Raw genomic sequence first — 72,089 nt, 5'->3', positions numbered from 1 at the left:
GCAGGGTTAATCTGTCAGGTAGATGTGGAGCCATCTACTTTTGAAGAGATAGAAATTTATCCTGAGGAGGAAAGGGAGAAATGGAATGTAGCTATAGGTAAAGAGCTTAAGTCTTTACAAGATCTAGGTGTTTACCAAGAAATAAAGATTCCTCAAAATGAAAGTACTAGGATGTAAATGGGTTTTCAAAATAAAGGAAAGCTCTGAGGGAGCAGCTATTTACAAAGCACAATTAGTAGCACAGGGGTTTGCACAGAGGAATTGTGACTATGATGAAGTTTTTTCACCAACGCTAAGAGTTTACAGTTTTCATCATTGTTGTGCTCTATTTATGTAGAGATAACATTATTTCCTATATATAAAGGAACTCCACCTCCTCTTTTGTTTAGTCTGTTTCTTTTAAATAATTTAAATCCCTCTAGCTGTGTGTTCCATTTGTGAGTTTCATCCCACCATGTTTCTGTAATGGCAACAATATCATATCCGCCCTCATTTAACTGAATTTCTAGTTCACCCTGCTTACTGTTCATACTCTGCACATTGGTGTATAGACATTTGAGTCCTTTATGACTGACCCTTTGTTTACTTGCTACATAACTTGTGTGGTGCCTGACTTCCCCTATTTTCTTAGATTGCCGGGGACAGTGATGTTCTGTATCAATTAACTCACTGTCCCCGTTTTTTAGTTTAAATATTCCTCCAGAAAAGCTGTGAATTTATTGCCAAGTAACTCAGTCCCTTTCTTGGATGGATGCAGACTATATCTTTTGTACATTTTTTAATTGGACCAGCTACAGACATCATGACTAATATAACCAAAGCCTTCTCCTTTACACCACTCCTTTAGCCACATATTAAATTCTGCTATACGCTGGCCTTTTCCATTTTGCTCCTTTATACACTGGTAAGACCTCTGAAAAAGTGAGCCTACATCTTCTGTGCAGTTTTCTACAAGTACGCCTGTAATGTCCTGCACCCCCACAGTTATAGCAGATCACTGGCCTTGCCGAATTGTCAGCTGAAGTGGAAGACTACATCCCCCCACTGACTGGTCTAGCCCGGCCTCCATTCAAGGGTGAACCACCCATTGCCATCCATGAGGCCATCATCTTGGTTAAGTTTGATATCTGAGCTTGCATACTGTGGTTGTGAACCGGTCATCATCATCTCCACCCTTCCTCACTCCCGTGCCTTAGTGCCATTCTCATGATGAATCGGCTGTAGCCTCTTTGGCCTCCTCTACCACTTCTGTTGCCCTAACTCTTCTTATGAGCTCATGATACCCCCAGATATTCCCTTTGGCTGCAGTCTTCATTTGATTCCAGACTGGGTCTGAGATTAAAGTGCCCTGGGAAAGTTGCTCCATTCGGGCTTATTCCACTTCAGCTGGATCCAGCTCCCCCACTTTCCACAACCTGGTACAGTAATTTGTTCAATCGTCTTATGTACTGAGACAACCTTTCACCTCTCTTCTGGTACATATACTCAAAGTGAAACAGTAGGCTAGAAACTGTTTCGGCAGATCCAAATTCATCATGCAATAGGGAGAGGTAGTCATGCACAGTAAAATGCCCTTGGCTCAACGTTAGACTTCTGATAGCTTCCGCGGCAGGGCCCTTTAAACTTTCTCTGACCCTCCGCTTCTTTTGAGCATCTGGTATATCCCACTCTTCAACTGCTTGTATTACTTGCTCCATCCAGATTTCATATTTTTCCTCCCCCTCTGGTACTGGTTGCATCCCCGAGAAAATACATAGTTTCTTATACCCAGCCCCCACGCAATAGCTGTCAGTGAAGTCTTGTATGGAGGTCAGGCTTCCCTCAGCCTGCACAGATCCTGCCTCAGGTGTCCCTACAGTAAACAAAGCACGTGTCTCCTTTTTTTGCCCAATAGTTTAACCAAGAGCATGGCCCAAACAGTCAGGAATATCACCCCTGCCCTAGTATCCTCAGTCATTGAAGACTCTCAACCTGAAAACACTCCAGAACACTTTTCTTCCACTCCAACAGCAAATAAAAATGTGAAAAGTCCCAGTCCACCCTTGGGTCTATCACATATACCCTCTGGTCAGGGAAAAGAGTCCTCAGTGCCTGTAAAATTTGCTCTTTGGCCAAACATCCCCAGGAACATCAATTACTACACTCGACTTTACCTCACTATTCTGGTCCTCACACCACTGTCAAGTTTCCAACGGATGAGCTCTTCAAAGGACTCCAAGGCATAGTTTACCTTAAAAGTCTTTTATTACAGCCCTATAACATCAGAAAAGCTTGCTAGGGAAGCTGGAATCTGAATTCCCCTCCCCTTAGCACAATATATTAAACACAATTCTCCTTTTCATTGCTGTCATTAATCACATTCTCCAATTAGTTTGAAGGGTCAGTTTTCCCTTCTGTTAGACAACCCGCCAAATTCTTATCTTCTCTTATTTCAAGACAGCCTTAAGAGACATTCTTCCTCCTCCCCCCCAGCAACAACTGATTCCAGCTCTAAAAGTAACACACAAGTTGCTGGCTGGTTGGATGTGGGGTGGAGCTAAGGGGATTGCCTGTATAGGACTCTGACAGAAAAGTCAGCACTCCACCGGGAGCTCCAGCTGTTTGGCGGCAAGAGAGAGAGGTAGCATGGCACCAGGAGCCCTCAGCTGCTCAGCGGTCAGGCGGAGGGATTCCTGGGCAAAGGGGGATTTCCTGGTCATCAGGCAATGACATCAGCAGCTTGCCATCCAACCACGGGCTCCCTCGGCTGTCTCCCTTTCCCTTCCCTGAAGTGGCAAGCCCACGGGGCTTGACAGGCGGCCCCTTTACCAGGGCTCCACCTGGAAAAAAAGACGAGTGGAAGACGGCGTTCAACTGTCCGTTAGGCAGCTACCAGTTTTGAGTCATGCCATTCGGTTTGCAGGGAGCCCCTGCGGTGTTCATGCAACTCATTAATGAGGTTTTTCATGAACACCTGTACCGTGGGGTGCTTGTGTATTTGGACGACATCCTGATCTACTCCTCCAACATGACAGACCATGTCCAAGTAGTACGACAGGTTTTGGAAAAACTGCTGAGTGCCCAACTATATGTGAAGCTGTCCAAGTATGAGTTCCACCAAACCTGGTTGGATTACCTAGGTTACCGAATATCGGGGGAGGGGGTGGAGATGGACCCAGGTAAAGTTAGGGCTGTGCTGGAGTGGCAGGCCCCAAGAACCCGCCATCAGCTGCAAAGCTTCTTGGGGTTTGCCAATTTCTACCAGCAGTTCATCCCCTCCTTTGTTGCCATCGCCTTACCCCTAAAGGACCTGCTCCGTACCTGACAAGCAGTGGCCAAGCCACACCCCGGTCAACCTCTGGCATGGTCTTTGGCCTGCCAAAAGGCCTTTGAGGACCTGAAGGCCCTCTTTGCTAAGGAGCCGATTCTACTGCATCTGAATCCTGACTTGCCATTCATCGTCCAAGCCAACGCCAGTGACGTCGCGATGGGAGCAGTGTTACTCCAGAGGAACAGCCAAGGTACGTTACAGCCGTGTGCCTACACCTCCCGTAAGCTAACAGATACAGAACGAGCATGGGCAATATGGGAGAAGGAGGCGTTCGCCGTACGGTGGGCATTGCCGACGTGGTGACATTTCCTGGAGGGCGTGAAGGAACCGTTCGAGGTGTGAACGGATCACAAAAATCTGGAGGTTTTGCAGACACTGCGGCGCCTGTCCCCAAAACATGGTGGGCGCAATACTTTCAGTGCTTCCGCTTTCGGTTACTGTATGTACCAGGGGGAAAAAACTTTCTGGCAGATGCAGTGTCATGCATGACCCAATATAGGAGAAAGCAGGAGGAGGTAGTAAAAGCCATTATGCCTCCCTGCAGGCAAGCGGTGGCGCAAGTGGTTGCATGCCACCCGGCCACTGACCTAGTCCAGGAACTGCAGAAGGCCACCCAGGACAATCCCTGGCTGTGGGACCACCAAGCCCTGCTAACAAAAAGGGATGGACTGGCGTGGAAGGGTGATAAGTTATATGTCCCACAGGTGGTGAGGATAAGGGCATTGCAAAGATGCCATGATGTAAAGCAGGCAGGACACTTTGGATTCCTCAAGAACCTGCACCTAGTGAGATGCCAATTCTGCAAGTCACTCCCAGTGCTGACTTTATTTGCTGTTATTTGCCATCAATAAACACTGGTCAGAACGTTCCTGCCTAGCCAGCTACCTTGTTGACCATCATTTATCATTTGTGGAACCAGGGCTGGTAAGGACAACTGCCTTACTCTGATCCCTACCTCCGCCACTACGGATTTGCTGATCAGGCAATGGGTGCAACTGGAATCTATCGGCCCTGTACTCCCGACAATGCCCTGTTTGTGGACTCATCAAGATGGGGATGACAAATGGTCGTATGGGTTCACTCACCATCGGATCCTCTGTCGGCTTGTCCTCAATGTCATGGGCCACCAGTTGGTATCATGTGGCAGTAGTTGCCTCCTCCTCCTCCAGGATACCTCTTCAAGGGGTGGACCCCTCTGCCTGATACGCTGCCCGCAGCTTCTCTGGGATCCACTTGGGTGTGGCCCCAGACTTCCCAGGGGCCCCCTGGTTGATGGGGACTGGGCACTCCACTACCCGATGTCCTGGCTGGTTGAAACAAAAACATCTAATCGACAGCCAGGGTTTGACCCCAGGGGAACCCAGACCAGGACCCTGGGTCCTTCATCCATCATCCCTTGGTTTCTCTGTAGCCTTATGCAATGCTGGTGGACCCTCCCCCTTTGCCTGGAATTCCCGCAGCCCTGCGTCCAGGTCCACCACCACACAAAACCAGTCCTGTAGCCGACTTGGGATGCCTCGGAAGACACATGCCTGGCGCAGGTTTCGGTCCAAACCAGCCCGGATGTGGTGGATCAGCAAACGTTCAGGCTATGAGCGTAGCCTACTGGCCACCCTCCAAAACTCATGCACATACTCGACTGCGGACTGGCCCCACTGCTTCAGCACCAGCAGTTCCCCTTCGGCCCGCTGGGTGCGTGAGACGTCTTCAAAATGGGACCGCAGAGCGTGTAGAAATAAACCGGCGTCAGCCAGCTCTCTGGCGTGGTCACTATATAGATCCGCTGCCCATTCCATGGCTTCGCCTTGTAGCCCTGCTGTTATCGCCAACACCAATGCCCATTGGGATGGGTAAAAGCGGGATCTGTGTCTCCATCAAAGGTTGCCTTCAATGGTGGAGGACCTCAGGCCATCCCTTGACCCCATGGCTCCAAGGGCCAACCCAGACTGTGCAGAGTGTCCATCACAGGCGTAGAACGCTGGGCTGAGGATCCATCCACTGGGACTGGTTGCCTGGTAGGGGCTCTGTCTGGAGCCATGGGTGAGCTGCTGTCCCATGGTGGCCGTGGTTGTCCTGTCTGTATGCCCTGGTTAGGGGCCCCTGCCACCGGGGTGTGAGTAATGTGGCTGGCCCCTACCCTCAACCTTGGGGTAGCCAATTGGAACTGGGTTGGCCCTGCTTGGGTTGGCTGTATCGGCATCTGTGGCCAAGACGCTGTCTCAGATCCCACTTCCACCCTTGGCCATAGGGGGGGAATCCTGAACCCCAGCCTCACCAAACCAGTCTCAGAGCATCCAGCGTGTATCATCCGGGAGCTGTGGAATAGCTGCAATCGTTCTCATCCTCAGTCAAACGCCTCTTTCTCCACTCCATCATGGGGCCTACTGCATCCGGTGGCTTTCCCGGGCCAGTAGCCAAACTGGTGACAGCTGAACTGTGCCACCATTCCCCTGAGGCCCCTGCATCCTGTGCCACCCCTGCAGATGTCTGGGTATCGCTCACCGGACCTGAAGGTCGAGCCTCACGCACTTTGGGCCACACCACTGGTTCATCACCGCCATTTCCCTCAGCAGGACTTGGTGCTGCCACCTCAGCTGTCTCTCCTCTGTCACCCACAGGTGCCACCTCCTGTGTCCTTTCAGCCATTCCCTAAAGAAGCACAAGGGTAATGGGGAGGAACAAACAAAGGAGTGCTGACTTTTCTGTCAGAGTCCTTACCAGCCCTGGTTCCACAAATGATAAATGATGGTCAACAAGGTAGCTGGCTAGGCAGGAACGTTCTGACCAGTGTTTATTGATGGCAAATAACAGCAAATAAAGTCCACTGGGAGTGACTTGCTCCCAGTGCCTTATATACAGACAATCCCCTTAGCTCCACCCCCCATCCAACCAGCCAGCATCTGGCGCCTGTTCCTAAAACCAGCATTGCTGGCCTCTGCCTCCCCCCTCCAGCTGGCCATGCAAGTCCTGTCCATTGGCGCGGACCACTCCCTCCACTTCCCCAAGTGCTGCCTCAAAGGTATGTGGCCAACAGGGCTGATCAGCAAGCAGGACCCAGGGGCTCTCTGGCCCATTGGCGTCATCTCCAGCAGTCCAGCATGCAGCTGGGAGCCTCAGCTGTTTGGCAGCTGGAGAGAGAGCAGTCAGCGCACTGCCGGGAGCTCCAGCTGTTCGGCAGCAAGAGAGAGAGGTAGCACAGCGCCAGGAGCCCTCAGCTGCTCAGCGGTCAGGCGGAGGGATTCCTGGGCAAAGGGGGATTTCCTGGTCATCAGGCAATGACATCAGCAGCTTGCCGTCCAACCACGGGCTCCCTCGGCTGTCTCCCTTTCACTTTCACTTTAAATATGAAATAGCTGCTGCTTCATCTTTTGTCAAAGCAAGAACATTTGATGTTAGCAGCGTTGACATCTGGCCCCCCTTACAAAAAGGATAGATCTTGTAATGTAAACAAAATGTAAACAAAAACACAAATTAGGAGCTGGCTTTTGGTTTTTTGCGGTGTTTCTCATAAAACCTTTTGATAACTCTTGTCAGCTTTCACATTACTAGATTTCACCCAAATGGCTTCAGACAATGGGTATCCCTTCCATTGTACTAGGTAGTGCAATTTTCCCTTAAAAATTCTAGAGTCAAGAATACGTTTCACTTCATAATTGGTCTGACTCGCTACTACGTGGGGTCCGGGTGCCTTTTTAGGGGGAGGTCCTAAAGTGGAGGCCCGAAAAGGTTTCAGTAAGCTACAATGGAAAACCGGGTGAATTTTTCCCAAAAGTCTGGGGAGTTTCAATTCTACTGTGACCAGGATGATGATTCTCACAATGGGGAAAGGCCCCAAGAATTTCGGTCGTAATTTCTTGTTGGGTAGTTTAAGGCGTAAGTATTTGGTTGACAAATAAACATTTTCCCCAACTTGGAATGTCCTTTGGGAGCTCTCTTTTTATCAGCCTGCTTTTTGTAGGTCTCAGAAGTCTTTTTTAAGGCCATCTTTGTGTTTTTCCAAACTTCTTCCCAACCCCTCACCCATTCATCAAGTGTCTGGGAAGCGGAGGGCAACTGAGGGTATTCCGGTATGGGGTTGAAATCTTTCCCTGTGGCTACATGGAAAGGAGTGTAGCTGGTGCTGCTGTGTACTGAATTATTGTAAGCCACCTCTGCCAAAGGGAGGAGGTCAGTGCAGTTTGTTTGTTGGTAAGAAATGTAGCATCTAAGATATTGTTCCACCATTTTGTTGGTGGATTCTGTGGCCCCATTAGTAGCCGGGTGAAAAGCAGTTGATAGGCCTTGAGATGATCCAATTAATTTAAGAAAATTCCTCCAAAATTTTGCTGTGAACTGCATGCCTCTGTCTTACATTATTCGCTTAGGGGCGCCATGTAGCCAGTAGATATGTTTTAGGAACAACTTATTCAGGTGTTGGGCCGATGGGAGTCCTTTGCAGGTGATAAAATGAGCCTGTTTTGAAAATAGGTCTATCACAGTCCAGATGACAGTATTTCCTCTACTGTCAGGTAGGTCTGCTATAAAGTCCATAGCTATTTCTTCCCATGGTTGAGAAGGGTCGGCCACTGTTTGCAGTAGCCCAGGGGTTTTCCCTGGGATTCTTTTCATGGTGGCACATATAGTACAGCTCCTGACAGTTTTTCACATCTCGTTTTGGTCCCGGCCACCAAAATTGCCAGTGAATGAGATGTAGAGTTTTTAGATATCCAAAGTGTCCAGCCTGTTTGACATCATGGCTGTGTTTGAGAGTGTTAAGACAGAGAGCTTCAGGCAAGTACAATTTCCCCCCCTTGTAAGCCAGACCATCCCTGCATGTTAGGGATGTCTGATTGTCTTTGAACCATTGATCGGTGAGTTCTCGTTTTATTTTATTTACCCCGGGGTCATCAGGATTAGGGGTCCTTTGAGGCATGAGTTTGGCAGCAGTTTGTGGACTGGAGATAATTGCCTCGTTATCTTCTTCGCGTTCACTTTTGTACTAGGGAAATCTCGATAGTGCATCAGCTAGGAAGTTTTTTCTTTTTCTTTTTTAAAGTTAAAACGGTTAAAGTACAGTGCCCATCGCACTTGCTTTGGGGACAATTTGCGGGGAGTTTTTAGTGCCTCTAAATTTTTGTGATCTGTCCATACTTCAAAAGGCACCTTGCTCCCTTCTAAATAGTGTCGCCAGTTTAATAGTCCCCACCTAATTGCGAAGGCCTCCTTCTCCCAGACTGTCCATCTTCTCTCGCTTTCAGTGAATTTCTTAGAGGTATAGGCACAAGGTTGCAGGACCCCACTTTTATTCTTTTGCAGTAATACAGCTCCGATTGCCACGTCGCTGGTGTCAGCTTGAATTACGACGGGCTCCCCTGGGCAGGGGTGCTTTAGAATCGGTTCAGCAACAAATAATCTTTTTAAATTCTCAAAAGCTGTCTAACAACTCATAGTCCATACTAGTGGTTGGCCGGGTCACGGTTTTCCCCCTCCCTTACCCATTTTGAGTAGTTCTGTAAGGGGTAGAGCAATCTCAGCAAAAGAGGGAATGAATTGGCGGTAGAAGTTGGCAAACCCTAGGAAGCTCTGGAGCTGTTTGCAAGTCTTTGGGGGCTGCCATTCAATTAAAGCTTTCACTTTGGCTGGGTCCATTTTGATGCCCTCATCGGAAATTCTATAGCCAAGATAATCTAATCGGGTTTGGTGAAATTCACATTTCAACAATTTGACATAAAGTTTGGCATTCAATAGTTTTTTTAACACTTCTCTGACCAGTCTTATGTGGTCAGTCATATTCGTACTGTATATTAGGATGTCATCAAGATACACCAGAACCCCTTTGTATAAATGATCATGTAGGACCTCATTAATCAACTGCATAAATACGGCTGGGGCCCCCTGCAGTCCAAATGGCATGACTTTGAATTGGTAGCTTCCCAAGGGGCAGTTGAAGGCCGTTCTCCACTCATCCCCCTCCTTTATTCTCACCCGGTAATATGCTTCTCTCAGGTCTAATTTAGTGAAGACACTTCCCTTTGCCAGGTGGGTTAGTAAGTCTTTCAGGAGGGGGAGAGGGTATTTATTTTCCACAGTCACAGCATTAAGACCCTTATAGTCCGCGCAGAGACAAAAAGACCCATCTTTTTTTTCTTTGAACAACACTTTCTCCCACGGTAGACTTGGCCCATTCGATGAATCCCCTCGCTAGGTTTGTATCCACATATCGCTGCATCTCCTCCATTTCAAGGGGGGGCATAGCGTACATTCTTGGTCAGGGAAGTTTGGCCCCTGGCAACAGTTCAATGCAGACATGTCAAACACAAGGCCCGGGGGCCGGATCTGGCCCGCGAAGTGGTTTCATGTGGCCCGCGAAGCCATCCTGTAAACAGTGAGGGAACGGCCCCCGCTGCCTTGGCCCCAGCCCCGGCCAGCTGGAAGCCAATGTACAATTTCGTTGTGGTCATCTATGCTGAAATACATTCAGTCTTAGCTCCACAAGGCCGTCTGGAAACAGTGAGGGACCGGCCCATGCTGCGTCAGCACTGCCCCCTGGGCGCACGCTGGGGAGCTATCACCCTTTGTGAGGAATGAAGAAATGCACCATCGCCTGGAAGTGGCCAGCAGATGACCCTGCCTACTTTGGGCAGGCTAGGGGCTGGACAGTGTTGCGTTTCTCTTCAGATTCATGCCACCCAGATCAGCCTCTCAGCACTGTCAGGAAAGTGCCCCACTGCCTGCCAAAACTGGGCAGGCTGGAGGCTGGGCAGCATTGTGCAGGTAACATCAACTCTCATGCTGCTCATGGCATCCCCTCCCCCAGAGCCCACCAAGCCGGATATGTGAAGTAGGCGAGGGCCATGTGCTGGCCACTTCCAGGCGATGGTACATTTCTTCATTCCTCACGAAGGATGACACTTCCCCAGCTGCGTTTCTTGCCTGTTTTTCTCCCTCCCTCATCTCAAATATTTTCCTACCACTCTGTTCTAGGAAGGAAGGAAGGAAGGAAGGAAGGAAGGAAGGAAGGAAGGAAGGAAGGAAGGAAGGAAGGAAGGAAGGAAGGAAGTCCTGCCTTAGTCCTTCCCTGCTGCCCTTTCACCATCCCCTTGCCCCCTCCTCCTGGCCTAACCTGGGGGGGTGTCTCTCATCCTATTGCTAAGGAAGCTTTGGATACAAAGCCAGGTCTCCTCACATGGAGAGGGAGTGGGCCTCCCTCTTGACTTTGCCCTTGTACCCATGATGAGCAACCTGGCTAAGGAGAGCAAGCACAGCAGCAGCAACCTTGAGGAGGAGGTGAGTGCAGCTGGGCGCCACCTTGGGGAAGTGGAGCTGGGCTTAGTGCCGTGGGTTCTTGATGGCTGGGCTGGGCATTTGACCTCCACACCACCATCCAACACCCCCCCCAAGGCCTGAGAGGAACAGTGAGGGTCCTCCAGCGGACCATGCCTTGGCACTTGCCCCGGTCCCATCTTCTTCTGCCAGAGACCCTCAGATCTGTCCCACTCCTGCCCAGGCCCCCATTGGCACCCTTGATGCAAATGATGTAGAGCTGGCCATGCCCACCCAGTAGGCCATGCCCACCCTGGCCACACCCACCCAGCCCACCAAGGGCAACTGCAATTTATTTATTTATTTATTTATTTATTTATTTATTTATTTATTTATTTATTTATTTATTTATTATTGGGACTTATATGCCACCCTATCTCCTGAGGGACTCAGGGCGGCTAACAACAATAAAATACAACAATACAAAAGTTAAAAAGAATTAAATTAACAGCCCCAATAAAATAAATTAAAATTGGAGTTAAAAGTTAAAAAAAACATTTTAAAATCCCTGTCGTCAGTCCAGGTCAGCCTGATGGAAAAGAAGCAATGCTGATGCGGCCCTCAATGAAATTGAGTTTGACACCCCTGGTTCAATGGAACAATCATTGGGCCGGTGAGGAGGCAAGGTATCACAATCTTTCTCACTAAATGCTTCCGCTAGGTCCCAGTACTCACTGGGGATAAGTGGCTCACCTGGTGGCCGTAAGGCAGCCATGTGCCCTCGCTCATTGGGTGGGCTAAAATCCCCTGTAACATCTGTTGAATCAATGGGGGGGGATCGGGCCCTATGGGTAGTCTCACAGTTCTCATTCCTTTCTCCCACCAGATAAATGGCTTCCATTTGTCTAACCAGGCTAGTCCTAGGATCACAGTCTCAGTCATTTTTGGAGCCACCAGGAAGCGAATAAACTCCCAGTGCTCATCTATTTCTAGGCGTAAGGGCTCTGTTAATTGTGTGACTAAAGTCCCTGCCATTAGGGAGCCATTGGCTTGCTCAAACCTCACAGATTTGGAGAGCGGCTTAGCCCGTATGCCCAGTCTCAAGGCACACGACAGGCTGATGATGTATCAGGAGCAGCCAGTATCGACTAGTACTTTCAAGTCTACTTGTGCCCCTGACTTAGGTATTATGAGTTTAGCAGGCAATGAAAAAGGTGGGATGTGTCGACTCACCATCCGGTCGTTCTCCCCTTCATCGTTGCTGTCAAAGCCGGGTAGAGTGGGGGCAGGTCCAGTCTGTGGGCCAGCGTCCTCCTGGGTGGGGGATGTAACCTGGGCAATGGGTGTTCTGTACCAGCCTACTACCGGCCCTGCAGATAAGGCAGGGACAACCCCTTTACAAGAAGGCAAGAGGCTGGAACTAAGCCTGCCAAATTTATGGACACAAAAAGCAAACAGAGCAAAAACAAGACACGAACCATGAAACAGGAGCTATTCAAACGGTTGCCTTCAGCAAACCAGCCCTCCCATGCATTCCCCTTTTAAACAGTTCAGGGTGTGGCTTCTCTCTGCCTCCTTCCGAGGTGCCCCATTGCCTTCCTCTGTTTACTCCTGCTTGACTGCCTCCTGCGTCGGGCGTCCTTGAACAGGGCCAGCTGTGGGTCATCTTCATCCACGCTGTCAGGCTCACACAGCTGGGTCTGCGTCGTAACCAAGTGGGAGGGGCCTGGCTGAGGGCTCTCATCAGCAAGCTCTCCAACACCCTCAGCAATCACAACACTGGGCTCCTGGGTAGCCCAGTTGGACTTTTCTCTCGGTGGCTGCTGTGCAGGTCTCTTCCTCGTTGCTGGTTCTGGTCTACTCTGCTGTTGTGGGTAGGGAACTGGGCAGTTCGGTGCTCAATGTCCCTGCTGTCTGCATTGAAAGCACTTGATTGGCGGGCCTGTAGGTGGCCTAGGTCTTTCGGCAGTAGCAGTAGTTGGAGGTTTTCGGGGGGGTGGTAGCTGTTTGGGTTCTGGTTTTGGCGCAGCTTCAGGTGGGAGAGGCTTCTTATAGCAGGCGAGCTGGACATCTAATTTCACCGCTGCCTAGTACCATTCTTGCAGCTGGTCAGGCACAGCTCGGTAGATACATGCCTGAGAAAGGTGGTCGTCTAACCCTTCTTTAAAATGATGAATTATGGATTGCTCAGGCCATCTCTCTATCCGACCGGCAATCTTTCGAAACTCCCACACATACTGCAGGGCAGGCCGGCCAGCTTGTTTTATCTTGTGGATTTGTTCTTCTCCTTTGAGGGCAATGGATGTGTCCTCAAATCTTTCTCTCAGCCCTAGAAGGAAGAGGTGGGGGTCCTCCAATTCAGGGGCTCACTCGTTATATAAATTGTTTAACCATTCAGATGCTTCTCCCTCTAGGCTGGACGCAATCACATTGACCATAGCACCTGGGCCTGGGTAGAGATAGGCCCAGCGATTCAAATGAGAGTGTACTTGGTTGAGGAAAAAAATCAGTTTCTCTGGGTCCCCATTGAAGGTTGCTCTGAAGGGTGGGCTTATCATTGGTTGCTGGGGCCCCCATTGCTGCTGGCCCCACCCTGGTTGTTGGTTGAATGGCTGCCGGGGCCCCCACTGCTGTTGTTGTTCCCCCAGTTGCTGGCTACCCCATTGGTGCTCCTGTATGCCCAGGGGTTGCATGTTTGGGCCCTGCTGCTGCTCCCCTTGCTGTGGTTGTCTGAGGGGAGGCTGCTGTCGGCTGGCGGGAAGTCGTGGCACCACCTGCTGCTGTAGGCCCCTCAATGGTTGTTGGATAGATGGGGGTTGCTGTCATCTACTCTGGATTTTGACTGCAGGGAATTGTGGCGCCCTCTGCTGCTGATGTACTAGGAGACATGTTAGCCTCAAGTGCTGTGGCACCTCTCTCAATTGCGGGCCCCTCAGTGGTTGCTTGGCACTCGGGGGGTGGTGACCAGCCTCCATGGAGTTGTTGTCCTCCAACTAGCTGTTGCTATCCAGGCTTCTGCATCACCCCAAGCTGTTGCAAGGCCTCTGTTAGCTGATTTAGGTCCAGAGGTTGCTGCCCCTCCTTCTCTGGGGGTTGCCATACTCCCCACTGCTGCAGGGGCCCTAGGTTCTCTTCCTCTGTGGGACTGGAGGCCCTAGCAGGAAACTCCAGGGGTTGGAGGGCTGTTAGCTCTGTGAAAGGAGGGGTGGGGGCCGCTCTTGGCAGGAGCTGTTCCGCGCTCCTCACTTCTAGCTCTTCAAACCTTTCTGCTAGATAGTCAATTGATTGGCTATGGGCTGCAGATGGATATTTCCACTCACCCGAGTATTCAATCTCAGATGGCCTGGCAGCTCCCCACCAGTCTGGGGAATGCAATGTGCAGGAGTTGTCTCTTTGTTGTCGCTCCACCTCCTCTGCCTTTGAAGCCCTTGGGGATGGCAAGGCCGCTTTGGGGTGTCTGGAGTCTCCACTGGGCTTAATCCACTCTGATGACCAGACCAATTCTCCTGGTTGTTTGGGTCTAGCTCCCAGCTGGGAGGATTGCTGAAACTCTTTTCCTACTGGCTTCTTCGCTGGCCCTTCCTCCCCTGGGGTGGCTGCTGGTGCCGGGGAGCTGGCTTCAGGTAATTTTCCTTCCTCCATGATGGGATCTTCCCCAACTCTTTGTCAGCCTGTCTCCCAAACCTGGAGACAGCGACGGGAGATCAGGACCCCCTAGTTAGTTTGTAAAGTTGGTGGATTGCAGCTTGATGTCAAGTTTCTGATGGATGAGCTCTTCAAAGGACTCCAAGGCATTGTTTACCTTAAAAGTTTTTTATTAGAGCCCTATAACATCGGTAAAGCTTGCTAGGGAATCTGGAAACTGAATTCCCCTCCCCTTAGCACAATATATTAAACACAATTCTCCTCCTTTTCATTGCTGTCATTAATCACATTCTCCAATTAGTTTGAAGGGTCAGTTTTCCCTTCTGTTAGACAACCTGCCCAATTCTTATCTTCTCTTATTTCAAGACAGCCTTGAGAGACATTCTTCCTCCTCCCCCCCAGCAACAACTGATTTTAGCTCTGAAAGTAACACACAAGTTTAAAATATGAAATAGCTGTGGCTTCATCTTTTGTCAAAACAAGAACATTCGATGTTAGCAGCATTGACAGCCACTTAGTAACGGTGTTGGAGTCCATTTTGCTCACTTGACTCATATCTCTGAGTGAGACCACCTGTCCACCTCTAAAGAGAGAAAGGCCAGATGGGGTATCCCGGATGAGCCCCCAGTTGTAGTGCCACCCCCGTAGGGACTGCTGAAGTCTGGGTCCTCCTGGCCTTCTCTTGGCCTGGCTGCTGGTCCAAGGGGTCCCTTACTTGGCCACTCCTGCTTTACAGGGACATGTAGTGCGGTGGTACTCAGTCTCTGTCAACAGCCACTCACGTGAGGCAATGGTGGTCAGTCACTCTTGGTGGATCTGGCTTGCATTACGGAGACCTGGTTGGGTCCAGAGGGAGGTGTCCCTCTGACTGAACTTTGCCCACCAGGTTTCCGTGTGCTTCACCAGCCTCGGACTCAGGGAAGGGGCGGGGGTGTTGCGGTGGTTGTAAGGGAGACCTTGTGTCCGCGGGAGGCTACCGTTGTTCAGATACTCAGGTGTGAGTCGCTCCTCCTGAAATGTGGCCCTGGGGCTCAGTTTGGTTTGTTGCTGGTGTATCTCTCACCTACCTGCGTAGTAGCAGCCCTGCCCAAGCTCCTCGACATCCTCTCTGGGTTGGCGGTTGAGTTCCCCAGACTTATGGTTCTGGGGGACTTCAACCTGCCGTCCCTGGGAGGTTCATCGGGGTTGGCTTGGGAGTTTATGGCCTCCATGACAGCCATGGACCTGACCCAAGTAATTCAGAGCCCGACTCATGGGGGGGTCACACGCTCGATCTTATTTTTTTATCTGGACGGTGGCTTGATGATCTGGGAGGGGGATTTCCAGTTATTACACCCCTGTCATGGACCGATCATCATCTCCTGCGGCTGGCCTTCCGTTTCGCTGCCCCCCATCGTGGGGTTACGGAACCGACTAGGTGGTTCCGCCCCAGGCGCCTAATGGACCCTGAACAGTTCCAGGTGGCACTTGGATCTGTACCTGCCATCTTCGCTCACAGCCCGGTCGATGCCTTAGTGGAAGCCTGGGAAAGGGCAGCCACGGAGGCACTTGACCGCATTGTTCACATGCGGCCCTTGTCCTGGTGCAGATCCCGGCAGGCTCCATGGTTTTCCATGGAGCTCTGGGAGATGAAGCGTCGGAGCCGGAGCCTAGAGAGCTGTTGGAGATCCAGCCAGTCTGAGTCTGACCGATTGCAGTTAAGAACCTTTACGAGGTCTTATCTTGCAGCGATGGAAGCAGCGAAGTTTAATTACTTCACTGCCCTCATCGTGTCTGCAGATAATTGCCCGGCCGCCCTGTTTAGGGTGACTCGCTCCCTCCTTAATCAGGAGGTGAGGGAGGAGCCCCTGCAGGGTCATGCCGAGGAGTTTAGTCAACATCTGGCGGACAAAATTGCTCAGATTCGGGCCGGTCTGGACTTCGACTGGGTGGAGTCTGACGCGGGGGAGACGAGCGGCCTTGGGAATGTTATTTGGGAAGAATTCGACCCTGTGACTCCAGAAGAAGTGGACAGGATCATGGGGAGGCTGAGTTCCACCACGTGTTTATTGGACCCATGCCCCTCCTGGCTGGTATATGCAGCTCGGGAGGGAACACGAGGCTGGCTCCAGGCGGTAATAACTGCTTCTTTGAGGGAGGGTAGCTTCCCTGCCACCTTGAAGGAGGCGGTGGTGAGGCCCCTCCTCAAGAAGCCTGCCCTGAACCCAGCTATTTTGAACAACTATCATCCAGTCTCCAACCTTCGCTTTCTAGCAAAGGTTGTTGAGAGTGTGGTGGCACATCAGCTCCCTCTGTTCCTGGATGAAGCGGATTATTTGGACCCCTACCAATCAGGTTTTAGGCCCAGGTACAGCACAGAGATGGCATTGGTCGTGCTGGTGAATGATCTCTGGTGGGCTCAGGACAGGGGTTATTCCTCTGTCCTAGTCCTATTAGACCTCTCAGCGGCTTTTGATACTATCGACCATGGTATCTTACTGCGGCGCCTCAGGGGGTTGGGAGTGGGTGGCACTGTTTTACAGTGGTTCTCCTCCTACCTCCTGGGTGGTTCGCAGTTGGTGTTGGCAGGAGGGCAGAGGTCGGCCTCGAGGCCTCTCATTTGTGGAGTCCCTCAGGGGTCGGTCCTCTCACCCCTCCTGTTCAACATCTATATGAAGCCGCTGGGTGAGATCATTCGTGGTTTGGGGGTGGGGTATCATCAGTATGCTGATGATAGCCAGCTTTTTATTTCGACCCCAAATCAACCCAGTGATGCCCTCGCCGTGATGTCCCGTTGCCTGGAGGCGGTGAGGGTCTGGATGGGGAGGAACAGGCTTCGTCTAAATCCCAACAAGACCGAGTGGCTGTACATACCGGCATCTCGGGTTATCCACTCTATTCCATCTTTAATTATGGGGGGGTGAGGTGTTACCCCCCATAGATAGGGCTCGCAACTTGGGTGTCCTCCTTGACTCACAGCTCAGTTTATTTATTTATTTATTTTTATTGAAAAGTTTTACAATACATTTTATCTTTAACAATCCCTCCCCCCCTCCCTCCACCCAACCCTTCCTAACCCTCCCTAACCCTCCCCCCTTCCCCCCTCCCCCCTCCCCGACTTCCCAGAGCTAAATACAAGGTATAAAAGTAAAAAACAATCATAAACAACCATATGTTAACAACAATAAACTATTAAGTCTATCGCACTCTAGCTCATATGAAATGACTACAAGCAATACTAATATCACATAAAAAAAACCTTATACAAATGCTAAATGAAACTTTTTAGTCCCATATTTGTTCTGGATATAATCAATCCACTTTTTCCACTCCATAATATAACATTGTTGCGAATGGTCTTTCAAATAAACCGAAATCTTTGCCATTTCCGCCAGGTCAGAAACTTTTAGAGTCCATTCTTCTATAGTCGGGAGTTCCTCCTTCTTCCAATATTGGCCTACTAAAGGTCTTGCTGCCGTAATTAAGTTCAGCATCAACTTGGTGTCCACAACAGTAGTATCTGTAATTATGCCCAATAAGAACAATTGCGGACAAAACTTTATCCTTTGCTTAAATATCTTCTGCATATTCCACCAGATTTTAATCCAAAAAGCTTTAACCTTTTTACAGGTCCACCATATATGAAAATACGTTGCATCTTCGCCACCACATCTCCAACATTTAGGTTGGTAGTTCGGATATATACTTGCAAGCTTTTTAGGATCTAAATGCCACCTATAAAACATTTTATAAAAGTTCTCTCTTAAGTTTTGAGCTTGTGTAAATTTTACGTTCCTCACCCAGATCTTTTCCCAAGTGTCCATTGTGATAACTTCTTGAATATTCTGAGCCCACTTTATCATACAATCTTTAACAAGTTCTGTTTCTGAGTCAATTTCTATCAATGCAAGATATATCCGTTTGATATGTGCTGGACCCTGATTTCTAATTTGCTTTACCAAATTTTCATCAGTCATTGAGAAACCAATTTTCTGATCTTCTTTCCACCTGGCCCGTAATTGACCATATTGAAACCAAGTTTGAACAATCTTCTCATCTCGTAAAAGATTATACGGCTTCAAACACCATACGTTCCTCTCCAAACTTAAGATCTCCTTGTATGTAGTCACATCATGTTTGAAGCCAACATTTATGTTTTCTATTGCATGTTTCGGAATTGCCCACAAAGGTATCTTGTAGTTTAGCTTATGTCTATACTTTTTCCAAACTCTCAGCAATGCCTGTCTTAAAATATGCACTTTAAACACATTATCTACCTTCTTATCATACAATAAATATGCATGCCAGCCAAATAGCAAGTTGTGGCCCTCAAGATTTAATAATCTCCCTTGTGTTAAATTGATCCAATCACTTATCGCTGACAACGCAGCAGCTTCATAATATAATTTAAAGTTGGGCATTTTAAGACCACCTCTTTCGCGCGTATCCTGCATAATCTTAAATTTAACTCGTGGCCTTTTCCCTGCCCATACAAATTTATTGATACCCTGTTGCTGAAATGGAATTCCTCCAAATTTGAGTCTTTTTTAAGAATAGGTATCATTTGAAATAAAAATAGAAATTTAGGCAAAACATTCATTTTCACTGCTGCAATTCTTCCCAGTAAAGACAATTGCACTTTTTTCCAACTCTCCAATTCTTTTTGAATTTTTCCCCATAGCTTTTCATAATTATTTTTATATAACTTTGCATTTGAGGGTGACAAATACACCCCCAAATATTTAACCCTTTTAACAATCTCAAGTCCAGTTAACCCTTCTAAAAGGGCCTTTTGCGATACTGTCATATTTTTGGCTAATATTTTAGTTTTTTGTACATTAACCTTAAATCCAGAAACCTTCCCATATTGCATTATTATCTCCATCAGGTCCACAACAGAATTTTCTGGCTGGGTCACCGTAACAACCAGATCGTCTGCAAACGCCCTCAGTCTATAATCCTGATCTCTAATTTGGATTCCCTTAATTTTTTCCGAATTCCGTATTTTAATCAATAATATCTCCAATGTTAAAACAAATAATAAAGGTGATAACGGACACCCTTGTCTTGTGCCCTTCTCAATATTACATACTTCAGTCAAACTATTATTTACTATTATTCGGGCAGTTTGTTTTTGATATAATGCCCTAATTGGTTGTAAAAATTTATCCCCAAAATTCATTTTATCTAAAACTTTCATCAAAAATTGCCAATCCAGTTGATCAAAAGCTTTTTCGGCATCTAAAAAGATCAGCGCCGCAGGGATCTGGTTGTTCCTTTCCAAAAATTCCACCAAGTCTACTATATGCCTCACATTATTTTTCATTTGTCTACCACTAATGAACCCAGTTTGGTCCCCGTGAATCATCTGTTGCAAAACCCTCATCAATCTGTTAGCTAAAACCTTAGCAAATATCTTGTAGTCCGTATTCAAAAGTGATATTGGTCTGTAATTTCTTACTTGAGTAACATCCTGATCTTCCTTCAGAATCAGGGAAATAAAAGCAGTTCTCCAAGACGGAGGCACCCTTCCTCCCCTTTGAAACAGCTCAGTTTAGAAGATCATATAGGAGCTTTGACCAGGGGGGCTTTTGCCCAGGTTCGCCTGGTGCGCCAGTTGCGGCCCTATTTGGACCGAGATGCCCTATGTACAGTCACTCATGCGCTTGTGACCTCTCAGATTGACTACTGCAATGCTCTCTACATAGGGCTGCCCTTGAAGTCCACTCGGAGGCTCCAACTGGTGCAGAATGCGGCCGCGCGAGTTGTGATGGGGGTCTCCCGATACTCCCATGTAACACCTCTTCTCCGCGAGCTGCATTGGCTTCCAGTTGTCTTCCGGGTGAGATTCAAGGTTCTGGTGATGACCTATAAAGCCCTAAATGGCATGGGTCCAGATTATTTACGGGAGCACCTTTTGCTGGCATCAACCTCCCATCGTCCTGTGCGCTCCCACAGAGAGGGCCTCCTCAGGGTGCCGTCTGTCAGGGAATGCCGACTGGCAGCCCCCAGGGGGAGAGCATTCTCTGTGGGCACGCCTGCCTTATGGAACCAACTCCCTGTTGAGCGACGGATGGCTCCCGACCTTCGCTCCTTTCGCCGCGACCTGAAAACTTGGTTATTTGAGCTTGCCGGCCTGGACTGAGGGATTGGGATTTTAATTTTTTTAATTTTTAAACTTTTAGAATGTGTTTTACTTATTAGGGCTAATTTAATTTAATTTATTTTAACTTTGTATAGTGTATATTGTATATTGTGTTTTAATTGCCCTGTACACCGCCCCGAGTCCTTCGGGAGAAGGGCGGTATATAAATCCAATAAATAATAATAATAATAATAATAATAATAATAATAATAATAATAATAATAATAATAATAATAATAATAATAATAATAATAATAATAATGTGGGATAATGGTGGTCAGTCTCTGGCAGCAGCAGTTTGCATAAGATGATGCTGGTCAGTCTCGGGCAGCAGCAGCTTGCGTGAGGTGATGGTGGTTAATCTCTGGCAGCAGCAGCTTGCGTGAGGTGATGGTGGTTAATCTCTGGCAGCAGCAGCTTGTGTGATATGATGATGGTCGGTCTCTCTCAGCAGCTCACAGGAACCTCCCTTATTCTATCTCCTTGTCTCTCTCTGAATCCTCTCCTTATCTATCCCCTTGCCTCCTTCTGGCTTGCTCTACAGCAGGGGTGTCAAACTGCCAGCCCGTGGGCCGGATGTGCCATGCGAAAGCCACGCCCACCCCATTGCTGGCAATGGCAAAATCGTCGCAATTCGTTGCGTGACATCACATGACGTTGCGAGTTTGATATGTCTGCTCTACAGAAACCTCTCTATTTCCCCCTCTCTCTGGCCTTTCCCCACTGAAAGGAATAAATTCAACCCGGTCAACCTCCTCTCTTGGTTTCCGTTCAGCTTACCCCAATGGGGCAAGGGAAAAAAATTAAAACTCCACCAACCTACTCTCTCTCTCTCTGTCCAGCTTGCTCCAATGAAGGAAAAAATAAAACTCCACTAACCTACTCCCTTGCTCTCTCTCCGTCCCGCTTGCTCCACCAGACATCAAAATACCCTCTCTTTTCCTTCTCCTCCAGCCAACTTCCTCTTTGTTTTGATCCCTCCCCAAGAGCTGTGCCACACCACCAGCTAAAACAGAGGCTGTTGGAGGTCCTGACCTCTCCGCCGAATTGGCAGGGCTCCACCAAAGCCTCTCAGCCAGCACCGATTCCGCCCTAGCTCTGCTACATATACATGTATATTCAAATTCAAAATTACAGAAAACATGAAAACAGAAGTGCTTTTGCCCATATAACTTGTTGACCTCTCTGTTTCTAGTAGACATAAGTGCCCCCATGTGGGGAAAACTAAGCTGCTGCTCTATTTGCATACAATTCACATTCTTCCTAACTCTACAGGGCAGAGGTGCAGGGGGGGGGATCCATATCAAAACAAATATTTACCTTTTTTTCCTCTGATGAATGACCTTTCTTATTTTCTTCTCCATTGAGAGGGAAATTGACATAATAATGGCATTGTTGTGTATCCTCTTCTCAGATACCACAGAATTCATAAAATATGTGTCAACTCTGAACAGGGACACTTTTGACAGTAGTTCATCCTCCATAACAGGGGTCCCCAACCTATGGGCCGTGGCCCGGGATCGAGCTGCGGGCTCTTGGCCAGCAGGCCGTAGAAATGGCTGGCCGGTGCAGTTCTCCCCACTCATGCTAGATCCTGAGGCCCCATTTGTGCATACGTGCGGGCACGAATGGGGACACTAGCGTGGAGTGGGTGTCTGTGGCCTATTTGCGCATGCACGAATGGGGCCACTAGCCTGGGTGGGTTGCGTGGCCCATTAACACATGCGTGAATGGGGCTGTTAGGTGCTCCGGGGGGTACACAGCCGTTTGGGCATGTGCATGGTGACAGCGCATGACACATGCATGAACGGCACCACTAGTGCCCTGCCAGTGTGCGTGGCCCTGTGCACGCATGCACACCAATTTTGAAGCTGGGTCATTACACAGAGGCAACACAGCTGGCAGTTCAAACTGCCCCTATATTGCTCCAAATGTTCCCCAAATGCTCCCACATTTCTGGCAAGTCCCAGAACAAGTAACGACACTCACACACACACCTTCAGCAGCCTCTGGCTGCAAGTAGTTTCAAAAGTTTTTAGATTAGAACAGCAATTTACTCAAGGCCAAGTAGATAACAAAGAAAGGAACATACATCCAAATCTAACGAGTCTGTGGAAATACAAGGTTGCCTGAGTAGTTTCAGAAGAGAAGGAAAAATTCAATCTGAGGTTTGGAGCACCAAATCAAGTTTGTCAGCCAGTCCAATGGTCAGAGTTTCAAGGTTTACAAGTAGAAATCACAACACAGAACAAGAGATCAGAGAGTTGTTTCCAACATCGGCAACAGCACACAAACCTCCAATAATTCAGCATTTGTTCTGGACAAATGCCCCTCCCCACAACGTCTCTTTAAGTCTCAGTCCCCAGGTGTGCCTTGTGGAAAGGGGTGAGGCGCTCTTCTCCTGAGTAGTCAGACCTGCCTGCGTTGTTCCCTCCTTCTCTCCACTCTCTGTGCTTTAGGTTCAGGAGGGGGTAGCCCTTGCTCATCGCCTGAGCTCTGTCTCTCATGTTCCTCCTGCCCCTGTTCCTCCCTGCCTTCAACCCATCCCAATCCTGAAAGGTCCTGGCCTGCCTCGGCCTGCTCCTCCCCATATTCCTCCGAAACCAACGACGCCTCCCCCTCGATTTCCATTGGCTCCAGTTCCAACTCATCTTCCTCAGCAAATTCAGGCTCCGATGGGGGCATGACAAACTGATTACTGAAGTAACCAATCTCAAGAAGACAAAAAATAATACAAACTAGTATAAAGTATGGAGGGAAAAAAATAAATCAAAGAAAAAGCAGAAAGTATAAGAAAAAGAAGTTGAAGAAAAATAGAAAAGAAAGAAAAAAAGATATGTGGCTTCCAATATTCTTCACAGCAGTTATAAGTACAAATATATTTTAACCCCTCTCTACATCATTTTACTCTTCTTTGTATAATCTATCTAATCATCAAAACCATAAATCATTTTTTTCATTTTTATGCAAAAAGTCCATAAGAAGCTTCTGGTCACCAATAAATCAACCTTCTGAATTGCCACGGTATACTGAAACTTAAACAAGCCAAATGAACTGGATTCATACAGCATGTTAAGGCACAAAACAAAACCATACGTTTATAATATGTGCAGATCTTAAACTGTCCAGGTTAAGCATGTTGTATGAATCCAATCAGTAAGTGCCACAGAGGGGGAAATGGAAGGGGTACAGGAGAGTGGGGTCCCCTGTGTCAAGCATGGAACCAGGTGTGCCTCTATAGTACATGCCTAGTATTTGCCTACATTTCCAACAATTGCTAGACATATTTTTAAATATTTTTGCTAGTCTGGCCGGCGGTAGGTGCCATCTATAAAACATTTTATATAGATTTTCTTTATATGCTGTTGCCATTGTTATTTTATAGTAACTATCATCTTTGGTGGACATGCCCTAAAGCAAAACAATTTTGGACAAAAAATGATACTTGGTTAGAAAAAAATGTTAAGAAAGCATGTAGATTTTAAGCCAGAACTATTTCTATTAAGTATAATCTCAGGAAAATATGAGAAACAAAATGTATATTTAATGGTACATGTATTAACAGCAGCAAGAATTGTTTTTGCGCAGCATTGGAAAAATGAAGAAATGCCATCTGAAGATGACATAATTAAGAAAATACTGGAATGTGCAGAAATGGATAGACTCACATTGAAGATTAAAGAAAAAGAAGATACAGAATATTTTCAAATATGGGATGTATTTTATCAATGGCTGGAAAAACGGGTTAGAGATTAGGATTTTATTATATGTTATTAAGCTAAGACACAGACAACACTTTGTTTAATAAGCATTTATGAATTGTAAACATAAAAAACCCTAATAAAAATATAATTAAAAAGAAAAAAGAAACAATGGTTGGAAACTGATCAAAGAGAGAAGCAACCTGGAATTGAGAAAGTTCCTAACTGTGAGGACAATTAACGGATGGAACAGCTTGCCTTCAATAATCGTGGGCGCTCCATCACTGGAGATTTTTAAGAAGAGGCTAGCCCAGGGGTAGGCAACCTCGGCTCTTTTATGACTCATGGACTTCAACTCCCAGAATTCCTGAGCCAGCCAAGCTGGCTCAGGAATTCTGGGAGTTGAAGTCCATGAGTCATAAAAGAGCCAAGGTTGCCTACCCTTGGGCTAGACAGTCACTTGTCTGAGATGGTATAGGTTCTCCTGCTTGAGCAGGGGGCTGTACTAGAGCTTCTGGTGCACCCGGAAGAGAAGAGGAGGATGGAGAGAAGAAAAGGTATAAAAGGGGCAGACCAGCCTGTTTTCAGAGGAACAGCGAGTGAGGGGTGAGTGAGAAAGTGGCGTGCTTTGGGGGCAAGCAAACGGCTCCTGCCCAGCTCACTTGTGGAAAACATGCTGCTTGCTAAGTGAAGCCCCAGGATCAGTGGGCTACGGCTGATCTGCACTTCGGCTGTATCAGCTGTAGCCTGCTGATCCTGGGGCTTCACTTAGTAAGCAGCATGTTTTCTGCAAGCAAGTGAGCTGGGCAGGAGCCCAGGAACAGCGTGTGCAGCTACAGCTGAGCCATGCTTCTGCACCCAGAGTGCGGGCGGGGTGGCTTCGGAGCACCGGATGGCTTCTGAGCGCTGAGCAGCTTCTGAGGGCGGGCAGCTTCTGAGCGCTCCGCATGGGCAGCTTCTGAGCGCCAAATGGCTTCTGAGCGTGGGCGGCTTCTGAGCGCCGAGCACCGAGCGGCTTCTGAGTGCCGAGCAACTTCTGAGGGCGGGCGGCTTCTGAGTGCCAAGCACCGAGTGGCTTCTGAGCGCCAAGTGGCTTCTGAGCATGGGCGGCTTCTGAGCACCAAGCACCGAGCGGCTTCTGAGCGCTGAGCGGCTTCTGAGCGCAGGCAGCTTCTGAGCGTCCCACATGGGTGGCTTCTGAGCACTGGGCGGCTTTTGAACATGGGTGGCTTCTGAGCGCCGAGCGCCTTTTGAGCACCAAGCAGCTTCTAACCACAGGTGGCTTCTGAGCGCAGCTCAGCTGTAGCTGCACACACCGAGCCTGGCAGGCAGTGGCGCATTCTCCTCACCACACGGAGTAGCCGGCGAGGTGAGCCGGAGACATCCTGGCCCTGCCTGTGCATGCGCAGAGGCTGAGGTGAATGCTCTCTCCTCTGCGCACACACAGGCAGGGCCGTGATGTCACCAGTTCACCTCACCGGCTGGTCCGCGTGGTGAAAATGTGCCGCTGCCTGCCAAAACCAGGCTGGGGTCTGGGCGGTGTAGCACACGACAATGGAAGGGAGGGAGGGAAGGAAGGAAGGTACAAAGAGGGAAGGAAGGAAGGAAGGAAGGAAGGAAGGAAGGAAGGAAGGAAGGAAGGAAGGAAGGAAGGAAGGAAGGAAGGAAGGAAGGGAAGGACAATGAGAGGGAGGGAGTGACAATGGAAGGGAAGGGATGGAAGGAGGAAAAGACAAAGAGGGAAGGAAGGAAGGAAGGAAGGAAGGAAGGAAGGAAGGAAGGAAGGAAGGAAGGAAGGGACAATGAGAGGGAGAGAGGGAAGACGTTAGGGACAAAGAGGGAGGGAAGGAAAGGAAGGAAGGGAGGGAGGGAGGAAGGAAGGAAGTGTTCTGTACCAGCCTACTACCAGCCCTGCAGATAAGGCAGGGACAACCCCTTTACAAGAAGGCAAGAGGCTGGAACTAAGCCTGCCAAATTTATGGACACAAAAGCAAACAGAGCAAAACAAGACACGAACCATGAAACAGGAGCCATTCAAACGGTTGCCTTCAGCAAACAAGCCCTCCCACACATTCCCCTTTTAAACAGTTCAGGGCGTGGCTTCTCTCTGCCTCCTTCCGAGGTGCCCCATTGCCTTCCTCTGTTTACTCCTGCTTGACTGCCTCCTGCGTCGGGCGTCCTTGAACAGGGCCAGCTGTGGGTCATCTTCATCCACGCTGTCAGGCTCACACAGCTGGGTCTGCGTCGTAACCAGGTGGGAGGGGCCTGACTGAGGCTCTCTCCTCCTCCTCTGAATCGTCTGACCCAACTGCTGAACCCACAGACTGACCCTGAATCACAACACTATCCCGCACCGCAGGGCCCTTCCGCCGGGTCTGCCGATCCGGATGCGGTCGGGATGGAAATTGTTCATGAAAAGCGGTCACCAAAGCAGGGGCATGAACGGCAGTCGCGTCCTCCCAGGTGAACTCTTCTGGTCCGTAGCCTTTCCATTCAATCAGGTACTGGAAACGACCTTTCAGCCAACGGGAGTCCCTGATGCTGGCGACCTCATACTCGGGGGTGCTGTCTCCATTACGAGGTCCTGATGGGGGAGGTTCCGCTCAGCGGAGTGGACAGGCCGGTTGCTCGGGGACCAACAGAGACCGATGAAAGACTGGGTGCACGTGCAGGGAACGTGGCAGTGTTAAGCGATAGGCAACCGGATTGATGACAGCCTCGACTGAGAACGGTCCTAAATATCGGTGATCTAACTTTCTCACCGGCCGTGTTGACAGTAGGTTCCTGGTGGACAACCAGACCCGATCTCCCACCGATAGTGGAGGCGTATCCTGCCTTGACCGATCAGCAAACCTTTTGTAATCGGCCTTGGCCTTCTCTAACTGACGTCGCACCAATCGATGGATCGCCTGTAACTCTGCCATGAAGTCGTTCGCTGCCGGCTCCGGTGAGTCCACGGGAGAAAGGGGGAAAAACCGGGGGTGATATCCCACATTGGCCAAGAACGGTGTCATCTGTGTGGAGGTGCGCTGCGAATTGTTAAATGCAAACTCAGCTATGGCCAGATAGTCCACCCAATTGTTTTGCTGCAGATTGACATAGCAGCGCAGATATTGTTCCAGAATACCGATGACCTTCTCGGTTCCCCAGTCAGTTTGAGGATGATGCGCGGACGAGAGGCAAATCTTGATATCCAACGCATGCATCAACTCCTGCGAGAAGCGGGCTGTAAACTGGGCCCCCCTATCAGAGACGACTCAGGGAGGCTGTGCAGCAGAAACACCTGCTGAATGAACATACGACTAGTGGCGCGGGCTGACGGTAAGCCACGACAGGGGATGAAGTGCGCCATCTTGGTCAGCATGTCCACCACCACATACACTGTCGCAAAACCAGAGGACGGGGGTAAATCCGTCAAGAAGTCCATGGACACAGCCCCCCAGGGTCTTTTGGGTGTCGGCAAGGGCTGCAGTAATCCAGGCGGGGCCCCTGTCGCTGACTTGGCCTGCCTGCATGGGATGCAGGAGGTGACATAGGACTGGACGTCGTGTCGGACTCGGGGCCACCAGAAGGTACGGGAGACCAGGTTCAGGGTCTTGAACAGGCCAAAATGCCCCGCTGCCGGGTTATCGTGACACTAGCTGAGGATGAGTCCCCTGACTGTCCAAGGAGAATCTGGCCCCACCTCCTCCTTCTGCTGAGCCACCCACACCTCCTGCTGCTGTGCCTCCCGGATCCGAGCCCGTATATCACCCGGCTCCCGCACCGCAGCAAAAGACTCGATGGGGATCACTGTCCTGGGCAGAAGCTTGTCTTCCACTCGGGAATATTCGGGCTTCCTGGACAGAGCATCCGCTCTTTGATTGTGCCCGCTGGGTATGTACCGAACTCGGAAGTCGAACCTCGCAAAGGAAAGAGACCACCGGATCTGGCGTTGGTTCAAATTCCGAGCGGTCTGCAGGATTTCCAAATTCTTAAGGTCCGTCCAGAACTCGATTTGATGCCGCGCTCCCTCCAGATGATGCCTCCAGGCCTCGAACGCCACTTTGATGGCCAGCAGCTCCTTCTCCCAGATTGTATAATTACGCTCCGAAGGGTTCAGTTTTCGTGAATGGTACGCGCAAGGGAAGAGGGTACCACTGGGCGTCGTTGCCTGGAGTAACACCGCCCCAATGGCAATGTCGGAGGCGTCCGCCTCCACGACAAACGGCCGTTGCAGGTCAGGATGCTTCAAGATGGGCTCCTTCATGAATGCTTCCTTGAAAGTCTGGAAAGCCCGTTGTTCTGGAGCGTTCCACTGAAACTGAGTCTTCTTCTGCAGGAGCTGGGTGAAGGGGGCTGTCAAGGCAGCAAACCCAGGGATGAAAGCTCGGTAATAGTTGGCGAACCCAAGAAGTCGCTGAACATCCTTCACACGACGTGGGGGTTGCCAACTCTGCAAAGACTCAACCTTACTCGGCTCCATGGCGATGCCCTCAGGAGAAATGCAGTGACCCAGGAAATCGATGGTCACCCGGTAGAACTGGCACTTCTGCAACTTGGCAAACAGCCGATGTTCTCGGAGTCGCTGCAGGACCTGATGGAGATGCTGATGGTGCACCTCACGCGACAGGGAGTAGATCAGGATGTCGTCCAAGTAGATCACGACAAACTGATCCAACAAATCCCAGAAAATGTCGTTCATGAAATGCTGAAACACAACGGGGGCGTTGGTCAGGCCAAACAGCATCACTGTGTACTCAAAATGTCCATAGCGAGTACCAAACGCCGTCTTCCATTCATCACCCGGCCGAACTCTGACGAGGTTGTAAGCTCCACGCAGGTCCAGTTTCGTGAAGATCTTAGCCTCCCGGAGTCGGTCCAAGAGTTCGGGGATGAGGGGCAGCGGGTAACGATTGTGCACCGTGATGGCGTTGAGTTTCCTATAATTGCAGCAAAGCCGTAATTCGTGGGACTTCTTTTTGACGAGGAGCACGGGTGCAGACACTGGCGAGGACGAGGGCCGGATGAAACCGCGAGCCAAATTCTTCTCCAGAAAGTCCCGCAATGTAGCCAACTCGGGGTCCGACATGGAGTACAAACGCCCCACTGGGAGAGGCACATTAGGGACTAAATCAATGGGGCAGTCATAGGGCCTGTGCGGGGGTAATTGATCCGCCTCTGTCTTGCTGAACACATCAGCAAAGTTGGACAGTTCGGGAGGCAAGGAAACCCCTGGGGAAGCCTTCACCTGGCCGGCACAGATATGGCGGGAGTGGTCCACGCACTGCAAGCTTGGGAAGGTGACCAAGTTCTGTGACCAATAGATCTGTGGGTCATGAGCCACGCCAGTCCCAAGACCACGGGGAAATGCAGATCTGAGGTGATATAGAACTGGATGGCCTCCACATGGGAACTGATGGCCATACATAATGGTTGCGTGGCGGCCGTAATTGGCCCAGACAGGAGCACTCGACCATCGATAGTCTCCACTAACATGGGCGGATCCACCGGGCACTGGGGAACAGCCCATTTGGCCACAAATGCTGAGTCCATAAAATTTGTGGTGGCCCCTTAGTCAATTAAGGCATGGACTGGAATCCCCTCTGGCTTGCCAGGAAGGATCAGACGTGCCTCCAATATCAGATGCCGTGGAGGTCCACAGGCAGCATCGGAAAGACGTCGCTCAGTGTTGTTGTGGGACACCCGATCTATCACACCGTCTAGATTGGGTTCGGGGCGTTTCCCGACAGAAAAGTAGGGGACTTTCTCGGGGCAGACACAGTCACTGATGCCCGCTGTTGCTTCTTTGGGCAAAAAACAGCCAAATGACCAGGGTCCCCGCAGTAAAAACACAACCCCCCCGATTGTCGTCTGTTCATTTCAGTCACCGATAGACGAGACCTGGCGGCACCCAGCTCCATTGGCTCCTCCCTTTGAACTGGGGGCTCATGCACAACAGGGGCTGCAGGGGTCTGTGGGGTGGCACGGCGACTCCTTCGCTGCTGCAACCGAGCATCGATCCGCAGGCAGAGATGGATCAGCCCATTCAGGTCTGAGGGAATATCCACACGGGCCAGCTCATCCAACATCTCCTCCGACAATCCATCCTGGAAGGCATCCACAAGCGCAGCCTCATTCCAGGCGGAATCCTGGCTAAGCAGCTGAAAATCGCTGATATAGCCCTGTACGGGGCGTTGACCCTGCCTCAGAGCTTTCAGGCGTCGAGTAGCAGTCTGCGTCTTTATAGGGTCCTCATACATCAGACGCATATGATCACAAAACCCCACAAAGTTGTCCAACAATGGACTAGGTTGAGCCAGCAGAGGCGTCCCCCAACGAGCTGCATCACCCGAAAGAAGGCTTAACACAAACCCCACTTTATCCCGGTCAGTGGGGAAATCAGCTGCTCTCACGCTGATAAGGAAAGCAGGAAACAGTTCTGGATTTATTTATTTATTTATTTATTTAATTTGTATACCGCCCTTCTCCCGAAGGACTCAGGGCGGTGAACAGGGCAATACATAATAAAAAAACAAGATACAAAAATTAAAAAATAATTAAACAGCAATGCCCGTAATAAATTAGTACAGATTAAAAAGTTAAGACCGATTTATAAAACCAACCCCATCCCATCAGGCCAGGCCAGCTTGTTCAAAAAGGTAGGTTTTAAGATCGCGCCGGAAGGAGCGGAGATCAGGCGCCATCCAGAGCTCGACCGGAAGATGGTTCCATAAATCCGGCGTGCCCACAGAGAACGCCCTCCCCCTGGGGGCCACCAGTCGGCATTCTTTGACCGGTGGCACCCTGAGGAGGCCCTCTCTGTGGGAGCGTACTGGGTGGAGGGAAGTTGACGCCTGTTGTGATTCAGGGCCAGCCTGTGGGTCCGGCAGCCGGCTCGGATGTCTCGGATGACTCAGACGAGGGGGAGGAGGAGGGTGTTGAAGACGAACTTGCTGATGATGGCTTGGAGGCTTCGCAGAGCCCCCAGCCAGGGCCCTCTTCTCAGCTGCGCGAGCCCGACAGTGCGGATGATGATGACCCACAGCTGGCCCTGTTCAAGGACGCCCAACGCAGGAGGCAGTCAAGCAGGAACAAGCAGAGAAAGGCTGTGGGACTCCTCGGAAGGAGGCACAGGGAGGCCACGCCCTGAACTCTAATAAAGGGAGTGTTTGGGGAAGGGCTGGTTGCTGAAAGCAACCGCTCCGTTTGAGGATCAAAGTTCCGGTGTTTTGTTTCTTGTTCTGTTGTTTGTGTAATAAATCTTGGCAGACGCCTTCCAGCCTCAGACGCTCTCCAGCCTCTGCCGTTTGTACAGGGGTTGCCTTTCTGCAAGGCCGGTAGCAGGCTGGTACAGAACAACGCCGGCCGCAGGTGCTCCCCAAGGTATTCCGGACCCATGCCATGTAGGGCTTTGTAGGTCATTACTAACACCTTGAATCTCACCCGGAAGACAACTGGTAGCCAATGCAGCTCGCGGAGCAGAGGTGTAACATGGGAGTGTCGGGAAACTCCCAACACAACTCTCGCGGCTGCATTCTGTACCAGTTGGAGCCTCCGAGTGGTCTTCAAGGGTAGCCCCATGTAGAGAGCGTTGCAGTAGTCCAGACGAGAGGTCACGAGTGCGTGAGTGACCGTACGTAAGGCATCCCGGTCTAGATAGGGCCGCAACTGGCGCACCAGGCGAACCTGGGCCAAGGCCCCCCTAGTCACAGCTACTATATGGTTTTCTAGGGAAAGCTGTGAATCTAGGAGGACTCCCAAGTTGCGAGCCCTATCTACGGGGGGTAATAACTCACCCCCCATAGAGACTGGTGGAATATCCTGAATATCCCGAGATGCCGGTACGCACAGCCACTCAGTCTTGTCAGGGTTGAGTCGAAGCCTGTTCCTCCCCATCCAGACCCGAACCGCCTCCAGGCAACGGGACATCACGTCGAGGGCATCACTGGGGTGGTTTGGGGTCGAAATGAAAAGCTGGGTATCATCAGCATACTGATGATACCCAACTCCAAAACCACGAATGATCTCACCCAGCGGTTTCATGTAGATGTTGAACAGGAGAGGCGAGAGGACCGACCCCTGAGGAACTCCACAAACGAGAGGCCTTGCGGTCGACCTCTGCCCCCCTGCCAACACCGACTGCGAGCGTCCCAGGAGATAGGAGGAGAACCACTGTAAAACAGTGCCTCCCACTCCCAACCCCCTGAGACGTTGCAGCAGGATACCATGGTCGATGGTATCGAAAGCCGCTGAGAGGTCTAATAGGACTAGGACAGAGGAATATCCCCTGTCCCGAGCCCTCCAGAGATCATTCACCAGCGCGACCAATGCCGTCTCCGTGCTGTACCCGGGCCTGAAGCCCGATTGGTACGGGTCTAGATAATCCGCTTCATCCAGAACTAGAGGGAGCTGATGCGCCACCACACTCTCAACAACCTTCGCAAGAAAGCGAAGGTTGGAGACCGGATGAAAGTTATTTAACACTGCTGGGTCCAAGGCAGGCTTCTTGAAGAGAGGTCTCACCACCGCCTCTTTCAAGGCGGCGGGGAAACTACCCTCACTGGATTGCCAGTAAATTTATCCGGCATCGCAACTTGGCATTTTCTCCTGGGTGGGGGTGATGGTGGGGGTGCAGCATGGACCTGAGCTTGCACTTGAGCCACCTGAGCTGCCAACAAAGCGAGTTGCTGGGTGAGCTGGGCATTCTCAGCACGTAGCTGCTCCATAATAATAATAAGGGGTGGGAGGCTGAAGGCAAACTGTTCTGTACCAGCCTACTACCAGCCCTGCAGATAAGGCAGGGACAACCCCTTTACAAGAAGGCAAGAGGCTGGAACTAACCCTGCCAAATTTATGGTCACAAAAGCAAACAGAGCAAAACAAGACACGAACCATGAAACAGGAGCTATTCAAACGGTTGCCTTCAGCAAACCAGCTCTCCCACGCATTCCCCTTTTAAACAGTTCAGGGCGTGGCTTCACTCTGCCTCCTTCCAAGGTGCCCCATTGCCTTCCTCTGTTTACTCCTGATTGACTGCCTCCTGCGTCGGGCGTCCTTGAACAGGGCCAGCTGTGGGTCATCTTCATCCACGCTGTCAGGCTCACACAGCTGGGTCTGCGTCGTAACCAGATGGGAGGGGCCTGGCTGAGGGCTGTCATCAGCAAGCTCTCCAACACCCTCAGCAACCTCTCCAACACCCCCCTGCTCCTCCTCTGAATCGTCCGACCCAACTGCCGACCCCACAGGCTGACCCTGAATCACAACAGGAAGGAAGGAAGGGACAATGGGAGAGAGGGAGGGAAGGAAGGCACCCCCCCCAGTCCCATCCCCCTCCACCAGAGAACCACGGATTCCCCCCCACAGGCACCCCGCAACCTTACTGATGAGCTGGCCATGCCCCCCCGGTCATTGATCATATGACCCTGGGACACTGTGAACGTCATAAGTATGAATCAGTTGCCAAGCATCCAAATGTAATTCACATGACCCTGGGGTTGCTGCAACAGTCATATGTTTGAAAAATGGTCATAAGTCACTTTTTCCAGTGCTGTTGTAACTTCGAACAGTCACTAAGCGAATTGTTGTAAGTCGAGGACTACCTGTACTTTATCATTTTTTTCCTTTTTTTTGGTCCAGTTTTTGACACCTTGCTGGGTGACTGGTGGTACTCGGATATTGCCTTATCCTAAAAGTGGTACAATGGGTGAAAAGGTTGAAAAGCCCTGGACTAGAATACCTCCATTGTCCCTTCCAGCTCTATTCTATTCTATTCTATTCTATTCTATTCTATTCTATTCTATTCTATTCTATTCTATTCTATTCTATTCTATTCTATTCTATTCTATTCTATTCTATTCTATTCTATTCTATTCTATTCTATTCTATTCTAGCCATAGATAAATTACACTCACAAAAGGAATGTGATCTGAAAGCAGTAGATTCACTGGAAAGAAAGATGAACTCTAGAGACTTAGAATTCAGACTTAGAACTGAGTTAATCCCACATGCCTCTCTGAAGTTCAAGCCTGCATTCTTTTACAACAGCAGAAGCCTGACTGAGTGGAGAAGTGATAAATTGGCTTTCCTTAAGAAGATTGAAGGCCATTGAGAATGGATTTATCACATTTAACTGCAAAACAATTCCATCTGGGTTTCCTTGGGACGATAGACCGACTTTGTAAATTGGATTTACAGGTTGTCCTCGAGTTACAAATGTAATGGAGCCTGACAATTACATTCGTAACCCAAGGATCCATAGGAGTGAGTTGTATAACTTGACTGCAATCACTCCCGCCTTTCGCCTAGGCATTTGCTAATCAAATGCACGGGTTGTTAAGCGCACATGAGGTACCTCAGTGTGGGGAAGGCCATGGGGGCCTAGTGATAGAACAGGCTACCTGCTTCAGACCACCCAAGGCCTCCCCCAACCCACTGAGATACCTCATTCTCCTTCCCCTTGGGTCCGCACAATTGCTCCCCCTCCATCCTGCCATGCCGGGTCACTTACCTTGTAAAGAGCTGTCTCCTCTCCAACCTCTGTTTCTTTGCCTGCTCATGGCGAGTGGAGAGAGAAGAAGGAGAGCAGGATGAGTGTGCCCTGCTCAGCTTCTCTCACTCACTGAGGCTGCCTGCCACTTCTGGAGCAGCGGGCAGCCTCAGTGAGTCTCCTCCAAAGGCTTCCAGGCTTGGCACGGAAAAGTGTTTGCACGCCAAAGGGAGGTTTGGGGCAGCGAAATCACGTTGCTTCAAGCCTCCTGTTGGCATGCAAACATTTTTCGCGCACAGACTGGAAGCTTCTGGGTGCCCTGATCTTGCGGGACTTCGGGCACCCATTCTCTGCAAAAGTGGATGGGTGCCTGAAGTCGCACAAGATCATGGCCCCCAGAAGCTTTTGGCCTCCAGCCGAAAAGTGTTTATGCACCTATGGGGTGCCACTTCAAAGAGCTCCATAGGGCTTGAAAAGACCTTTGCCAATGAGAAAGGAGGCCCGGAGGGAGGGACGCATGGTCCCCTCTGGGGCTCTGTTTTCATTGGCAAAGTGCTTGAGGAGGCTGAGGCTCAGAGGGACACATGCTCACGGGACACCCGCATCCATCCCAGCCTCTGTTCTCGGCAGCAAAGGCTTTTTGCAAAGATGGCAAAAGGCTTTGCAAATGGAGGGAGGGAAGGCTTCAACGTTTTAGGCCTTCCCTCAATTTGCAAAGCCTTTTGCCGCAGATCTCATCCAGGCCTCCATTTGCAGAGAACAGAGGCCTAAAGTACCATGAGATCATGCAAGATCAGTAGCATGAGATCTCGCGCTACTGATCTCACGTGATTTTGTGGTACTTAGGCCTCCATACTCTGAATGCACTGAAGTTCTGAAGCACTGAAACAGACCAAGAAACTGAAGGCTCTCTAGATCTTCGCAAGGTGAGTATCCACAGGCCTAGTGCCTATGGAGACTCGGGGGGGGGGGAATAGGCAGGGCGAATGTTGCAGTGCCTCTGCAGTCATTCATAAGGGTGAACAACTGCTATGGTGCTGCAACCTTCATAACCTCAGGACTGTAAGTACTTGGGGGGTTATGTCACAACTTCGAACATTTGCTAAGTGAACTGATGTAACTCGGGGATTACCTGTATTATATTTCACCAGAGAACAACTGATAAGAGATGGTATCAAGAAACAAACATGGATATTTGATCCAGGACAAATCACTGTTATCTTTCAGGACGATTTTGGATAGATGTTGTGGTAAATTTTTTATTATTGTTCTTCCTGTTAACTATTTGCTCATTAATATAGTATGTAAGGGACGCGGTGGCTCAGTGGGTTAAGACGCTGAGCTTGTCGATCAGAAGGTCGGCAGTTTGGCGGATCGAATCCCGAGTGCCGCGTAACAGAGTGAGCGCCTGTTACTCGTCCCAGCTTCTGCCAACCTAGCAGTTCGAAAGCACGTAAAAATGCAAGTAGAAAAATAGGGACTACTCCGGTGGGAAGGTAACAGCGTTCCGTGCGCCTTTGGCGTCTAGTCATGCCGGCCACATGACCACGGAGACGTCCTCGGACAAGCGCTGGCTCTTCGGCTTTGAAACGGAGATGAGCACTGGCCCCTAGAGTCGGAAACAACTAGCACACATGTGCGGGGGAACCTTTACCTTTACCTTATAGTATGTAAATGCTAGGACATTCACAGAATTGTCCCCAAGCCATTCCTGTGTTGTTTTGTCTATGTGCTTAGGATCGTTGTCATGTTGGAAAGTGAACCTTCAGCCAAGTCTGAGGTCCTGAATGCTGTGGAACAGGTTTTCATTGAGGATATCACTGTACTTTACTCCATTCAGCTTTCCCTCAACCCTGACCAGTCTCCCAGTCCCTGCTGCTGAGAAACACCCCCACAGCATAATGCTGCCACCACCATGCTTCACTATTGGGATGATATTGGGCAGGTGATGAGCAGTGCCTAGTTTCCTCCAGACCTAACATTTAGAATTGAGGCCAAACAGTTCAATCTTGGTTTAATCAGACAAGAGAATCTCTTTTTTATTAAAAAGTTTTAAAGTACATTTTTGAACTTAAACCCCATCCCCCCTACCCCTAACCCATACCCTAACCCACCCAATACCCCTACCTCCCCCAGCCCCCCCAACTTCCCAAAGCAGAATACAGGGTATTATTTTCACAATCTTAATCTAAAATATACTAACTAACTATAATTACACTTTAAATCCAGTCACGCTTTAACTCTCCTTAAACATCATAATATATCTCCATTACAAATATTCTTCACATATTCCAAATTCTACCATTTCTATCTAATTCAAAACTTTCAAAATCCATTCTTCTATAATAAACAAATCAGCCTTCTTCCAATATAACAGTACCAAAAATTCTACTATAGTTATTAGTTATAAATATCTTTTTCTTAAAGACCTTACATATTCCACTAAATTACTTTAACTTTTAAAATTGTAATCTTTTACAATTCAACCATACATAATAATACATTGCATCATCACAGCCACATCTTCAACATTTAGACTAACAATTTAAATACATACATACTAATTTTTAAGATCTACTGTAAATACCATCCCCAAATATGCATCATTATTAGATCTTGATGATCCTACGATCTTTAACAAGTTCCATTTCTAAATCTTATTTCTATCAAAGTCCTCCATTAATCTCTACTATTATTATTATTATTATTATTATTCCTTAAATCTAAATGCAGCCCGTGTCATTCTTTGAATCTTAAGATCTTTAAATAAAGCCAAGGATTGCACAGCCTCCGAAACTATTTCTTGTAACTGTCGCTCTCCTTCTTCCTTTCCTTTTTTTTCTTCTGAGGATGACTGTAAGCCTGCTTTCAATACATTAGAATAAAAATCACGTGCCTTCTCTATTGTATTAAGACAATATCTTTCTCCAAAATAATTCACCACAATCCCCACTGGTATCTCCCACCTAAAACGAAGCTGTTGTTTCTTTAATTCATCTGTCAGAAAGAAAAAAATCTTTCCTTTTTCTCAAAATTCTTGGAGGAATCTCTTTCAGAATCAAAACCTCCTGATTAGCCACTTTAAGTCTTTTATTATAAGTGATTTGAATGATCTCACTTCTAATCTTCCTCTTTGTGAAATACAGAACCACATCCCTTGGCAGTTTCCTTTGTTTAGCAATCCAAGAATTAACACAAAATACTTTATCTATCTTCCCAAAAATTCCTCAAGTTGAAACCCCAAAATAGGCGCCAGGGCATGCACCAACGTCTCTTCCAGATTCTCCTGCGGATTTTCTTTCAAAGCTCTGATCCTCAGGGCGAATTCCATATCTCTATATTGCATCATCATCATTTCATCTTCAAGTTTTTCCATTTTATTCTCCACTTCACCCATTTTAGCCTCCAGCATCAGATTATTTTATTTCACTTCTTCCACACATTCATCCAGATTCTCAATACAGCCTGAAAACACTTGAAGTGCCATCAAAGTATCCTCCCTAATTTTCTTGCTCTCCTTTCCAATAAATTCTGCCACCTTCTCAAATATCTTTTCAGACTGAATTTTTAAGGCAGTTTAAAGCATATTGTAAATCTTTTAAAGTCAATACAGATGCAGCAGCTTTGGGAGGTAACTTCAAAGACTGCGTTCCAGATTGCTGAACAAACAATGCCTCCGCACTTTTAAAAATGGGTCTATGCGGTTTGGGAGCCATCTTTGCAACTAATGACTTTCAATACACACTTTCACTTTCTAGTCCATTTATTACTTTGTAGTTAAACTGTGAAATAACCAAATTTTAAAAATAACTTTTTAGCACCTCCAAATTATAAGTAGCTCTTTTAAGGTTTAAAAGTCCATTTTACATATTCCAACTCAGTTCAAACAGTCACTTTACTTTAAAGAAAAACACTTTTGCTTCTTGTTAAAAAGAAAAAAAAATAGTCAGGCGCCATCTTCCCCTTCTTTCAAAACGATCGTTGGAGCAGGAAGAGAGTTTGAGTTTCAGAGTTAAAGCTTTGTACTTGATATTTATCTTGCTCCTGCATCAGCTCTGCTGCTACCATCACTCAAGATGTCAATCAGATCCGGCAGGAGTGGATTCAGCATCTTGTTCTGCTAAAGCAGAAGAGTCCTTCGTCCGGAGCATTCCCAGGCTTCGGGGGGGGCTCTCACCCTTCATGCCCCAGAACAAATGTTCTGGGGCTCTAGGGGAGCTCTACCCCTACCTGGAAGCTCCCCCTCCCCTCTTTGCCCAAGGAGAAGGGTTTTTGAGCGGCGGAACAGCTGATTGTCGGCTATTCCGCCGCTTCAACGGGATCGAAGGGCCGGCGGTCGAATCCGACCGTCCTCGCCACTGAAGCGCCACCCGGAAGTCCCAGACAAGAGAATCTTGTTCCTCACAGTTTGAGAGTCCTTCAGGTGCTTTTTTGCAAACCTCAAGTGGGCTTTCATGTGTTTTGCACTGTGGAGAGGCTTCCATCTAGCCACTCTACCATAAAGCCCAGATCAGTGAAGGGCTGGAGTGATGGTTGTCCTTCTGGAACTCTGTCCCATCTTCAAACAGGATCTCTGGAGCTCAGTCAGAGTGACTATCGGGTTCTTAGTCACCTCTCTTACTAAGGCCCTTCTCCCCCAATTGCTCCATTTGACCGGGCAACCAGCTCTTGGAATAGTCCTGGTTGTGCCCAACTTCTTCCATTTGAGAATTACGGAGGCCATTGTGCTCTTAGGAAACTTCATTGCAGCAGAAATTTTATTGTAGACTTCCCCAGAACTGTGCCTTGCAATAATCCTGTCTCTGAGCTCTGCAGGCAGTTCCTTTGACCTCATGGCTTTTGCTCTGCTACGGTATGCATTTTCAGCTGTGAGGCCTTCTATAGAGAGGTGTGTGCCTTTCCAAATCATGTCCAATCAATTTCACATACTACAGGTCGACTCCAATCAAGGTGTAGAAACTTGTCAGCAATAATCAAGAGAACTGAGAGGGACCTGAACTAAATTTCAAGTGTTGTTGCAAAGGGTCTGAATACTTATGGTAATGTGATATTTCAGTTTTTTCTTTTTAATAAATTTACAGACATTTCTAAAATTCTGTTTTCACTTTGTCATTATGGGGTACTGAGAGTAGATTAAATAGAAAAAATGAATTTGAAAAAATGAAAAATGAAAAAGAGCCTTGGTGGAGCAGTGGGCTAATGCCTCCTTAAGTAACACCAGCTGCCTGCAATTAGTGCAGGTTTGCATCCCACCAGGCTCAAGGTTGACTCAGCCTTCCATCCTTCCGAGGTAGGTAAAATGAGGAACCAGATTGTTGGGGGCAATTAAGCTGACTTTGTAATAATGCTGCTTGGGGTGTGTGTGAAAGCCCTAATAAGCAGGCATATACATAGAATGAAGGCTACTGCTAAGCTTGTAAGCCGCCCTGAGTCTTCGGAGAAGGGCGGGATATAAATGGAATTTTAAAAAAAAATTCAACAACTGTAGAATCAGGGTGCAGCATAACAAAATTGACAAAAGTGAAGGGGGTTTGAATACTTTCTGAATGCACTGTAACTAAGTGAAACTAAGAAACCTATATATACTTGCTTTAAAATGCATTCAGGGTTCTGTTCTGAACCAGCCCTCTTCTGGCCTTGAGTAAGGCAACCCCTATTCAGAAAGAAGAGACTGGAGAGCGTCCAAGGCTAAAAGGCATCTGCCAAGATTTAATTACGCAGTTAACAAAAACACTAGAGCTTGTCTTCTCAAGCGGAAAAGTTGCTTTCAGCAACCAGCCCCTCCCCAAACACTCCTTTTATAGAGAGCTCAGGGCGTGGTCTCCCTGTGCCTCCTCCCGAGGAGTCCCACATTCTTTCTTTGTTTGTTCCTGCTCGACTGCCTCCTGCGTCGGGCGTCCTTGAACAGGGCCAGCTGTGGGTCATCATCTTCCGCACTATCGGGCTCACGCAGCTGAGAAGAGGGCCCCGGCTGGGAACTCTGCCAAGCCTCCACGCCATCATCAACCGGTTCGTCTCCCACACGGTCCTCCTCCCCCTCATCCGAGTCATCCGACACCTCTGAGCCGGCTGCCGAAACCACAGGCTGGCCCTGAGTCACAACACTATCCCGCACCGCAGGGCCCTTCCCCCGGGTCTGCCGATCCGGATGCGGTCGGGATGGGAACTGTTCGTGAAACGCAGTCACCAACGCAGGGGCATGAACGGCGGTCGCGTCTTCCCATGTGAAGTCCTCCGGCCCGTACCCTTTCCACTCGATCAGGTACTGGAAGCGACCTTTCAGCCAGCGGGAATCCCGGATGCTGGCGACCTCGTACTCGGGGGTGCTGCCTCCATCACGAGTTCCTGATGGGGGAGGTTCCGCTTGGCGAAGTGGACAGGCCGGTTGTTCGGGGACCAACAAGGACCGATGGAAGACGGGGTGCACGCGCAGGGAACGTGGCAGAGTTAAACGATAGGCGACCGGATTGATGACGGCCTCGACTGGGAACGGTCCAAGGTAACGGTGGTCCAGCTTCCTCGCCGGCCGAGTGGATGGTAGGTTCCTGGTGGACAGCCAGACCCGATCCCCCACCGATAGTGGAGGCGTATCCCTTCTCGACCGATCGGCGAACCTCTTGTAGTCGGCCTTGGCCTTCTCCAGTTGCCGTCGCACCAACCGATGGATCGCCTGTAACTCCGCCATAAATTCGTTCGCTGCCGGCTCCGATGAGTCCACGGGAGAAAGGGGGAAAAACCGGGGGTGATAACCCACGTTGGCCAAGAACGGTGTCATCTGCGTGGAGGTGTGCTGCGAGTTGTTAAAGGCAAACTCGGCTATGGCCAAATAGTCCACCCAATTGTCCTGCTGCAGGTTAACGTAGCAGCGCAGATACTGCTCTAAGATGCCGATGACCTTCTCGGTACCCCCGTCGGTCTGAGGATGATGCGCGGACGAGAGGCAAACCTTAATGTCCAACGCCCGCATCAACTCCTGCCAGAAGCGGGCTGTAAACTGGGCCCCCCTATCGGAGACGACTCTATCGGGAAGGCCATGCAGCCGGAACACCTGTTGGATGAACATGCGACTAGTGGCGCGAGCTGACGGTAAGCCGCGACAGGGGATGAAGTGCGCCATCTTGGTCAACATGTCCACCACCACAAACACTGTCGTGAAGCCAGAGGATGGGGGTAGATCCGTCAGAAAGTCCATGGACACAGCCCCCCAGGGTCTCTTGGGTGTTGGCAAGGGCTGCAGTAAACCAGGCGGGGCCCCTGTCGCTGACTTGGCCTGCCTGCAAGGAATGCAGGAGGTGACATAAGACTGGACATCGTGTTGGACTCGGGGCCACCAGAAGGTACGGGAGACCAGGTTCAGAGTCTTGAACAGGCCAAAATGCCCCGCAGCCGGGTTATCATGACACTGGCTGAGGACGAGTCCCCTGAGTGGCCCTCCTGGAACATAGAGCCGGTCACGATAATACAGGAGTCCATCCGCGACCGACCAAGGCGAATCTGGCCCCACCTCTTCCTTCCGCTGAGCCACCCACGCCTCCTGCTGCTGCGCCTCCCGGATCCGAGCCCGTATATCCACCGGCTCCCGCACCGCAGCAAAAGACTCGACGGGGATCACTGTCCTGGGCGGAAGCTTGTCTTCCGCTCGGGTGTATTCGGGCTTTCTGGACAGAGCATCCGCTCTCTGGTTGTGCCCGCTTGGTATGTACCGCACCCGGAAATCAAACCTCGCAAAGAAGAGGGACCACCGGATCTGGCGTTGATTCAAATTCCGAGCGGTCTGCAGGCTTTCCAGATTCTTGTGGTCCGTCCAGACCTCGATCTGATGCCGCGCCCCCTCCAGATGATGCCTCCAAGCCTCGAACGCCGCCTTGATGGCCAGCAGCTCCTTCTCCCAGATGGTATAGTTGCGCTCCGAGGGGTTCAATTTCCGAGACTGATACGCGCAAGGGAAAAGGGTACCGCTGGGCGTCGTTGCCTGGAGTAACACGGCCCCAATGGCAATGTCGGAGGCGTCCGCCTCCACGACAAACGGCCGTTGCGGGTCGGGATGTTTCAAGATGGGCTCCTTCATGAAGGCGTCCTTCAAAGCCTGGAACGCCTGTTGTTCGGGGGCGTTCCACTGGAACCGAGTCTTCTTCTGCAGGAGCCGGGTGAGGGGGGCTGTCAAGGCAGCAAAGCCAGGGATGAATGTCCGATAGTAGTTGGCAAATCCAAGGAGTCGCTGAACGTCCTTCACGCGACGCGGGGGTTGCCAACTCTGCAACGACTCGACTTTACTCGGCTCCATGGCGATGCCCTCAGGAGAAATGCGGTGACCCAGGAAATCGATGGTCACCTGGTAGAACTGGCACTTCTCCAACTTGGCAAACAGCCGATGTTCCCGGAGGCGCTGCAGGACCTGACGGAGATGCTGATGATGCGCTTCACGCGACGGGGAGTAAATCAGGATGTCGTCCAGGTAAATCACGACAAACTTGTCCAACAGATCTCGAAAGATGTCGTTCATAAAATGCTGAAACACAGCGGGGGCGTTGGTCAGGCCAAACGGCATCACCGTGTACTCGAAATGTCCATAGCGAGTACCAAACGCCGTCTTCCACTCATCACCCGGCCGAACCCTGACGAGGTTGTAAGCTCCACGCAGGTCCAGTTTCGTGAAGATCTTAGCCTCCCGGAGTCGGTCCAAGAGCTCGGGGATGAGGGGCAGCGGGTAGCGGTTACGCACCGTGATGGCGTTGAGTTTCCGGTAGTCACAGCAAAGCCGTAACTCGCCCGACTTCTTTTTGACGAAGAGCACGGGCGCAGACACTGGCGAGGACGAGGGCCGGATGAAACCACGAGCCAAATTCTTTGTCAGGAAGTCCCGCAATGCAGCCAACTCAGGCTCCGACATGGAGTACAAACGCCCCACTGGGAGAGGCGCATCAGGGACTAGATCAATGGAACAGTCATAGGGCCTGTGCGGGGGTAATTGGTCCGCCTCTGACTCGCTGAACACATCAGCAAAGTCGGACAGTTCGGGAGGCAAAGAAACCCCTGAGGAACCCTCCACCTGGCCGGCACAGATATGGCGGGTGTGGTCCACGCACTGCAAACTTGGGAAGGTGACCAAGTTCTGAGACCAATAGATCTGTGGATCATGCGCCCGGAGCCACGCCAGTCCCAAGACCACGGGGAAGTGCAGATCCGAAGTGACGTAAAACTGAATGGCCTCCACATGGGTACTGATGGCCATACACACGGGTTGCGTGGCGGCCGTAATAGGCCCGGACAGGAGCACTCGACCATCGATGGTCTCCACAAGCATGGGCGGATCCACTGGACACTGGGGAACAGCCCATTTGGCCACAAAGGCCGAATCCATAAAGTTAGTGGTAGCCCCAGAGTCAATTAAGGCATGGACCGGAATCCCCTCTGGCTTGCCAGGAAGGATCAGTCGTGCCTCCAGAATCAAATGCCGTGGAGGTTCACAGGCACCGTCGGAACGGCGTCGCTCGGCGTGGTCGTTGTGGGTCGCCCGATCTTTCACACCGTCTAGATCGGGCTCGGGCCGTTTCCCGATAGCAAAGCAGGGGACTTTCTCGGGGCAGGCTTGGTCACTGACGCCCGCTGACGCTTCTTCGGGCAAGAAGCAGCCAAATGTCCAGGGTCCCCACAGTAAAAACACAACCCCTCCGATCGTCGTCTGTCCATTTCCGTCACCGATAGACGGGACCTGGCGGCACCCAGCTCGATTGGCTCCTCCCTCTGGACTGGGGGCTCACGCACAACAGGGGCAGCAGGGGTCTGTGGGGTGGCACGGCGACTCTTACGCTGCTGCAGCCGGGCATCGATCCGCAGACAAAGATGGATCAGCCCATTCAGGTCTGAGGGAATGTCCACGCGGGCCAGCTCATCCAACATCTCCTCTGACAAGCCATCCTGAAAGGCATCCACGAGCGCAGCCTCATTCCAGGCGGAATCCTGGCTAAGCAGCCGGAAATCGCTGATATAGGCCTGTAGAGGGCGCTGACCCTGCCTCAAAGCTTTCAGGCGTCGGGTGGCAGTCTGCGCCTTAATTGGGTCCTCGTACATGAGGTGCATATGGTCACAAAACCCCCCAAAGTTATCCAACAAAGGGCTAGGCTGTGCCAACAGAGGCGTGCCCCAACGAGCTGCATCTCCCGACAGAAGGCTCAACATGAATCCCACCTTATCTCGGTCAGTGGGGAAATCAGCTGCTCTCACGCTGATATAAAGCTGGCATTGTCCCAGGAAGGCAGGAAACAGTTCTGGTTTACCAGCAAATTTATCCGGCATAGCTATCTGACATTTCCTCCTGGGTGGGGGTGCAGCATGTACCTGAGCTTGCAGTTGTGCCACCTGAGCTGCCAGCAAAGTGAGTTGCTGGGTGAGCTGGGCATTCTCGGCAAGAAGCTGCTCCATCGTAGTAATAAGGGGTGGGTGGCTGAAAGCAAACTGTTCTGAACCAGCCCTCTTCTGGCCTTGAGTAAGGCAACCCCTATTCAGAAAGAAGAGACTGGAGAGCGTCCAAGGCTAAAAGGCATCTGCCAAGATTTAATTACGCAGTTAACAAAAACACTAGAGCTTGTCTTCTCAAGCGGAAAAGTTGCTTTCAGCAACCAGCCCCTCCCCAAACACTCCTTTTATAGAGAGCTCAGGGCGTGGTCTCCCTGTGCCTCCTCCCGAGGAGTCCCACATTCTTTCTTTGTTTGTTCCTGCTCGACTGCCTCCTGCGTCGGGCGTCCTTGAACAGGGCCAGCTGTGGGTCATCATCTTCCGCACTATCGGGCTCACGCAGCTGAGAAGAGGGCCCCGGCTGGGAACTCTGCCAAGCCTCCACGCCATCATCAACCGGTTCGTCTCCCACACGGTCCTCCTCCCCCTCATCCGAGTCATCCGACACCTCTGAGCCGGCTGCCGAAACCACAGGCTGGCCCTGAGTCACAACAGGTTCTTCCAGTCTTATGAGAGGACCCACCTTTGTCCAGCACTGAATAAATGTGTTACCTAGAGAGAGAACTTGGACTCTGCCTCTTTGTTCGTGTTTGTGAGAGACCTCACAAGACTGATGGCTCGTTGAGGCGCTTCTAAGCAAAAGGCAGCACGCAGGGATGCAATCAGGTGAAGCTTTATTTAGATATAAAGCAGAGAGAAAGAGTTCCCTGGCATGGAGGCATCCATGCCTGGATTGAGCCCATGGATCAGTCCCAAAGGGAGCTAGAACAAGAGCTAAAGAGCAGCCCCTGTGCAGAGGTTTTTATGGGGGTCCCCGGCCCCTCCCTTACCAATAAGAGTGAGGGGGCCGGAGGGTCATTAACTCTCTCCAATGGGGCTGCAGGGGCCGGAGACCCCTGACCCACCAGTGGGAGCAAAGGTGCTTCTTTGCTCCCATCTGGTGACCTTTTAAGGAACTGCCATGGCTGGCACAAAAACATCTAACAGTGTAGATAGTTTCTTTCCAAGAGATTTTGCCAGTTTTCTAACTCTATATTGTGCCTAAAATTTTTAGCCCATGTTATCATTGTTTCTTTTACTTGTTCATCTTTCATCTTTAAGCTTAACCAAAAATTATACAATTTCTTAATCAGTTTTTCACCTGATGTTAATAATACCTGATCAAATGTTGTCTGTTCTGTATAAAAACCATATATTTTGTTATCTTTCTCATATCTCATTTGTATTTGTAAATGAGGCCACCATGATCAATCGATGCCCTGTTTTTCCAACTCTTGTTTAGTTTTTAAATTCCCTTCAATATTCAAGATATCTTTGTAAGTTACAATTTTCTCAGGATTAATTAAATTTGGGTGAGCGAACGCTTCCATTTTTGAAAGCCACCCTGGAATTTTTGTATAGATTTTCACTTTTATCTTTTCCCATGTTAAAAATAAAGCGTTTCTTATATAATTATTTTGAAAGTATCTATGGATTTTGTTCTTCCCATACTATAGAAAAGCGTGCCATCCCAATTTAAGTCATGTCCTTCTAAGTATAATAACCTTTTATGTCTAAGAGTAATCCATTCCTTTAACCATGTTAATTCACATGCTTGGTAATATAAGACCCAATCCGGGAGTCCAAAGCCTCCATTTTCTTTAGATTCTTTTTTTTTATAAATGAATCTTTATTTATATTTCATGTTAAAAACACACCATACACCAACAAAGACAAAAAAAACATTTACAATATACAAAAAACGAAGAAATCAAAAAATTGAAAACCATTTCAAAAATTTCACATTATATCTACTTCTAAACTAACAATTATATTCCACTCATTAAGTCTCTTATAACTATTCAACTCCCAAGCTTATTCATTAACAAAGACTATATCACTTCATTTTTGACCAACCTCCAAGCCACCCTCATTTCTTTAATCTTTTATCCATCCAAATATACCTTTTATTCCATGATAGAAATGCTGGTGTCTCTTCTTTACCCTTCAACTTCTTGGTCAATGTGTCTGCTTCTGCACAATCAAGTATTCTCCTAATTATAACTTCATCCGGCGGGGTATGATTTGCCTTCCAAAATTGAGCATACCCCATCCTTGCCGCCGTTAAGATATGTAAAACCAAATACCATATTTCCTTCTTAATATTTCCAGGCCTGGAGCCAAGCAGATACGTCTCTGGTTTAAGATCAACTAAACACCCTGTGATTTCCTCTATCCATTTTTGGATCCTCATAATTTTCTTTAGATTCTTGTAACAATTTCAGTCTAATGCTAGCTTTTTTCCCTTGCCAGATAAATTTCAAAATTGATGCATTTAACTCATCAAAAAAAATTCTACTATTTTTGACTTCCGGTGGCGGCGCGGCGCCGGAGACAGCCGTTTCGGGCTGCCCGCTGCTCAGCTGAGTTGTTTTCACCCGAAACAGCGCCGATCAGCTGTTCGGGTGGATTTGAAGCCCCCTCCTCGGAAGAAGAGGAGGGGGTGAGGCCCCAGGTAGGGGTTGAGTTCTCCGGGGCCGCCTGAGCTCAAAGCTTGGGCGGCTGAAGGATTGAACTCCCCCGTAGCCTGGGTTGCTCCCAGCTGTTCAGCGTCTCTGCTCCGGGATTTTTGGAGCAGAGCCAGGCGTTTGCGACCACCCCTGCCAGAAGGAAAGACCTTGGAATAAAAGGAGCAGGCAGAGCGGTACAGGAGGTTAAGGTGAAGAGGACTCTTATTTTTACTCTCTAGCTTAATGGACTTTATAAACTTAAAGTGAAAGTGCGCAACAAGTGAAAGTGAAAAGATGGCGGCTAAACCTCCCTCAAAAACTCTTCGGAGTGCGGGAACTTCCCCGGTGCAACAGACATCGTTGCACGCTTTGCTTCCTCCTGCTGCATTGACATCGAAGGATTTAGAAGATGCTTTGGAAAAACAATCCCAGGTAATATCAGAAATGCTGGGTGACAAGTTGGCAAAGGTGGAGGAGAAATTGGAGAAATTGGAGGAGAGGATAGAAGAGAAGTTTAGTGCGATGAGGGTAGACATTTTGTCTACAGTGCAAAGCGTGGCTGAATGTGTGCAAAGCTTGGAAGAAAAAGTGGAGGATCTGAGTCAAAGTGGCAACCAATTTGCGGTTTGCTAGGCATAATACTTTTTGCAATGCTAATAAGCCAGGTAGATGGCTAGCTTATAGACTTAGGAAAAAGCAAAGGGCTTCTAATATAGATAAAATTGAACATAAGGGAAAGGTGGTGTTTCAACAGGATCTCATTAAGGAAGCCTTTCTGGACTTTTATTCTAAGTTATATGCTAAGGAGAAGATTAATGAAAAGGATATTGATGTATATTTGGAGAATGCTAGCATCCCGGTTCTTACGCAGGCACAAAAAGAGGAGATTAACCAATTAATAACAGAAGAAGAAATTCTTATAGCAATTAAGGAATTGAAGTTGGATAAAGCGCCAGGTACGTATGGTTTGACTGCGGTTTATTACAGAAATTTACAAATGGAGTTGATAAAGCCATTAAAGGAACTGTTTCAGATAATTCAGAGAGGGGGAAAGGTGCCTCCGTCTTGGAGAACTGCTTTTATTTCTTTGATTCCGAAGGAAGATCAAGATGCTACTCAAGTAAAAAATTATAGACCGATATCACTTTTAAATACAGATTATAAGATATTTGCTAAGGTGTTGGCTAATAGACTGATGAGGGTTCTGCAACAGGTGATTCATGGGGATCAAACTGGGTTTATCAGTGGTAGGCAAATGAAAAATAATGTGAGGCATATAGTTGATGTGTTAGAGTTTTTGGAAAGGAATAACCAGATCCCTGCGGCGCTAATTTTTTTAGATGCGGAAAAAGCTTTTGATCAATTGAATTGGCAATTTTTGATGAAAGTTTTAGATAAAATGAATTTTGGGGATAAATTTTTGCAACCAATTAGGGCATTATATCAAAAACAAACTGCCCGAATAATAGTTAACAATAGTTTGACTGAAGCTTGTAATATTGAGAAGGGCACAAGGCAAGGGTGTCCGTTATCGCCTTTGTTATTTGTGTTAACATTGGAGATATTATTGGTAAAAATACGGAGTTCGGAAAGAATTAAGGGGATACAAATTAGAGATCAGGATTATAGATTGAGAGCGTTCGCAGATGATCTGGTTGTTACAGTGACCCAGCCAGAGAACTCTGTTGTGGACCTGATGGAGATAATAATGCAATATGGGAAGGTTTCTGGATTTAAAGTTAATGCACAAAAAACTAAAATTCTGGCCAAAAATATGACAGTATCGCAAAAGGCTCTTTTAGAAGGACTAACTGGATTTGAGATTGTTAAAAGGGTCAAATATTTGGGGGTGTTTTTGTCACCCTCTAATACAAAGTTATATAAAAATAACTATGAAAGATTGTGGGGAAAAATCCAAAAAGAAATGGAGAGCTGGGAAAAACTGCAATTGTCTTTGTTGGGGCGAATCGCAGCAGTGAAAATGAATGTCCTGCCTAAATTTTTATTCTTATTTCAAATGATACCGGTTCTTAAGAAAGATTCTAATCTGGAGGAATGGCAGCGAGGTATCAATAAATTTGTTTGGGCAGGGAAAAAGCCACGAGTTAAATTTAAGATTATGCAGGATACTCGTGAAAGAGGTGGTCTTAAAATGCCCAATCTTAAATTATATTATGAAGCTGCTGCGTTATCAGGAATAAGTGATTGGATTAATTTGACACAAGAGAGATTATTAAATCGTGAGGGCCATGACTTGTTGTTTGGCTGGCATGCATATTTGTTGTATGATAAAAAGGTAGATAATGTGTTTAAAGCGCATATTTTAAGACAAGCATTGTTGAGAGTTTGGAAGAAGTACAGACATAAGTTAGGTTGTAAGATACCATTGTGGGCAATCCCAAAACACGCAATAGAAAATATAAATGTTGGTTTCAAACATGATGTGACTACGTATAAGGAGATTTTAAGTTTGGAAAGAAATGTCTGGTGTCTGAAACCGTACAGTCTCTTGCGAGATGAGAAGATTGTTCAAACTTGGTTCCAATATATTCAGCTACGGGCCAGGTGGAAAGAAGATCAGAAAACTGGTTTTACAATGACTGATGAAAATCTGATAAAGCAAATTAGAAAGCAGGGTCCAGCACATATCAAACGGATATATCTTGCATTGATAGAAATTGACTCAGAAACAGAACTTGTTAAAGATTGTATGATAAAATGGGCCCAAAATATTCAAGAAGTTATTACAATGGATACGTGGGAAAAGATCTGGGTGAGGAACGTAAAATTTACACAAGCTCAAAATTTAAGAGAGAACTTTTATAAAATGTTTTATAGATGGCATCTAGATCCTAAAAAGCTTGCAAGTATGTATCCGAATTATCAGCCCAAGTGCTGGAGGTGTGGCGATGAAGATGCAACATATTTTCACATATGGTGGACTTGTAAAAAGGTTAAGGCCTTTTGGATAAAAATTTGGTGGAACATGCAGAAGATTTTCAAGCAAAGGATAAAGTTTTGCCCGCAATTTTTTTTGTTAGGTATAATTACAGATGCTGCGGTTGTGGACACTAAGTTGATGTTGAATTTAACTACGGCAGCAAGACTCTTAATAGGTCAATATTGGAAGAAGGAGGAACTGCCGACTATAGAAGAATGGACTTTAAAGGTTTCTGACCTGGCAGAGATGGCAAAGATTTCGGCTTATTTGAAAGATCACTCGCAAGAACGTTACATTATGGAGTGGAGAAAATGGATTGAGTATATCCAGAACAAATATGGGACTAAAAAGTTTCATGTAGCATTTGAATAAGTCTTCCTTTCTTTTCTTTTTTCTTTTTTTTATATATTTAATAGTAATAGTGTTTGTAGTTATCCTATATGAGCTAGAGAGTGATAGATTTTAGAGTTTATGGTTGTTAGCATTTGGATGTTTATGAGTGTTTTTTTTTGTTTTTATACCCTGTACTTAGCTCTGGGAAGTCGGGGGGGAGGGGGGGAGGGGTAGGGAGGGATGGGTATGGGAGGGGTAGGGGGGACTGTTAAAGATAAAATGTATGTTAAAACTTTTTAATAATAATAATAAAAAAATTCTACTATTTTTATAGGTATTGTTTGGAATAAAAACAATAGTTTTGGTAGAACATTCATCTTTACCGTCGCTATTCTTCCTAACATTGAGAGTTGTAAATTTTTCCATTTTTCGAGGTCTAGTTTTATTTGTTTTAATAGTTTTATATAATTGTCTTCTTTTATTGTTGCACATCTTGCAACAATATTCCCAAGTATTTGACTTTCTTAACTATCTGGAGATCTATTTTTCCTGAAAGTTGATTTTTTTGTTTATCTGTAAGGTTCTTAAATATAACTTTAGTCTTTTCTCTGTTTATTTTCAATCCTGCTACTTCTCCAAATTCTTCTATCTTTTTCAGTAATTTAGAGCTTGTCTCCAAGGGTTCTTCTAGTATAAATACCAAGTCATCCGCAAATGCTTGTAGTTTGTATTTTTCATCTTTTAGCTCCATTCCCTTAATTTCTGGGTCTTGTCTAACATTTCTGTTCAACACTTCCAAAGTTAATATATATAGAGAGCCTTGGTGGAGCAGTGGGCTAATGCCTCCTTAAGTAACACCAGCTGCCTGCAATTAGTGCAGGTTCGCATCCCACCAGGCTCAAGGTTGACTCAGCCTTCCATCCTTCCGAGGTAGGTAAAATGAGGACCCAGATTGTTGGGGGCAATTAAGCTGACTTTGTAATAATGCCGCTTGGGGTGTGTGTGAAAGCCCTAATAAGCAGGCATATACATAGAATGAAGGCTACTGCTAAGCTTGTAAGCCGCCCTGAGTCTTCGGAGAAGGGCGGGATATAAATGGAATTAAAATAAAAAAAAGTAAATAATATAAATAGCAATGGAGATAGTGGACACCCTTGTCTTGTACCTTTTTTATATTAACATTCTCTGTAAAGTCTGCATTTACAATTACTTCGGCTGTTTGTCTAAGATATATTGTTTTAATTATATTTATAATTTTTTCTCCAAAGTCCATACAGTTTAATTATTGTATCATAAATTGGTAATTTACATTATCAGAAGCTTTCTGTGCATCTGGGAATATTAGTGCCATTTGTTTCCCTGGATGCATTTCATAATATTCCAGTGTATCCAAAATAATTTTTAAGTTGTTTTTTATTTGTCTCTTGGGTAAAAATCCATTTTGATCTGGATGAATAATTTCAAAAATCTTTTCAATCTCTCTGCTATTATTGAAGCAAAAAAATTATAATCCACGTTTAACAGTGATATAGGTCTATAGTTCTTTATCTGAGTCAGGTCTGAGTCTTCTTTTTGAATTAAAGTAATGTTGGCTTCTGACCAGGTGTTTGGTATTTTGGCCTCTGATAATACCTCATTACAAATCTCTTTCATTGGTAAGCCTAATGTGTCTTGTAGACATTTATAGAACTCTGCTGGTAACCCATCTGGTCCTGGAGTCTTGTCATTTTTTTGTCTTTTTATAGCCTCTGTCAATTCCATCATTTTTATTTTTTCATTTAACATATTTTTAAAATTTTAAGGTTTTTTGGTAATTTAGCTTTTCCATATCTTGAATTATTTTTTCCTTAGAAATTTCTTCTATGTCATATAATTTCCCATAAAAAAATTTAACTATTTTTTATTGTTTTGTTTTGAAATTACAAACATCCTTTCCCATCTTGTAGTTTATTTATCAATTTCTTCTCCTTTTCTTTTTTCATTTTGTAGGCTAACCATCTACCCGGTTTCTTAGCATTTAAAAAAAAAATTGTTTTGCCCTTTTAATTTGTTGGGCCATTTCTTCAGCTTCTATTAAGGTTAATTTGTGGGTCTGTTTGTAATTCTAATTCCATTTTTTAAGTTCTTCCTTTAACTTCTTTTGTTGTTGTTGTTTTTCCTTATTCTTTTTTTCCATATACGTTATAGCTAAGCCTCTAAAGCAGGGGTGTCAAACTGCTTGCCCGTGGGCTGGATGCGTCATGGCAAAACTGTGCCCACCCCATTGCCAGCAATGGAAAAAAAAGTTGTGATATGTCACGACACGTCATGTGACGTTGAGAGTTTGACACCCCTGCTCTAAAGTATGCTTTGGCCGTGTCCCACATATTTGAAGTGATGCCTCTTCTTTCTTATTTTCTTTAAAGAAGAATTCCATTTACTTTACTGCTATTTGTATAAATTCTTTCTCTTTTAATAAAGCTTGATTCAATGACCATCTGAGTTTTTTCTTTGTTCCTCTCCAGGTCATCTTTATTGTATTATGATCTGCCCATATATTGCTTTCTATCTCAGTCTCATGTATATTCATTCTTAATTCAAAGGATAACCATATCATGTCAATTCTGGACCATAATTTGTGCCTATTTGAATAAAATGTACACTGAGATTTTTTTTGGATTTTTTTCTCTCCACATATCCTGTATACAGATTTCTTCTGCCATTTCAAAAAAAAGCCTTAGGTAGTATATTTCTTCCTTTTTCCCTGTTTTGCTGCTTTGTCTACAGTTGCATTAAAATCTCGTAACAAGCAAATGTTTTGATATTCTGTTTCCACTATTTTCTTACGTAGTTTTTGGTAAAATTCTTCTTGTTTGTTGTTTGGTGCATATATTGCTACCATCAATATCTGATTTTGATTTATCATTTCCACCATTAATATTCTTCCTTCTTCATCTGCATAGACTTGTTTAGAATCCATTGTCTCTTTAATATACAGGTGAAACTTGAAAAATTAGAATATCGTGCAAAAGTTCATTTATTTCAGTAATGCAACTTAAAAGGGGAAACTAATATATGAGATAGACTCATTACATGCAAAGCAAGATAGTTCAAGCCATGATTTATCATAATTGTGATGATTATGGCTTACAGCTCATGAAAACCCCAAATTGACAATCTCAGAAAATTAGAATATTGTGAAAAGGTGCAATATTCTAGGCTCAAAGTGTTCCACTCTAATCAGCTAATTAAGCCATAACACTTGCAAAGGGTTCCTGAGCCTTTAAATGGTCTCTCAGTCTGGTTCAGTAGGAATCAACAATCATGGGGAAGACTGCTGACCTGACAGTTGTGCAGAAAACCATCATTGGCACCCTCCATAAGGGGGGAAAGCCTCAAAAAGTAATTGCAAAAGAGGTTTGTTGTTGTTGTTGTTGTTGTTGTTAGCTGCGAAGTCGTGTCCAACCCATCGCGACCCTATGGACAACATTCCTCCAGGCCTTCCTGTCCTCTACCATCTTCTGGAGTCCATTTAAGCTCACGCCTACTGCTTCAGTGACTCCATCCAGCCACCTCATTCTCTGCCGTCCCCTTCTTCTCTTGCCCTCAATCTTTCCCAGCATGAGGCTCTTCTCCAGTGAGTCCTTCCTTCTCATTAGGTGGCCAAAGTATTTGAGTTTCAACTTCAGGATCTGGCCTTCTAAAGATCAGTCAGCGTTGATCTCCTCTAGGACTGACTGGTTTGATCGCCTTGCAGTCCAAGGGACTCGCAGGAGTCTTCTCCAGCACCATAGTTCAAAGGCCTCAATTCTTTGGCGCTCAGCCTTTCTTATGGTCCAACTTTCACTGCCATACATTGCAACTGGGAAGACCATAGCCTTGACTATACGCACTTTTGTTGACAGGGTGATGTCTCTGCTTTTTAGTGTGCTGTCTAGATTTGCCATGGCTTTCCTCCCGAGGAGCAAGCGTCTTTTAATTTCTTGGCTACAGTCCCCATCTGCAGTGAACTTGGAGCCCAGGAAAATAAAATCTGTCACTACCTCCATTTCTTCCCCATCTATTTGCCAGGAATTGAGAGGGCCGGATTCCATGATCTTGGTTTTCTTTTTTTTTATTAAAGAGTTTTTAAAAAATAAGATTTTACAATATATCCCCAAATCCCCCCCACCCCAAACCCGCCCACTTCCCCCCCACTTCCCAGAGCTAAATACAGGATTATAGTTATAATAATCATATTCTAAATAAAAATTATGCATAATATATAATTAACCAAATTCATAATGTGCTTTAACTCCCCTTTAACATAAATACATACAAAGTACCAACACTAAGATCAATAACAATATCCCTCTAAAATCTAGATCTTGGTTTTCTTAATGTTAAGTTTCAACACAAGTTTTGCACTCTCCTTCTTCACCTGCAACACGAGGCTCTTTAGTTCTTCTTCACTTTCTGCCATTAGAGTGGTATCATCTGCATATCTTAGGTTGTTGATATTTCTTCCGGCAATCTTAATTCCAACTTTTGATTCATCTAGCCCTGCCTTTCTCATGATGTGCTCTGTTCATGTCCAGTTCTCACTGTTGCTTCTTGGCCCACATATAGGTTTCTCAAGAGACAAATAAGATGGTCTGGTACGCCCATCTCTTTAAGAACTTGCCACACTTTGTTATGATCCACACAATCAAAGGCTTTAGCATAGTCAATGAAGCAAAAGTAGATGTTTTTCTGGAACTCTCTAGCTTTCTCCATGATCCAGCGTATGTTGGCAATTTGATCTCTAGTTCCTCTGCCTCTTCAAAATCCTGCCTGTACTTCTGGTAGTTCTCGATCCACATACTGCTGGAGTCTAGCTTGTAGGATTTTAAGCATAACTTTACTAGCATGAGAAATAAGTGCAATGGTGTGATAGTTTGAACATTCTTTGGCACTGCCTTTCTTTGGAATTGGAATGTAAACTGATCTTTTCCAATCCTTTGGCCACTTTTGAGTTTTCCAAATTTGCTGGAAAATTGAGTGTAGCACTTTTACTGCATCGTCTTTTAAGATTTTGAATAGCTCAGCTGGAATACTGTCACCTCCACTAGCTTTGTTGTTGCTCAGTTTTTCTAAGGCCCACTTCACTTCACATTCTAGGATGTCTGGCTCGAGGTCAGTGACCACCTCATTGTGATTATCAGGGATGTTAAGCTCATTCTTGTATAGTTCTTCTGTGTAATTTTGCCATCTCTTCTTAATCTCTTCTGCCTCTGTTAGGTCCCTGCCATTTTGGTCCTTTATCATGCCCATTTTTGCATGAAACGTTCCCTTCATCTCTCCAATTTTCTTGTAAAGGTCTCTGGTCCTCCCTATTCTATTGTTTTCTTCTATTTCTTTACACTGTTCATTTAAGAAGGCATTCTTATCTCTTCTAGCTATTCTCTGGAATTCTGCATTCAATTGGGCGTATCTTTCTTTTTCTCCATTGCCTTTCGCTTCCCTCCTTTTTTCAGCTATTTGCAAAGCTTCCTCAGACAGCCATTTTGCTTTCTTGCATTTCTTTTTCTTTGGGATGGTTTTAGTTGCTACCTGTTGTACAATGTTGCGAACCTCTGTCCATAGTTCTTCAGGCATTCTGTCTATCAGATCTAATTCCTTAAATCTATTTGTCACCTCTACTGTATATTCAACAGGGATATGATTTAATTCATACCTGACTGGCCTAGCGCTTTTCCCTACTTTCTTCAGTTTAAGCCTAAACTTTGCAATGAGAAGTTCATGGTCTGAGCCACAGTCAGCTCCTGGTCTTGTTTTACTGACCTTATAGAGCTTCTCCATCTTTGGCTGCAGAGCATATAGTCAATCTGATTTCTGTGTTGACCGTCTGGTGATGTCCATGTGTAGAGCCGTCTCTTGGGTTGTTGGAAAAGAGTGTTTGCTATGACCATCGTATTCTCTTGACAAAATTCTATCAGCCTGTGCCCTGCTTCATTTTGCACTCCAAGGCCAAACTTGCCTGTTATTCTGGTTATCTTTTGGCTTCCTACTTTAGCATTCCAATCCCCCATGATGATAAGGACATCATTTTTTGGTGTTAGTTCTATAAGGTGCTGTAGGGCTTCATAGAACTGGTCAATTTCATCCTCTTCAGCACTGGTGATTGGGGCATTGACTTGGACTACTGTGATATTGAATGGTTTTCCTTGGATTCGAACTGAGATCTTCTGTCATTTTGAGGATTGTATCCCAGTATTGCTTTTCCTACTCTTTTATTGACTATGAAGGCTACTCCATTTCTTCTGAGGGATTCTTGCCCGCAGTAGTATACCTGATGGTCATCTGAATTAAATTCACCCATTCCTGTCCATTTTAATTCGCTGATACCTAAGATGTCGATGTTCAGTCTTGTCATCTCTTGTTTGACCACGTCCAGCTTTCCTTGATTCATGGATTTTACATTTCAGGTTCCTATGGAGAAAAAATCTTTACAGCATCGGACTTTCCTTTCACCACCAGACACATCCACAGCTGAGCGTCCTTTCGGCTTTGGCCCAGTCGCTTCATTCTTTCTGGCGCTACTAGTACTAGCCCTCTACTCTTCCCCAGTAGCATATTGGACGCCTTCCGACCTGAAGGGCTCATCTTCCAGTGTCATATTGTTTTGCCTTTTAGTACTGTCCATAGGGGTTTCATGGCAAAGATACTGGAGTGGGTTGCCATTTCCTTCTCCAAAAGTAGTTGGATGTATTTAGTATTTAGTATTTAGTATTTTATTAAATTTGTATACCGCCCTTCTCCCGGAGGACTCAGGGCGGTGAACAGGGCATATATAAATAGAAAATACAAAAATTAAAAGAGAATTAAACAATTGCCCGGATAAAAACAGTAACAGTATAAAACCCCATTAAAAACCCTAACGTCCCCCATCAGGCCAGGCCAGCTTGTTCAAATAAATGGGTCTTCAGACCGCGCCGGAAGGAGCGAAGGTCCGGTGCCATCCGGAGCTCAACCGGCAGTTGGTTCCATAAAGCCGGAGCGCCCACAGAGAAGGCCCTCCCCCTGGGGGCCACCAGCCGACATTCTCTGACCGGAGGCACCCTGAAGAGGCCCTCTCTGTGGGAACACACAGGGCGGAGGGAAGTTGACGCCGGCAGCAGGTGGTCCCCGAGGTACTCCGGACCCATGCCATGTAAGGACTTAAAGACCATAACCAAAACCTTGAATCTCACCCGGAAGACAACTGGTAACCAATGCAGCTCGCGGAGCAAAGGTGTAACATGGGAGTACCGGGAAACTCCCAAGACAACTCTCGCGGCTGCATTCTGTACCAGTTGGAGCCTCCAAGTGGTCTTCAAGGGGAGCCCCATGTAAAGAGCATTGCAGTAGTCCAGGCGAGAGGTCACGAGCGCATGAGTGACCGTACACAGGGCATCCCGGTCCAGATAGGGCCGCAACTGGCGCACCAGGCGAACCTGGGCGAAAGCCCCCCTAGTCACGGCTACTATATGGTCTTCCAGGGTAAGCCGTGAATCTAGGAGGACTCCCAAGTTGCGAGCCCTATCCACGGGGGGTAAAAACTCACCCCCCATAGAAAGAGGTGGAATATTTTGAATGTCCCGGGATGCCGGAATGCACAGCCACTCAGTTTTGTCAGGGTTGAGCTGAAGTCTGTTCCTCCCCATCCAGACCTGAACCGCCTCCAGGCAACGGGACATCACATCGAGGGCATCACTGGGGTGGTTTGGGGTCGAAATGAAAAGCTGGGTATCATCGGCGTACTGATGATACCCAACTCCAAAACCACGAATGATCTCACCCAGCGGTTTCATGTAGATGTTGAACAGGAGAGGCGAGAGGACCGACCCCTGAGGAACTCCACAAACGAGAGGCCTCGCAGTCGACCTCTGCCCCCCTGCCAACACCAACTGCGAGCGTCCCAGGAGATAGGAGGAGAACCACTGAAGAACTGTGCCTCCCACTCCCAATCCCCTGAGACGCCGCAGCAGGATACCATGGTCGATGGTATCGAAAGCCGCCGAGAGGTGTAACAGGACAAGGACAGAGGAATGTCCTCTGTCCCGGGCCCTCCAGAGATCATTCACCAGAGCGACCAATGCCGTCTCCATGCTGTACCCGGGCCTGAAACCCGATTGGGACGGGTCTAGATAATCCGCTTCATCCAGAACCAGGGGGAGCTGATGCGCCACCACACTCTCAACAACCTTCTCAAGAAAGCGAAGGTTGGAGACCGGACGAAAGTTATTTAACACAGCTGGGTCCAGGGCAGGCTTCTTGAGGACAGGTCTCACCACCGCCTCCTTCAAGACGGCGGGAAAATTACCCTCACTCAAAGAAGCAGATATAACTGCCTGGAACCAGCCTCGTGTCCTCTCCCGAGCTGCATAGACCAGCCAAGAAGGGCACGGGTCCAATAAACATGTGGTGGAGCTCAACCTCCCCATAATCCTGTCCACTTCCTCAGGGGTCACAGAATCAAACTCCTCCCAGATAACATCGACAAGACCGCCCGTGTCCTGATCGTCGGACTCTGCCCAGTTGGAGTCCAGACCGGTCCGAATCCGAGCGATTTTATCCGACAGATGTTGACCAAACTCCTTGGCACGGCCCTGCAAGGGTTCCTCCCTCACCTCCTGATTAAGGAAGGAGCGGGTCACCCTAAACAGGGCGGCCGGGCGATTATCTGTGGACGCGATGAGGGCAGAGAAGTAATTACACCTCACCGCCCTCATCGCTGCGAGATAAGACCTAATAAAGGTTCTTAGTCGCAACCGGTCGGATTCGGATCGGCTGGACCTCCAACAGCTCTCTAGGCCCCGTTTCCGACGCTTCATCTCCCGAAGCTCCGTAGAGAACCATGGAGCTCGTTGGGATCTGCACCGGGTCAGGGGCCACAAGGGTACAACTCGGTCAAGTGCCTCAGTGGCCGCCCTTTCCCAGGCTTCTACTAGGGCATCCGCCGAGTTGTGAGCAACGGAGGTTCCCAAAGTGCTGTATCAAAGCACATTAATAGAAAGTTATGTGGCTCCCCCTACCACAGGCCCACCTGAAAAGGAAGGACAACAAGATGGACGTCCACGGACCCCGGCCACTGAGTCCCCGGCTCCACCACCCGGCTTGTTGATTGATTGACAATCTTTGGGTTTTTTGAATAGAAGAGCTGTGGTAGACTTTGCACTTTTCCTCTTGGATTTGGTGCTGAAAGACACAGGTGGATTACAAATTTCTTTTTTTCTCTTTACTTTTTTCCCTTCCTTTGGTGGTGGACCTATAAGCTGGAATATTGGTCTACAAAAGCTATAGATAAAGACTACAAGAACTATTTGGGACGATTTAAAATTCAAATTGGAATGTAAATATTGTATTGTGATATTGATTATAAGATTGCTTGCTCTGTATAAGACTGATAATTAGGGGACATAATAGACTTGATAGAAGAGTCTGAGGGGCGGAGCAAAAAATGAGTGTTCCAAGCTTGACTAAAACAGGCAAGAAACTTACCTCAGCACCATCTTCTGGTACCCCCAGCCCTGTTTACCAGAGATCAATTGAATCAATGCTTCAGCAAGAAACAAATAATTTTCAGAAGGAAATGCAGGCCACATTACAATTAATACAAGAGGCAATAACCTCACATAAAGAAGACACAAGCAAAAATCATGAGGAGACAAAAGATAATTTGGATAAAATAAATGAACAAATTCACAATTAGAAAATTTTCAGCAAAGGATCACAAAGAATGAACAAAAAATTCAGAAAATAGAAGACAAATCAGAGGAAACTGACCAAAAGATGGAAGAAATAAAAGAAGAAAACCAAAGGCTGATGCAGGCTAATAAAGACTTGGGGGATTCAGTGGCAGTTCTGGAAATGGAGAAGGCACCTTATTTTTTAAGATTTCAGAATATAATGGAAGACAAAGAAGAAGACCTCCCAGACCTGATGATAGAGCTGCTAACAGAAGCATTGGAAATTGGGAGACAGGAAATGGAAGGAGAGACAGACCAAATGTTTAGAGTCAATTCAAGCTATGCAAGGAAAAACAGACTTCCCAGAGAAGTACATGTTAGATTTGTAAAAAAACCCAACAAGAGATGAGATATTAAGAAGAGTGAGAGTTGACCCATTGCGGTATAAAGAAAAGGAAATTGTAGTCTTGAAACAGATTCCTAGAAGGATAAGAGATTCACAAAAAGAATATCAATTTTTGACCAAAAAACTAATTGAAAAAGGAGTGAACTTTAGATGGCTGGTCCCGGAAAGGATTCTAATCAATTGGGATTCTAAGAGATACAGACTGGACTCCATTTTCAAAGCAATGGAATTCTATGAATTCTTTGAAGAAAAAAGTTCAGAACTTCAAACAGAAAAGGAATGTAGAAAGCAGGGAGAAGCAGTACAAGAAGAGGCAGCTGCACGAAGAGAGGAAAAAGAAATAGAAAATATAGATCAAGAAGAAGGGGCAAAGATAAGAGAACAAAGACAGACAAGAACAACTAGGAGAGGGACTTCTGGGTGGCGCTTCAGCGTTGTGGACGGTCAGGATCAACCGCCAGACTTCCGATTTTGTTAAAGCCACGGAGCAGCCGACGATCAGCTGTTCTGTGGCTTAAAAACCCTTCCCCTCGGGCAAAGAGGGGAAGGGGAGTCTCTGGATAGGGGTAGAGCTCCCCTAGAGCCCCAGAATGTATATTCTGAGGCTTGAAGGCAGAGAGCTCCCCCGAAGCCCGGAAATACTCCAGATCGGAGGATTTTTCTGCTTTTAAGCAGAACAAGACGCTGAATCCACTCCTGCTGGATTTGTTTGTTTTTTGGAGTAATTGATGCAGGCAGAGTGGATGCGGGAGCAATATACAGTAAACAGCAAGTATAAAACTTTAACTCTGGAACTTTAACTTTTCTCCTGTTTCAACGATCATTTTAAAAAGGATGGAAAGATGGCGCCTGAGTGATTCTTTGTAACAAGCATTGAAAGTGTCTTTTTTTTTTCTCTCAAAGTGAAAGTGATTGGATACTGAGGAGGAATATCTAAAGTGGATTCTCAGAACTTTAAGATTTTGTTAAATTTTGGAGCTGTTTAAAAATGATTATAAGACTTGGATATTTAACATTTAAACTACAACTCTAAGTGGGGTGGAAAAGTGAAAGTGTGTAAAGAAAGTTAATTAGGTGCTAAAATGGCTTCCAAACCGCCTAGAATTCCTGTTTCTAAAGTCCGGGGGCATCACCTGTTCAGCAATCTGGAATTCAATCTTTGATGTTACCTGCTGCAGCTGTTGCACCCCCATTGACTTTAAAAGACTTACAAGATTCTTTAAAAGATGCTTTAAAACTTCAGTCTGAAAAAATATCAGAGCAGGTGGCAGAACTTATTGAAAAAAAAATAAGGAAATACGGGAGGACATTTTGATGGCATTTCAAGGGCTCTCAGGTTGTATTGAGAGTCTGGATGAATGTGTGGAAGAAGTGAAACAGAATAATTTGATGTTGGAGGCCAAAATGTCTGATGTAGAGAACAAAATAGAGAAAATGGATGATGAAGTGGTTATGACACAATATAGAGACATGGAGTTTGCCCTGAGGATAAGAGGCTTAAAAGAAAATCCACAGGAAAATCTGGAAGAGATGTTGGCGGATGCTCTGGCGCCTATTTTGGGAATTCAACCGGAAGATCTTTTTGTGGAGATGGATAAAGTATTCCGTGTTAATTCTTGGATCGCTAGGCAAAGGAAACTGCCAAGAGATGTCGTTGTGTACTTTAGAAAGAGAAAGATCAGAAATCAGATCATTCAAGCTTTTTACAATAATAGATTTAAAGTGGCTAATCAAGAGGTTCTGATTCTGAAAGAGATTCCCCCAAGAATTTTGAGAAAAAGGAAAGATTTTGTTTTTTTGGCAGATGAATTAAAAAAAACAACAGCTTCAGTTCAGATGGGAGATACCAATGGGGATTGTGGTGAATTATGCTGGAATAAGATATCGTCTTAATACAGTCCTGAAGGCACGTGATTTTTATTCTAATGTTTTGAAAGCAGGTTCACCGCCATCCTCAGAAGTTAAAGGAGGAAAAGAAGTTAAAGGAGGAAAAGAAGAAGAAGAGCGACAGATACAAAAAGTACAGCAAATTTCGGAAACTGTGCAACCCATGACTTTAATGGAAGAATCTAAGACTCAAAGAGTGACACGGGTGACACGGGCTGCATCTAGACGTAAGGAACAACAACAACAACAACAGCAACAGTGTTTAACAGATGTCTGTGGATCTGCAAGAAATGCTCCGAAAGCTTCAAGTCGCAAAAGATGGTGACAAAGTTTCTAACTTGGAATGTTAATGGATTAAATTCACCACAAAAGAGAAAGAAAGTATTTCAGTACCTGAAACAATTTAAAAATGATGTTATATGTTTGCAAGAAACGCATATTCGTGCATCTGATCAAAAATATTTGATAAATTCTAGGCTGGGTATACAATTTATTGCATCTGCTCCAGAGAAGAAAAATGGAGTAGTTATTTATGTAAAGAAAGACATAACAGCTAATTTAATTGAAGCAGATAAACAAGGAAGATATATTATAATTGAACTATTAATAAAAGGGAAGAAAACACTTTTAACTGGAGTATATGCACCTAATCAACAGCAAGGAGAATTTTACAAACTGTTACATGATAAAATAATTCAATGGGATTATAAATCGTGCATTTTGATGGGAGACTGGAATGGAGTGCTTGACACTCAGAAAGATAAAAAAGGGTTTTTTAAAAATACTCCAAGCCACGCTAGATTGCCAAAATCTTTTTTTGATTTGAAAGATGACTTGGAATTGCGAGATGTCTGGAGAGAACGAAATTTGGAAGAAAAGGATTTTACTTTTTTTTCTGATAGACATCAATCTTTTTCTAGGATTGATTTTGTATTAGCTACTAATGATTTTTTTCTAGGATTAAGAAGATTAAGATATGTCCAAGAACTCTATCAGATCATAGTCCAGTCTGGATGGAATTGGACAAGGGCAAGGGGGAAAGAAGATCATGGAGGCTAAATGAAAATTTATTTAGATATGAAGAGAATGTGGAAGAATGTAAAAAGCAGATGAGAGAATTTTTATTATGAATATGCATAAGGATACTCCCATTGAAATGGTTTGGGATGCAAGTAAAGCTTATATGAGAGGAGTGTTAATATATTTGAATAATAAACATAGACAGAGAATGGAATATAAGCGTAAAGAAATAGAGGAGGAAATAAAGATGAAAGAGAAAGCTTTTATTTTGAACCCATCTGACAAGAGGTTGAAAGAAGTAATTAATTTGCTAAGAGGACAGTAAGATATGTTAATGGCAGATCAAGTAGCAACTAATTTACGATATGCCAAACATAATACTTTCAACAATACTAATAAGCCGGGTATGTGGTTAGCTTACTTATTAAGGAAAAAACAAAGATCACGTAATATAGATAAGATAGAATATAAGGGCAAAGAGGTGTTTCAGCAAGAACTTATTAAAAAGGCTTTTGTTGAATTTTATTCTAAATTATATGCTAGGGATATAAAGCAGGGTTTAGATATGGATAGTTATTTACAGGATGTGAATATCCCAATACTTACACAAGAGCAACGGGAAGGGATGAATCAATTGATAACTGCTGAAGAAATCATTTTAGCAATTAAACTATTAAAAGTGGGTAAGGCACCCAGAACACATGGTTTATCAGCTATTTATTAAAAAAAATTACAATCAGAAATGGTGGAGCCTTTAAAAAAATTATTTAGAACAATACAATCTGGAGGAGAAGTGCCTCCATCGTGGAAAACAGCATTTATAACTTTGATTCCAAAGGAAGATCAAGATCTTGTTCAACTTAAAAATTATAGGCCTATATCACTTTTAAATAATGATTATAAAATATTTGCAAAGATTTTAGCAAATAGATTAATGGGGGTTATGCAGCAAATGATTTATTCTGATCAAACAGGTTTTATAAGTGGTAGGCAAATGAAAAATAATGTGAGACATATTGTAAATTTATTAGAATATTTGGAAAGAAATAATCAAGTCCCTGCAGCGCTGATTTTTTTGGATGCTGAAAAAGCGTTTGATCAATTGAATTGGCAATTTTTATTTAAAGTTTTGGAGAAAATGGAGTTTGGTGATAAGTTTTTACAATCTATTAGGGCAATATATCAAAAACAAACAGCTCAAATAATAATCAATGGTAGCTTAACAGAAGCTTGTAAAATTGAAAAGGGTACAAGACAGGGTTGTCCGTTGTCGCCATTATTGTTTGTTTTAACATTGGAAATATTGTTGATTAAGATACGTGAATCAAAGAAAATAAAGGGAATTAAAATTAAAGATCAAGATTATAGATTGAAAGCGTTTGCGGATGACTTGGTTATTACATTAGGTCAACCAATTCAATCGGTTATAGATTTAATGGAAATAATTTTACAATATGGACAAGTCTCTGGATTTAAGGTAAATAGGCAGAAAACTAAAATATTGTCTAAAAATATGACCAAAGGAGAAAAGGAAGTTTTAGGAAAACTAACGGGATTTGAAATAGTTAAAAAGGTCAAATACTTGGGGGTATATCTTTCAGTTTCAAATGTGAAATTATATAAAAATAATTATGAATTGTTATGGCTAAAAATACAAAAAGAATTAGATAGTTGGAAAAAATTACAATTGTCTTTATTGGGAAGAATTGCAGCTGTGAAAATGAATGTTTTACCTAAATTCTTATTTTTGTTTCAAATGATACCTATACTTAAAAAAGATTCAAATTTGGAGGAATGGCAGAGAGGTATTAATAAATTTGTTTGGGCAGGGAAGAATTTTTATAAGATGTTTTATAGATGGCATTTAGATCCTAAGAAATTGGCATCTATGTATTCAAATTATCAGCCTAAATGCTGGAGGTGTGGTTGTGATGATGCAACGTATTATCACATATGGTGGACTTGTCCGGGCCTCGCCGACCTCACCGTCTCCACCGCCATCCTTGCCGACTCTGCCGTCCTCGGCAGCAACACGGCGATGCGGTTCCTCCACCCTCCTCCTTCCATCTGCCGTCAACGGAGCCCGCCGGCCTTCCGGGGCCGCAGCAGCTCGCCGCCGAACAGCTGACAGGCGCGTCCACAGCTAACCGGCGGGGGTGGAGCCGGGCGCCCACCAGCCGGCTCACGGGCGCACCTGCGCAGACCGGACCCACCGCTGAACAGCTGACGTGCGCGCCCGCAGCCAACTGGTGGGGGCGGGGCCGGGCACCCTCCAGCCAGCTACCGGGTGCGCCTTCGCAGAACGGACTCACCGCCGAACAGCTGACGGGCGCGCCTGCAGCCAACCGGCGGGCGCGGGGCCGGGCACCCTCCAGCCAGCTACCGGGCGCGCCTGCGCAGAACGGACCCCCGGCACCCGGGCAGCCAGCTCCAGAGCTGCGGGACGCGCCTGCATCTGGGCCCTGGACACAGCGCCAGCCGGTGGCCACACGATCAATGGAGCACTCTGCAAGTGCTCCTATGCAGCCAGAGCCAGGCCGAGTGGAGAGCGAGAGAGAGGCAGCCGGAAGGACTAGCTCACTGCATGCAGGCGCAGACTGGATAATGGCCATTCCTGCGCTGCCTCTCTTGTCAGCCGGGCGTTCGGCCGGATCAAGGGGGGAAAGCACGGTCGCAGGAACAGGAGGGCCAGGGGAACATAGAGAAGGGGAAGGACGGGACTTACCCGGAGGACGGCCTGGCAGGACGCGGCAACACACGCAATGGGTGGTGGGTGTGCACGGTGATGGGTGGGGTCTTTATGGGGAAGTGGGCAGATGCCGGTTTGCTCCGAAAGGGTGGGGTTAGGGTGGTGCTGCACGATAAAAGAAGCGTTGAGGCAGGATGCCATCAACGCTGACTTTTCCCACGGTTTGGTTTGTGTTGGAGAAATAAACCTTGTCACCCGTACCTTCGTTGTGTTCGTGTTTCATCACTGAGGACGTCGTGACACCAGCCTTTATAATCCAAAGTGTCCAGCTGGCCCAGTTAGTAATCCACAGGACCTCCCCAAAATGAACTAGCCAAAAGACAATTTTCTTTCTGTCTCTAGATAGTTCTTAAAGCTGTGAGTCAATGGATGTTTGTAATCCAGACAGGCCTACTTCAGAGTAGTTTATAGTTTCCACCATGCAGAAAAACAACCCAAAGAATGTTTTTCTTTTTTCCAGTTGCAGTCTGCAAAAGTGAAAGTTTTCAGGAACATCAAAGAGTCTAATTTGTTATCTATGTCTGGGCTTCATGCCAGGTTCACTCCAGACATAACAAGATTCAGTGCTTTATTCTTTTATTCCACCTCTAGCCACTATATGTCGTTAGATGTCCATTTTTCAACTTTTAAGCCCAAACCTATTTCACAAACTTCATTCCATTAGTTTCCAAAAAGAAAGAGAAAAAAAATCCTCAAGAGTTCTCTCAAACCCCAAATTTGTCAAAGCTATGTCTCTGTATAATTTCAAATTAATGTTGTAGTCTTCTCTGTTTTTCCCCCCAATAAAAATTAAATCGCCACTTTCCTTTCTCATAAGGAACGGGGCAGAGGCTCCTCTTCCTTCTCGTCTGGGGGCTTTTCTTTCTTTTGGGAAATCCTTTTCCAGGGAGAAAGTTTTTAAATTGTAGAGAAAGGTTAATGTTCTCACACAGTTCCAACCATGATGTTCAGGTTTTGTTAGTTAGTGCTTTCTTCGGTTGTCAGTAGCTTCTGACTGGCGGCATGAATGTGGCCAGTCTTTCCCCTGCTGGTTTGGAGGGCTTCCTCGGATCAAATGGATTGACAGCCATCTTTCCATGATCGATGAGGGTCCCCTCCTTCGTCGCCTCTCCGGGGTGACTTTAGGCCCCCAGCAGGGTGAAATCGGCCACGATAAGCAGAGCCCTGCTTTCCTGCGCCCGTATCGCTACGATGCCAAACCAGAAGTTGCTCCAACCATTGTTTCTTGTCCTACCTTCTGGTGCTTTGGAGAATAATTTGACCCCCTCTTCTTTGTGGCAGCCCTTCAGATACTGGAATACTGCGATCATGTCACCCCTATTTCTTATTTTCTTTAGACTAGCCAAACCCAAGTCCTGCAGCCGTTCTTCATATGTTTTAGTCTCCAGGCCTTGGATCATCTTAGCTGCTCTTCTCTGAATTTTTTCCAAAGTATCAACATCTTTTTTGTAGTATGGTGACCAAAATTGGTTGCAGTATTCCAGGTGTGGTCTTGCTAGGGTTTTATAAAGCGATACTAATACTTTGTGTGATCTTGATTCTATGCCTCTGTTTATACAACCCAGGATTGTATTAGCTTTTTTGGCTGCTGCTGCACACTGCTGGCTCATAGTCAAGTGATCGTCCACTAGGACTCCAAGGTCCCTCTCACAGTTACTGTTTTTGAGCCAGGTCTCACCTAATCTGTACTTATACCTTTGATTTTTCCTGCCTAAATGTAAAACTTTGCTTTTCTGCACATTAAAACTCATTTTGTTGGACAGGGCCCATTGTTCCAGTTTGTCAAGATCTTTTTGGATCCTGAGCTTGTCTTCTAGGGTGTTGGTTATTCCTGCCAGTTTAGTGTCATCTGCAAATTTGATGAGTTCCCCTTCTATTCCCTCATCTAAGTCATTGATGCAGATGTTTGAAGAGTAGTGGGCCTAAGATGGAGCCTTGTGGTACCCCACTGTTTACTTCTCTCCATGTGGGTGTAGTACCATTGAGGACTACTCTTTGAGTATGGTTTGTCAGCTAGCTACAAATCCATCTGGTGGTGATGTTGTCTATTTCACCTCTTTCTAGCTTACCAAGAAGTAGATTGTGGTCTACTTTGTCAAATGCCTTACTGAAATTATAAGTATACTATGTCAATGGCATTTCGCTGATCTACTAATTTAGTCACTTTATCAAAGAATGCAATAAGATTGGTTTGACATGATCTGTTTTTAACAAACCCATGCTGGCTACTAGTTATAACTTTGTTTGTTTCTAGTTCTTTTGCAGATCTGTTTTTCTATTATCTTTTCTAGGATTTTCCCAGGTATTTCCAATCCTGAGGTACTTCCCCGGTGCTCCAGGATTTTTGAAAGATATGGTGCAGTGATAATGTCTGCCAGCTCCTTCAGAACTCTGGGATGTAATCTGTTGTGTCCTAGTGATTTATATTCATCAAGGTCGGATAGGTGTTCTCTTACCATTTTCTTGCTTATTTTAATTTTTATTTCTAGTTTGTCTTTCGCAGTAGGTTTTTTTTGTATGTTGTGCTATAATTTCTTTTTGTGTGAAGACTGATGCAAAGAATGAGTTAAGCAGCCCTGCTTTATCCCTACTGCCTGTTACTTCCTTGCCATCTTCTCTCTTTAGTGGACCTACAGTTTCCTTGACTTTTTTCTTGTTATTAATATGTTGAAAGAAACTTTTTTATTATCCTTGATTTCTGTTGCAAGTCTTTGTTCATTCTGAGACTTTGCTTTCCTGACTTCATCTGTAAGTGTTCTGGCTGTCTGCCTTAGTTATGTGTCCCTGTTTCCATTTTTTGTACTTGTCCTTTTTGTCTTTCATTTTGTCAAAGAGATTTTTCTGCAGTCATGCTGGTTTCTTCTTGAATTTCTTTTTCTTTTTCAGTGGTATTGTGCTAGTCTGGGCTTTTTTAATCACATTTTTCACATTTTCCACACTTCTTGAGTTGTTTTCCCCTTTAGGATTTTCATCCATGGAATCTTTCCTAGGTTCTCTCTAAGTTTTTTAAAATCATCTCTTTTAAAGTTTAAGACACTGGTTGGATTATTTTCTATTGCTTGTGCTTGTATTATGTTGAATTCCAGTATGACGTGGTCACTTTTACCCAAGGTTCCAGCAACTTCAACTCCCTCTATCACTTCTTCTCTATTAGTGAGAACTAGGTCCAGTATAGCTTTACTTCTAGTTCCCTCCTCCAACTTTTGGATGACAAAGTTGTGGGCTAGGTTGGTTAGGAATCTGTTTGACCTCCCACTCGCTGCAGAGTTTGTCTCCCAGTTGATATCTAGATAGTTGAAATCTCCCATTACTGCTGTGGTATGCTTCCTACACACATTTGTTAACTGGTTGGAAAAGAGTTCATCTATTTCTTCTGATTGGTTGGGTGGTCTGTAATATACACCTATAGCCAGTGGTGGTGAACCTTTTAGAGACCGTGTGCCCTCCTTCTCCTGCTCTGAGCCCCTTGACCAGCCAACCACACAGGGAAGCAGGAGGTGGCAGTGGGGATGCCTGCATCGCCAAGACCGGCAGGCGCAGATCTGGAAGCAAAGCTGTGTCAACCATCTGTCTAGTGGATGTGCCCAGGCCAGGGAATAGCTTCCTTCTGGCTGTTCCAGAGCCATATCCGCCCGTGCCAATGGGGCTCTGTGGCCAGTCCGCCATTATGTAGGACAGCCAGCATGCTGCTCGCTGGCCTCTGTGTGCAGGGGCTGATAGTGTCAGGCAGCAGATCCAGAAGCGAAGCTCTGCTGACCATCCTTGCGCTAGTGGGGGCAGCAGCGGGGGAAGGCAGGATCTGGCATGTGGCCACCCTTTGCCGCTGCTTCCGCACATTGTCTTATGTGCACCTCTGGAACATACATGCGAGACGATGTGGGGTGGAAGCAGGGAGGGGAGGGTGTGTGGCACAGTCACCTTCCCCTGCTGCTGCCCCCACCAGTGCAAGGATGGTCAGTACAGCTTCGCTTCCAGATCTGTGGCCGGCCGGGCTTGGTGATGCAGTCATCAGTGCCACCGCCTCCTGCTTCCCTGTGTGGTTGACCGGTCAAGGGGCTCAGAGCAGCAGCCGCCGCCCATGCAGATGGGACTGCACTCTGGAAGGGAGATGGCGGCTCTGATTCTCCCCTGCCAATCCACCCCCAGCCCCCTGCCTGGTGCCCCTTCTATGCAATCCTATGTGACCTCAGTGTGAATGAGAGGCTTGGCTGGTGGGGGGGCGGCTTTCCTCTGTGGAAATGTCCCAGCCCTTCTGCCCCCCAGCCAGACCCCCTTGCCTTCCCCCATCCGGGACCTGAAGACCCCCACCCTCCTGCCCCCTCCCCAGTCGACCCCCTGAGCAGCCCAGCCCGACCAAGACAGAGGGAAGGCGAGGTAGATAACCGGTTGTTAAAATGATTGTAAACCCACCACTGGTTGCTTCCAAAGGCCGCTCACTCACTCTCCTGCCAAAACTGCTCCTTTTATAGGTTCCCTGACCCCACCCAGCTCTCGCAGCTGTTCCTGGACTGCGCATGCATGGAGAGGGGGAGGGGAGGAGCCCGGCAATGGCATGCGTGTCCACAGGGATGGCTCTGTGTGCTGCCTGTGGCACGCATGCCATAGGATCGCCACCACTGTCTATGGCAATGTCACTTTCCCCCCTTTTATATTGACCCATATACATTCTGGAGGGATTTTATCATTGATCATGTGTATTTCTGTAGATATGTAGTGTTCTCTTACATATAGTGCAACTCTCCCTCCTCTTTTTGTAGATATATTTCTTTTGAACAATTTGTATCCTTCCATCAATACATTCCAGTCATGGGTTTCGTCCCACCAGGTTTCTGTAATGCTAACTATATCATACCCACCCTCGTGTACTATTGCTTCTAGTTCACCCTGATTGTTCCCCAAGCTTTGAGCATTTATTTATAAGCATTTAAGAGTTTTATGCCTGCCCGTGGGTATGTTTCCTGCATCTCCTAATAGCTGTTTGAGTTTTTCTTTTTTCTCATCACTTCCTACCTCATTGTTTGATTTGTTTTCTTGAGATTTAAGACTGGTTTTGTGTTCTAGAGATTCTAAAGATTGGTCACCCTTCCCCCTCAATTTTAATTTAAAGCTCTCCTGATGAGTTTGGAAGTGAAGCCCAGACATTAAAAGCCAGGTCTCATTTGCCCAATGGTTCCCTCTAGAGGGGCTCCCTCTGCCTGGTTAATCCCTTCACTCACTGTTTTGTCTTCAGGTTCTGGGATTGAAGCAGGTATTGGGTACTTGAAAGGCTTGGGCTTGTCTGGGAAATGCTGGTAAAATTGATGCACTAACTCAGGAGTAGACCTTCCAGTGAAACAAGTACAGTATGCTGTTACACCATTTCCTCAAATCCAATATTTCTTTGACTTCAAACCCCTCCTCACCTTGAACAATCACTGGGACTGGGAGCAACTGCTGTTGTGATCATAAAGGGCTTGGTGGAGTGTCTCTAAGCAGCAATGAACAGTGGAAAACTGGTTGGACCTTCATAGACAGTGGCAATTGCAAATGAAAGGGCACAAACTTTGCATCAAACAGGATGAACTTGAAGTATTAGTACATAACGGCAGATATGATATAGTTGCCATTACTAAAACTTGGTGGGATGAAACTCATGACTGGAATGTACTGAT

Source organism: Vipera berus (assembly GCF_964194415.1).
Source record: "Vipera berus genome assembly, chromosome: W".
Taxonomy (NCBI): Eukaryota; Metazoa; Chordata; class Lepidosauria; order Squamata; family Viperidae; genus Vipera; species Vipera berus.
Note: the sequence above shows the minus strand (reverse complement) of the source record.